The sequence below is a fragment of the Molothrus aeneus genome, chromosome 10, assembly GCF_037042795.1.
Source record: "Molothrus aeneus isolate 106 chromosome 10, BPBGC_Maene_1.0, whole genome shotgun sequence".
NCBI lineage: Eukaryota > Metazoa > Chordata > Aves > Passeriformes > Icteridae > Molothrus > Molothrus aeneus.
Window position 1 is genome coordinate 20857871 of NC_089655.1, and position 71786 is coordinate 20929656.

The 71786-nt window shown below is 41.7% G+C and overlaps 2 protein-coding genes across 2 annotated transcripts; one reads left to right on the top strand and one right to left on the bottom strand.

The window, feature by feature from the left end:
* Positions 1-6055: 6055 nt before the first annotated feature.
* Positions 6056-32788, bottom strand: ECT2 (epithelial cell transforming 2). Its single transcript, XM_066556486.1, has 25 exons — positions 32759-32788; positions 30221-30378; positions 29151-29230; positions 28957-29049; positions 27877-28059; positions 27229-27318; positions 26196-26303; positions 25036-25109; positions 24778-24908; positions 24529-24644; positions 24290-24352; positions 23670-23892; positions 22045-22181; positions 21254-21373; positions 20147-20215; positions 19115-19225; positions 18076-18172; positions 17294-17375; positions 16294-16372; positions 15988-16107; positions 14580-14718; positions 13536-13690; positions 11554-11661; positions 10832-10975; positions 6056-7617 (listed from the first exon to the last, which is right to left on the bottom strand). Exons 2-25 carry the CDS (start codon positions 30348-30350, stop codon positions 7528-7530), a joined length of 2742 nt encoding a protein of 913 aa, XP_066412583.1. The 5' UTR covers positions 30351-30378; positions 32759-32788; the 3' UTR covers positions 6056-7527.
* A 4482-nt stretch (positions 32789-37270) lies between these two features.
* Positions 37271-56279, top strand: NCEH1 (neutral cholesterol ester hydrolase 1). Its single transcript, XM_066556399.1, has 5 exons — positions 37271-37440; positions 45945-46173; positions 48038-48107; positions 50045-50216; positions 51584-56279. Exons 1-5 carry the CDS (start codon positions 37303-37305, stop codon positions 52199-52201), a joined length of 1227 nt encoding a protein of 408 aa, XP_066412496.1. The 5' UTR covers positions 37271-37302; the 3' UTR covers positions 52202-56279.
* The last annotated feature ends 15507 nt before the right edge of the window (positions 56280-71786 follow it).

Genomic DNA, 71786 nt, shown 5'->3' on the forward strand with positions numbered 1-71786 from the left:
ACATTGGGCCATTTCTTGTTCTCCTTGTAATTCATCATGAGAAGACGTGAGATCTGAGATACCTCAGCAAGGCATAGTCCATGAATAATACAGCACATGGCTTTGACCTTTTCAGTTTGCTTTGTGGTGTGATTGGCCAACTGTTCCTGTCCTCCCCTGTTAACCACCCCATTAACCTGGGACGAAAAGGTGCAGCGGACAGACAATTAGCCAGCAGAATGCTAAAAAGGTTAATGCAGGAGCTCACAGCCTTGGCTCTCTTGAGCTTCAATGGGTATTAGGATTCTGCAATCTCTTTCCTCTTTCAAAGTCTGCAGGGAAGAAACAAGAATTCGCACAAGATGGACTTTGTTCTCGTTTCCGATCATAATCATGTAGCTCCTCTCAGATGTCGCACTCGGATGATTCCAGCATATGGGTGAATAAACCCAGAAGAATGTTTATTTTTACTCCTCTCAATATGGAGAATATTCAATTAAAGTAGTGAACCTTTTCTCTGAAGCTGGCCATTCTTGAGTAAAGGAAAACTGGGGAGAGTAGTGGCAGAGTAGCTCCATATGACAGCCTTCTTCCAAAGGTCACTCTTGCTACGCTAACTACTCAAGCTGAGTCATTCCAGTGATTTCCCACTCAAAGAGAGCAAATGCTGGAATTTTTACATCCTGTGGGCTGTCAGCTGCAGAAAACTTCATCTCAATACTCACCAAGACTACGAGGACAGGCAGAGCTCACATGTTCAGGCACATGGAGAACGTGAGGCACAGTAGGTCTCAGTGAAAATGCCTGTTGAAAGCAACTGCCCCATCTCTCTGGATAGCTACACATTTTAAAATCTCCCACTCTCTTCTTTTTTTTTTTTTAAGATAAAACCATTATGAACAACACAGAGTTACAGGTAAGTATCAGAAACTGTTTTCTGAAGCCTTGTAGTCAAAAGTCCTAATTTCACAATTTCACATGGGCTTCTCTTGCTCATAAAGATTTTCTAACCATCACTCCAGTGGTTTGTTTATGATGACCTGGGATAGTTTGTTTTTTCAGACACTGCCATATTCTTGTCTTCGTAGAAATGTGTTGCTCTGAGTTACAATTGCTAGCAATGCTAAGAAATACTTTAGATGGAAACAAAGAGAAAAGGACCTTTTTGACACCCTTTGGAACACCAAATTTTACATTTATTACGGGTAGTGACCGCAATAACACTGAGTCCTTTTTATTACCTTCCACTAATAATATATTCTCTATTTTGCTTAAGGTGAACAATGATATTCAGACAGGAAGAATTACTAACAAGGAAAAGATAAAGCTTTAAATTATAAAAATGACTTGATAGTTTCTCTCTGTAATACATTTTAAGTCCAGAAGGGACCATTAAGATCACCTATATGCCAAGGATTCTTACACTGTGCTTTTTGATATATGGGATCTCAAGTATCATACCATTTCTTTTGACCCTTGCTCTTGAGCACTATCTCTGATGGATTTTTATAAACTGCATATTGAAATATTCACATGCTTAGGGGCCTGCTCACAAACTGAAAGATATTAGAGAAGCATAATTTCTTTTCAGAAGAACAGTCTTTTTTTTTTTTTTTTAGGATAAAAGTTTCGCTGTGTTTCTGTAAAAAGTGAAACCAGCATAAAGAAAAGTTTATCAGGCTGCCATGTCTTTGATTTGAAAAGATTGGTGGCAATTTTGAAAAGACTGGTGGCAATTTTAACAAGGTCTAATTCTCTGCCTGGGATAAAACTGAATATTTCTGCAAGTTCAATATTCTCTGCATTCAGCAAGGGTTATAGCAGTTATGCCATTCACAGGCTCTCCATTACTCTACCCACTGCCATTCAGCAGCAGGCAGACACCATCATGAGAAGAACTGCCAGCCTCAACAGCTGATCTCTACAGATCACTATCACAAATTAAAACATATCACAAATTAGGAGAGTACTGATCTTGTCAGGAATCAGATTAAATTCTGGGTCTGTTGAATAGAAAAGGCAAATAAAGAGAAAGGAAGTCAATCCATTTGTTCAACTGTCTGGGTGACCTGGGGAGTCCCTGTGGCAAGGAATGAATTATCCCCTCCTATAGCTAAAGGATTAAAACTCTGTTCTGTGGGCTCATTTAAGGAGGGCTGAGGTGATCCATAAGGGATGGGAGTGGCAGGAACCACAGAGTCCTGGTGCTGCTGTCATGGTTGAACTCAGCCCCATCAGCCGCTCACTCTACCAGGTGGGAGGGAGAGCAAATCAGAAAAGAAAAAGTGAGAAAACTTGTGGGCTGAGATGAAGACACTTTAATAAGGGAAGGAAAAGCCATGCACACAAGCAAAGCCAGACAAGGAATTCAATCCCCACTTCCCATGGGTGGGCAGGTGTTCAGCCATCCCTGGGAAAGCCGTAACAGTGACTTCCCATCACACACAGCAGTGACTTGGGAAGGCAAAAGCCATTGCTCTGAACATTCCCACTCCTTCTTCTTCCCCAGTTTTATGCTGAGCACAGCATCACACAGTCTGAAATATCCCTTGGGTCATTGAGGTCAGCTAGCCTGGCTCTGTCTCCTCCCAAATCCTTGTGCATCCCCCTGGCTGGTGGGGTTGAGGCCAGGAGCAGAAAAGGCCTCAGCTCTGTGGGCTCTGCGTAAGCCCTGCTCAGCCATAACCAAAACATCCCTGAGTTATCCACAGTGCTCCCAGCACAAATCCAAAGCACAGCCACACATCAGCCATTGTGAAAAGAATTAACCCCGCCCCAGCCAAAAACAGCACAGCTGCCTTGAACACTTTCCCCCCAAAGCCTCATTTATAGCAGCATAGCAGCAACTTTACTTTTGAAACGTATTTATCAACTGCTATTGTTAAATGTGCCCAAAGAACTTTTCTTTTCCAAAGGGACAATAGCATCAGCTTTTACACATCAACAAACAAGCAGAGAAAAAGCTTTTTTGTTAAGATGGGGAATGTCACTTTTTGTGGGCGTAATAGCTGGAAGTGCATAAAACCAAATTCTGCCATTTAATTAGTAATCAGCAGTGATCTGTTAGTCAGAGTTACTGTAATTCATGAACTGTTAAGTCAAAGCAAAAATGGCAAGTAATTAGACTGTATCCATTAGAGCTTCCCTAGCACACACTCATACAGCCAGGGTTTCAATTGGAGGCAGAAGTGGAAGTGTGCAACTCCTTTAATATATTCCACTTTTTAATTAGCAATCAGTGCTGATTTGTCGGCCATACCAACTCTTATGCATGAGCCATTGAAACACAGAAAAAAGGCACACTTTCAAAACCATTTATGCTTATATTTACATTCCCTCCAGGCTGAAACACTGGAGAAACCACTGAAAAGTGTGTGGGAGTTCACAATCCAACACAACCACTGCACCAGTGATGGTTTGGGTGAAGACACAAGTTCCATATTGACAAGAGGCAGTTGGCATATCCAGACACTGACAAATAAACATTAACAAGCATTAACTTTGGTAACTGTGCACAACTCAAAATCTCCAAGAGCTCAAGCAGTACTTTCTATATTCCACTCAACTCCATTTTAAAGAATCCATTAAAAATTTGATAGTGTACTTACCAGGTTGTTGCATTTTGGATGGAGAAGGAGGTGAGAGAAGTGTAAAAATCCTCTTTTAACTGATCTTCACAGTGCCAGAGAAACCTGAGTGGGAGCAGCAGAACACAACCTGCTCCTGGGCTTTGGTCGGTGCAAGATTTTACTTCCCCCAAGCCAGGATGGGCTCTACAGCACTCCTGAGACTGAGCAGCAAAACTGAGCACTCCAGCATTAGGCCAAGAGCCTTTTTTTCTTCAGCCCTTAAAGAAATTGAGGAGCTGGGGGAAGAGGAGGAATGAGGTATAGAGCTTCTCCTCTTTTTACCCATGTTAGTATAAATATCAGAACATTAATTCCTTAATTTCACTCATATAAAGTACATGCTTTAGGCCTCCCTACAGGGGGTAAAAATAAAAGGTTGCTTCATATATCTTTGTAGGAATCTTTTGTTCATCTAAATACACAAACATATATATATATATATATATATTTATATTTATATATATTTCTTTATATATATTTATATGTAATAACTTACTAAACAGAGGATAGCTCCCACAATAGTCAGGCTCTGTTCTTGAAGTCACTGTCAGTGTATGGATCAGCTGATAAAGGCATCAACACAGCTTAAACTAATTACAGTTTGCAGGTAGGGTGGTAATTACACTTCTAACTGCCTAAATTAAGTAGACAAAGGCCTGGTTGCACTTCTATAGAGGCTGACAGGATACTCTGTGCCAGCTGAAAATTCTGCCCTCAGTAGTGGTAATGTTCTTAACAAAACATTGCCGTTGTTTGCCTAACATCTGACAGAGTGACATCTATTTCGCTACATGTTTAATTAGTTTGTTTTCATGGTGTTCCCGTTTCCATTTCAGCTCTCCTCACTGCTGGGAGCGGGCGGGTTTCTGCCTCTGTGCTTAAAACCGGTCCCAAGGCAAAGAACGTGGCACCAGTTTGCCTTCACCCCAGCCAGCATTTTCAGCTTTCAAAAGCTTTTGTGTTTTAAAGTACATTCTAGCTGCCCCTCTTTGTCTCTGAGGGCTGGCTTTCAGAGCTGTAAACATCCATCTCGCAGAGGAGTTTGCAGCTCTGCGTTTGAAACAGCAACTACTTCTCTGCAAAGCACAGGTCAAGCTGTCCTGTTGAATCTACAACAAATTTGCAAACAGATGCTCTCGAGCTGCTGTGAGATCTCCACCTTTTCCCTTTGAACAAGAACCTATAAAAGGATTAACCATTAATGCTTTAATAGTTTGTGAGTGTACATTTATGAATTCTAGGCTCCAGACTTCCTCCAGTCTCTTCTTGGGGCTCCTCTAATTTTTTTAAGCAAGCAAACAAGCTCTTGCTTCCTTTAACATCATGCCACCAAACACCCACCCAAAAGATGACCTTTTCCTTTGGCAGCTGTCCTTCAATTACCAATTTAGAGCAATGGTTAAGAGGATTCTTGTAGCATTGAGAGCAGCTCATTAAACTGTTTTTGTACAGCCCACAAAAAAGGTTGTGTTTTGAACAAAAGCCGTCTTTTGACCTTCTCTTCAGAATTCCAGTTTTTCTGAATGACAAAATTCTTTATGTTGAACATCTGTTGGCTGATGCTGTAGCACAGAGATGTTAGAAAGAAATGTCCTTTTTATCCCAGTTTATTTTCCTTAAAAGAGTTGCAGAACAGATCTTATAGTCTTACAATTCAGAAATCTCAACAAAAGGACTTAGGAAATTGTACTGAATTCTACTAAGTGTCCAAATTTGAAGTTTAAAAAATTATTCAGATGTGAATTGTCTGTATCATGACTGAAGCTAGGTGTTTTAAAAGACCAGATGCTTACTGCTACCCAATAAGTCACATCCCATGGGGTGAGATGGTCAAAGTAATATTGTTTAAAATTCTGGTTTGGGGAAGCACTCTCACTTCAGATTTCAAAGACCAGCCAAAATACCCTCCAAAATTATGTACTCATTCCAATGCTATAAGTACATGTAACATTGGAAATGGAAAAGGTGGGGCAAACTTCTCATTTGTAAAAATTCCATATTTTGGCTTGTTTCTGTTACTCTGGCTCACCTTTTTAACTCTGCAAGTTCATTTCCACCTCCCAGCCTGTTCTGTCCTCTTACTCAAGATTTTGCTGCTATTTGAGCTGCAAAACACTCTCCCGTCAAGAGAAAAACTGAGCAGACCCCAACATTTGTTAACAGTACACTTATTTTTTCATAAAAGTAGAAGCAGCTCTTGCTGAAACGTGACATAAGAGGTTAAGATAATGCATCCAGAATGTAGGAGTGGATAAAGTCACAGCCAAAGCTCCAGGAGTTAGCAGGTCTGGGCAGAACTGGTCCCTCCATTACAACCTGCAACGACTGAAGAGCAGGACTGAACACTGTAAGTGACAGGCTGACAGTGCTCTAAGTTTGTACAGAAGTTAGCAGGCTGAAGATGCCCTTCCAAAAATAACAAAAGAAACAGAAACCAAGAACTGCTGTTGGATTTTTGGCATAGTATTTATTGAATAGTGTATTTTCTAGAGCCACTTTATGATAGAATTGTCTGTGCACATTCAGCTCAGATGGTTATTCTGAATGGACAAGGACCAAAAAACAAAAAAGAAAAAAAACCCAAACCATGGACTGAATACATAGATCCAGGGGAGATTCATGAATATATTAAGATGAAACAAAAAAAGATTCAGGCCTATCAAGTTATATACTTTATTAGGAATAACTACATGGATAATCAGAGTACAGTTGTAGGCTGGAGCCCAAAAATGCCCTTTTTTCCCACATAAAAAAGTAAACTTTCATAAAAGCTTGTTTAGCAAAGCCAGAAGCAGTGTTATTTTAAACAGTTTATTTACATTGCTCAGATTGACACAAAGAGATATAAAAAACAGTGCAGTCTGACACATTCAAAAGCATCACTAGTTACATATAGATACAAGACAAAGCACAGGTGGTTAAAAAGAAACCAGAAGTTGTGAACTCCTGCTAATACCAACAGTTGAACTGTAAATGAAATGCAGAAATTTACATATTCAGATAGTTTGTGAGAGTGCATTGCAGGGTACAAACTGTTCAGAGATGACAGAAGTGAACATAGTTTTAAAGGAAGACATAAATACATGAGAAAGCCTAAAAGCCTTAGGAATTGTACACCAAAATCTGACATGCCAAAATTGGACCCTGAAGTTCCAATGTCACACCAATAATCCTATGCATTAAATAATGATTTGTTAACCAAGTATGGGGAACGTGTGGGGGTTTGGTTTTTTTAACAACCCTGCTAAAGAGGAGTGTAATTCTTTTCCTCAGACTTCCACTTCAAAGCAAGACAAAGAATTCAATTGATCATTTTTGGTGGTCAAAGCTCCTCATACCACTGTGTTTACAGTGAGGCTGCAGGAGATCATAATCACAAAACTCAATTCTATTTAATTATAAACAACTACATTTATAAAATATCAGGAGTAAGCAGCTGTACAACAGGTTAACTGTCATACTTGATGGGTCAGGTACTTCATAATGTATCTCCATTTAAGAAATCCACAATTCAAACATCAGAATGCTCTGCCAGTAGATGAAGTTAGGCAAGCATAAGAGTCATCCAAACTAGCAGTAAATTATGTCATCATCATCTTCATTTCAAGATCTGACAAACCAGTTTATTGCCTGGAGGGGACAATTTCCATAGAAGAAAATGTTTTAGTTATGCTGGTAAGGAAATAAATCTGTACAAGGGAATGCTGTGTTTAAATGAAGGCCAAGTTACTTATTCCACTGATTGGCTGGTCTACTTCAACACAACTAAAACCCCCTTGTGATTAACTTAGTGTCATCTAACATTTTGCTAATCATGGCTAAGTGCTAATGACTAAGGTACCATAAATGTCAGTCACAGTCACTGCCCAGCCTCCTGCCTGTCAGTCACTGCCACAGAGCAGAGTCTGCCCCACCTGCCTCACACCAAGTGGGTTGTGGATCGGCTTAATGTGTGACTCCTCTTTTCAAAGATCGAGGGAAGGCTGACCAAGGAAGGAGAAGGAACACCCTGTTGGACAAAAAAAAACGTTATTGATCATATATGAGCCAATCTCAATAGTTCAGCAGACATTTCTCAACCTTCACATATCATACAAGGAATGCGTGAGTGCAGATCTCAAAGATTGGCAGCTTTTGAAATTAATGATTCAGCATTTCTAGAGTTTGAACTTAACACATTTTAAAAACTACAGAAGATAGATTTTTTTTTTCCTTGTTACCAGCCTTGAGAGATTTGGAATGCAAGAACATGTTTTTAAAGAGTGGCTGTTAACAAGTATTAGTATACATCCTGCATCACTTTTTGCAGTAATCTCCCTCCAAAATGAAGGCAAGATACACTACAATAATCTCTTAGAGAAACAGAGCTCCCCCTCCAATCCTGCAACTTTCTGTATAATCATCAGCTCTGAGCCCCAAATGAGATGCTGAACACATGTCTCCTTGGCTGCAGGAGGCAACAGACATCCCAATGATTTGTCAGAGCTTGCTTTAGCTGTGCCTGGATGGGCACACACTAGGCAAGAAGCTGACTTTTCTGATGCTTGGAGAATAAGCTGCTTCTGAGACTTAATTACTGTGAAACCAACACATCAATATGTAGCACTAAAAGTAAACCTCTTTGGATTAGCTGAGATTTTATATTCTTTTCACATTAGACCTCAAGATACTTGCACAAGCAATCCTCTGTTGCTCTTAAACAGCCAGCCAAGCTTCTCAGCACATCAACAGGTCATGGTAGTTGGGCAGCTGGTGCACCTGCATGCTTCAAGAATCTTTTAAATAGCGATATTTTGGGCAAGTAAGGGAATACACACTTCACTATGAACAAGCCCTATGCCTGTTTATGGCATGTCCTCTATTTGCAGTCATTGGCAATATCTGAAAATTTAATCCTAAACTCCTCTTTATAGAGCAGCTTTTATTAGGCTTCAGTATTTTACACCAGATTTTTTTTTTTATTTACAGATAGAGAATAAAAAACTAAAACCACAGGTAAAATGAGCTGCTCAAGACTTTCTTGCAACCAAGTTATTAAAGTTCTCAGAACTCTGGCCAGTGAGCTACATGGCCATTTGGACAACTGAACTGAAACAGGAATTCAACTGTATATCAACAAAAAAAAAAACCCCACCACATTTAAAAGCTTGTGAAAAAAAGAGTTTGCACCCAGAACCAGAACCACATGTGAGTGCTGTGCATTACAGGATGTTAAAAAACAACCCTGTGCATTAGAGGATGTTAAGAAGAGCCCAACACCACTTGAAGCCCTTTGTGCATTAGAGCTGTACCATGCTCTCTTAGCTTACAGCACTCAGGATTTCTTGCTCACTTCAGTCAGGATCTGATGCACAGAATTTCCCAGCACCACCCTGGTTATCAGCTCCAGCATCAGCACAAGTGGCAGTAACAACAGGGAAAGCACATGGTCTGTCCAAGGCATGACCATTTAAGCTTTCCAAGTTGGAAGAGGCTTTTGCTTCTAGAGCATTTGGAAGATGAGTATTTGGAGAGCCAGGACACAGCACAGGTCGAGGCTTGGAGCTTTGAGAGCTCCAATCAACAGAACTGGAGTGATGGACATTAACAGCACATTTGGCAGATCTACTTAGGCTGCACATAGAAGAAGAACGAGCAATCTACAATTAGGAGGGATTTAAGAGTTAGTTCAAACAAGGAAAAAACCCTCAAGTATCCAAGCTTTATTGATATTTTTGCTCTATGGTTTTTTTCTGCACCAGAAATTCCTACATAAGTGTAGGCCAAGATTTAATTTAACCAAAACAATAACAGCTTTGACTCTTAATGGACTCAGACAGGTTTCCTGCAGTTTTAGTTTCCTATCAACAACTGCACTGGTATTCCAACTTGAGGGGCTGGAATCCAAACCTCTTTTCCCCTCAACCTTACAATTGAACCAAAAAAGTTTTATGCAAGTTCAGTGGTGTGTGGCATTGGTTAAAAAATCACAACACATCATCTGCTGCCAAGCTGCAGCTTATTACCACAGGTGCAAGAGGTCTGGGAAGAATCTGAAACAGGAACACGGTTTTGCAAGTTTCTAAGATTTTGTGGAAAACGTGTATTTTTGTCTGGGGTAGATATGCACAAAATGAAAAGTACGTAACTTGCAAGTTCATGAGAAATGAGATACTGTGCTGAATCAAAATGAAGACAAATTAGAATGCAAAAACAATTGTTGCCATAATCATAAGAGAAGGAAGAAAGTCCCTCTGCAGGAAATTAGGCTATAGCCCCATTGGTAGATTTTTTTTTTATTTCCTCTAAAGCAAGGGAGTCTGCTGTGATACTGCCTCCCTTACTGCTTCATATTTTCTCATGTGGGAGAGCAGAGCTATATCTTTATGTTGTACAATTTAATGGCCACTCAAACATAGTGAATTACCTCAATATTGAAGTACTGACACATCAGTCAGTAAGAGAAAGATGAAAAGGATTCCCTTTTCTTGGCCTTCTGTCCCACATACTACAGACTAGACAGTAAGTGTTCACTCAACAAATTTACTCAAACACTATAATAAAAAGCAAAGATGATAAAAAGATTCCTCCAAATCTAGTCTGCTTTACTAGACTGTATTAGGAAATTGAGTTTGACCTAATGTAGCAGGAGAAAGCTGTAACAGGCAGCCAAGGCATTGCAGAAGAGTTGCAATATGTAGAACAATATTTTATTTTACCAAGTTTTCTTAAACATTTACGAGGAGATAATTCCCTTGTTGTTTACAAACTTGCAGGCTGCAGCATCTATGTTTCTCTACCCTTCCTTCCCAGTTTGTTTCACAGGATGTCTGTCTCTCACTACTTTGACTGAAACATTCACCACACTATTCAGGGTTGTACACCACATTTCTACTTAGTGTTCAAAATCAAAAGCATGAACCAATATAAGACTTGTGTTGAAACTTTCTCACTCTCTCAGAAGAGGAAACATTCCATCCTGAGCAAAAAAGATTGGTGAGATTTTTCAACTTAAATGTGTAAGTCAACCCCCAGTTTCTAGTGCATCAAGATTTTTATGCATTTTTAAGAAGCAAGGCTTCTCATTAAACAGCTCTTGAAAATAATATCTCTATGAAAGTAGTTAAAAACATTTTTCCCCACTGTGGATGTTGGAATTGCTAAAGTGAGAGCAGCAGCAGCAGCAGCCACCAAAGGAGGGCGATGCTGAGAAGGTGCCTGCCCTGGGGGCACGGCTCACTCACCGCCAGGGAGGAGGTGCTGGTCAGGCGGCTGCCGAGGTAACTCTCGCTGGAGCTGGGGCTCCGCCCTTCCGTGGCGCTGTGAGACATCAGAGCCCTGCGCAGAGCTCGCTTGGGTGTTTTGGAGAAAGAAAAGGCTCTTGTGACCTGAGGAGGTTGACAAGTGGTTAAACACTGACTAAAACCAGGCTGTAATAGCTGCTATTATACAGGCTACCATTCTGAAAATCTCTGGGATGTGTATCAAGTGTTGGTGGTTGGATCACAACCAGCCAAACACCCACACCTAAAGTGATCTGACTTTTAAAGGCTTCCCATCATCCTTGCTCTTCTCATTCTGTCCAAATATGAGGACAACATAGGAAGGAGAGAGGAGGGCACAGATTCAGGGAGAATCTCCCCACATCCCTCAGTCCTGCAGAGTCAGGCCTCCCCTCCTTTCTTAAGTTGCTTCTCAATTTTGCTTTATATTTAAAAGACTCAAGGTATTAAACAGCCTAAGTTCCATAACAGACTGAAAATAACTACATAATACTTATGACTGTAATACTGAAGACTATATATACAGATATTCCCAAACCTTAAACACCCCTCACCTTCTTTCTTTAAGGAGATTATATTTAAGAGTTTTAGTTCAGATTAAGTTTCTCCTGTCACTACTGTAAATACTACAAACCAAAAGAGGAATCCCAGCACAATTCTCTGGATAAAAAGCACTATCTTACCTTTTTTGATGTTTTCTTTATTGCCCTGGATGCTCTGCTTAAAGTACTGTCCATATCTTTAGTGTTCACTTCAACTGAATCAGGATCAGCAACATAAATGAGATTTTCCTGCAGACAAAAATAGTCTTAATAACGGTCAAATATCAGCACTTGCCAAAATATAGTTTTCTAGTGCATTAGGTCAGATTTAGAGGGTTTAATAGCCATATTCCATGTTTATTCTTTACACATTCCAGCAGCTATTTGTTTTCAAGCCATTCTGTTAGATCAACAGCTGGTGCAATCAGTTTGTGAAACCACTTCATCAGTAGTTTCACATTCAGTTTGTCTGATTCAGTTTCAAGTCCAGGGCTGACCAAATTAAAGGCAGTAGGTTCTGAGGCATCCCCAGAGAGTTTCCAAGATAAACATTGCTTTATTCTACTGACACATCTAGCACATTTCTGAAGTGAAATCTTGAGAGCTCCAGCTGTCAAACATTAAGACTAAAGCCTTTCAGCTTAAGTGCAATACATGTTGCAGAATAGCCAGGAGTTTTTGGGTTTTTTCATGCCTCATTCTTTAACTCCAGCATTGCAAAGCAATCTCTGGCTACCTACTTACAAAACGTGGGGGATAGAGGGGGCACACATGGGAAGTTGCTGGGATGATTCTTGCTGTTTGTTGTCTGCATTTTGAGAAAACACATTTTACACTTAAAAAAAAATAGAAGGACCCCAGTCAGCAGCTTTATTGCCATTCCTAGGGCCTAAGGAAGAGTAGCCAAAGCCTTTGCTGCCACCAGGTGGCAAAGTCAATGTTATCTCCCTTCACATGATGCTCTAGAAGTATAAAACCAGGCAAAAGTGCTTAAATTGAAGCTCAATTTGACATTTAAATAAGCAAGAAAGAAGTATTATATAGTTCATACAGAAATTATAACTAATGGGATTCAGCAAAGTAGGTTACAATTTGTCAGTATATGATTGTCTGGGGACAAGAGGGAACTATACATTTATTACACAAAGGTTTAATTTCTATTAAAAATCCAAGTTATATGTCACACAAAATACTGAAGATAGGCAACTCAGAGTAAAGAAAATTAACACTTCCACATCAACACTTTTCATATACGGTACCTAGAAGGGAAGGGAAACCACAAAGCACAATATTCCTAAGTCCCTAGACCACAAGACACAAAATAAAACTAAGATGCTGTTTTCATTATTTAATTACTTCTTCTGTAACAAGCATGCCTTTAAAAATCACAACCAAATATTGCACTGCAGAACATAAAGCATTTCCAGTTTACACCAAGTAGCTTCAGCTGTATGTATTGCACGTATTTTCAGCAAATTGAGATGACTGATATGCATAGACTTTTACATAATTAAAACATCAGCTGAAAGCCTCTTGCTGTAATTGGAGAGGATCTACTCCTCAGATTAGTGGTTTTCTGCCTATAGAAAGCCCACACGCTGAATTTCTAGAAATGTGACAAGGCCAGTGCCTCCTTTATTTCACTGTTTTTTTAATTTCCTTGTTTTAAGGTTGTAGATTTCTGTCTCTGTGAGGAAGATGCTTCACGTCTCTTGCATTATAGTGGAGGTAAGGTGTGGAGCAAAGAACTCAAACTAACAGAGTAAATCCAACACAAATGATCAACAACACTGGGATTGTAAATTCAAAGATAGCTGTGAAAGAAGCAAGCTAAATACAATTCTTCTTGGAACTACAGTGCAGAGTTGAATCATACCCTTTTACCATCACAAATTAATTATAAATAATTTTTGATTTTTAAGCACTACTTAGCTTCTGCACAAACTAACTTCCAGCCTGTTTCCTTTTCTACCTTTTAACACTCACTTGCAGGCATGCTAGCACAAATGTTTTCTGCTCTACTTTACCTCAGGCATGTCCACTATTAACTTCTTTTACTTCAGGTGCTTAAAGCCAAAAAGAGGGAGAAGTCTCAATCAGCAGCATGGTTCCAGAGTACTTACTGCATCTGCTTTACAAATAGTGTTGGCCACGTGCCGACACAGCATCTTCAGCCAGTCCTCCTTGCAAGGGTCTTCAGTTGTCATCTGGAAACTGAGCAGCTTGTTGTTGAGTTCTGTAGGTGGCCTCACAACTAAGGCAAAAGCTTTCTGGCAATCTACATTTTGTTAAAAAAAAAAAAAGCAAGGAGTTAATAAAAAGAATAATATTTTTTCATATAATTCAGAGGGAACTAGAGACAACATGATTTGGTGTGATGATTTTGTCTTTATTTACACACTAGCTCTTGTATCACTTGCAAGAGCAGAGTTCTGTCCACAGCCATCATCAAGAGGCTGCAATCATCTATTCAGGCAATAGCTCAACAACCAAATAATCTGCAGAGCAGTCAGCCTCACCTACCCTCTTTGCCATTTCTCTTCTTAATTGGGTTTCTGTGTTCAGGTTCTTCAGAGTACATAAAGCAGAACACATGATGTGCATATCATCACTTACATTGAAACACCAAATCTTGCCAGGATAGGAAACTGGTGTGACTAGATTCTTTATAAGTCACTATCAATGCTGGAGCAGTATGGCAAAGCAGACAGAAATTAAGTCATCTTTTAGGATGCCAAGCACAGCTTCTCCTGAGCATTATCACCATCACCAGTTAGAAGAAAATTTGGTTTCACACCAACAGCACTTTTCTCTGGCCAGTCTAATGCTCTGGGCTGAAGTTTGAGGTTTGGTTTTATTTTGTAAATCCAGAGCTGTCAAGTGTTTAACTCTGTTTATTTCACACTGCCAATTGGTTGGCTTATGCTAATGCCATCAGTTCTGCCAAATTCAGCATCCTGCAGCAATTCTCAAAAAGCCAAAAGGGCATCAGTACAAGGAATTCTCAAGCTCATACAGAGATTCAAACAGAAGCTTTTACTAAAATCACTTACCTAACATACCATACAATAAATACACCTTAGCATTCCATCCCACAACAGCAGAGCTTCCTCCTTCACACCCTGAAACAGTTTAATTAGCTACCACAGCATTCAAAACACACAGACCTTCTGTCTCCCTGATGTCCAAGACTTTCTTGATCTGGGAGAGAGGCATGAGAACAACATGCTTGAGAGATGCAGGAGGCCTTGTGTGGCCATGGGGACTCTTGAAAGCTCCAATAACTTTATGCCGTTTTCTTGCAATCTGTGGTTAAATAGAATAGAATAGAAAGGGTCAGTTGGAAGAGCTCTTGACATTATTTCCTTTCCTTTCTATATTTTTTACCTTTTTTGCCTGTTACACCAGACACAGAAAATGTTGCTACTCTACCACATAAATCTTAAAGGAGTTCACTTATTTCACTCTTCACTGCCTAGAACCCAAGTGGCTCAACAATATTTGTTACTTGGCATCAAAACACTCAGCTGAAAAATACAATAAATTTTTAAAAAATACCTAGAGAGGAAGTAATTTTGCATTACAGACCTCAATTCTACCCTGCATAACAAACAAGGTTCCTTTGAAATCTACCACAAGGTAGCCTAGATTTAAACAGAAAAGACAACATCTATATGCATGATCCAACGTAAGGTGTGGTGTGTTATGTCCTAGAAATATCACTTGCTGTTGCTTATGCATGCAGCCACTGAGCAGGCTCTGCATAAAAACATGTAAGGCACTTGTGTGCTAAAGTAATGCATCTTGTTGTTTGTCTCTTGTCCAAGAGACAAGCCAAAAAGCTTTAATTAAAGTGATTTTATTTTCCTTTCCTTCCTTTATGAGAAGTGATGAAACTGAGTCAACTCAACAGGGAGAGTTCATCACTAGTCACAAGAACAGGATTTTGTCTCTAAGTGCTGCTTAGGACAGCACTAATTTTGAATTACTTTAGAGTTGGTCTTCTATGAAGACAGTGTTCTTCACTGCTGCAGACAGCAACAAGTACTTTATGAAAGTGTCCTTTATAAATTCAGTTCTTCCACATTAGTCTCCAAAACTCAGATTATTCTTCCCCTCTAGTTCTTCCTAACATATTCTTGGTTTAAGGCATATATTACAACTTTGGTTTTTTGGTAGCCTAAGAACAGACAGGTCTACCAAGGCCATTCACTCCCATTATATACAACTAAACTTTAAAAGGAAAAACAACCTGATGAGCCAAAGACTCCAGCACTTTTTCATCCATTGGTGCTACTCAAAGTGCTATTCAGATAAACATGTTTTAACATATTAAGCTGCTTTTATGTTTTTACTCTGGCTGCAAGGCATAAAAGGCTACATTAACACCTCTCAGCCATGAGAGGCTTCTACAGTAGTTAATGGAAAAGAAATATCAGCATGTGTTGACCTATCAGCAATCTGTGACTTAGAATTCTGCCTCAAAAGGTCTTAAATAACACTTATTTATATTCATGTGTAGTGTCAAGCTTTTTACAATTCAGTTCATGAGATGTGCTGGTATAGTCACCTTACCTCTAGGCAATCATTGAACAGAAAGAGTGTGACCTGCTCTCCCCTGTCACAGAGGTCATCCCCAAGTGCCACAGTTTCCAGACGCTGCACCAAGCTGCGGTGGGAGGACAGGAGATTGGCCTAAATGACAAAAGCAAAAAGCTCATTAAGCATTTAGTTCAAGGGCTGGATTACTGCTTGCTTACAGCTTAACACTGGCAATCTGTTTAAACCAGCACCATTGCATTGTAGCCTCACACATTTTTGCAAAGGGAACAAAGTACTGCAGGCATTTAAGAGATCTGCAGCTTTGGAGAAATCACTTACTGGACATCCATCCACTTCATAGACGACATCAAAGAACTGCCTTTGTGCCTCTGTTTTTCTTTTGTCCTCATTAATGTGTCTAAGGAGAGCAAAGCATATAATATTAATCTTCAATAGCAAGCAACAGTAAATGGAGGCACTGCATTTAAAACATACAAAAATAATAAAGCTAAACATTCAGGGATAGGATTTACACAGCACCACTTGCCACATTTGCCTGAAGAAATAACCAAACACCACATGAAATCACATCAGAAGCTCCAGCTCTAGAACACTATTCTTGTCACGTTACCAGCACTTGACACACCCATCAGTTAAAACATGATTCCCCTCCCCTGCCCTGCAACATTTAGAACCAGAGACAACTCAGTTCTTTACAGCCTGCATTTTGTCTCCTCCAAATCAGGACTGCAGCTCACCAAGGAGCAGATCCAAGAATAATTACAATTTAAAAGTTGTTGTTAAAACTGGACAAACATTTACCCAATTAATGCAGGAATTCTTGTTGCTGGAGACATACGCTACACTTCAAAAGAGGTGAGACTTCCAATCTAAACAACTTCAGCTTTCAGCTAATTAACTCATGGAACAGTGCCAAGAAGAGCTAATACAGGACCAGAAGAAAAACTAGTCTCCCACCAAATGTCTGTCCTTTCAGTAGATACAATGCATAGAAGTAAGATTTAAAGACAAAAATCCATCTCTTCCATTCCAGAGGGAAAAGATAGAAATAAGAGTTGGAACAGAAAAGAGGACTGGGGACAGCCCCTGCTGAGGCAGGGGGTCAGCAGAGGTTCAGGTACAAGTGCTGGGGAATGTCACAGACTCCTTCAGAGTGACACCCAAGTGACAACAGCAGCCAAAAAGAGGCTGAAGAACACCTACAGTTATGTTTACTTACTGTTCCTTGTGGCAACATAAAACTGATAATTTAGGAGGAACAGAGGGATGTAACTGCAGTATGTTTAACAGTATGTTCCATAGAATCAACATGACTTACGTCATCACCTCCTTTAATGATTCAATAGCTCTCTCTAGAGTTATTTTATCTGGGTTCTCTTCTGCTGTATGCTTCTTAATATCTACAATTAAAAAATATAAAGAAATAAAAACTCCATACATATTACAAGTGCCTGAAAAGAAACGTGAAAAGCTCAAACTTAAACTGAGTTAAGATAAGCTGACTGAAAACATCAAATCTACCCTGGAGTCCAAGTAGCACTGATTGAGTGGGGAACAGAAGCTGTCCAGACAGCTCATTAAGAAATAAAAACCACATACAATACAGAAACCAAACCCTTAAACTATTAAAAAAAATTAAATTGAGGTGCAGAGACAAGCGCAGAAGTCTTTTTCCACCTGAAGCAAAGGGTGATGTGGATTTTTTATTATCTTTATTAACAAAAGCATTATTACAGCAAGTGGTTGATACCAGGTGGAACACATGAAACTGTGAGCCTTGTCAATATGAATTGCTCTCTAGTTTATGTTAGTTTCATTTGAATCTCAATTATATTCTTGTTTGAAGAGACAGAATTGTCAGTGCAAACTGTTCCTCTATCTGTATCCTGCATACAAATGTATGAACAAGTGGAATTTAGACAGAATTTATGCTTTCTTATGTAGTGGGTCTCACTGACTGCCAGGAGTCATGGTTAACTCACATAATCAGGCTTGTTTTAGATGAGAAAAGCTGTTTCTAATGATGACAAAAGGTAGATATCATCTTGTGGTTTTAATACTTTCACAGACAAACTAATAAAAATTACATCTCTAGGTTACCATTTAGTAGTAGGGCAACACTGGGCAGCCTTTGAACAGGACGGATAAGGAGCTCGGCGAGGCTTTGGCGGCCACATTCAGGTTTAGCTTGATTTATCTGGGGAAAAAGGAAATAATGTTTACTTTTTCTTTTTTACACACATACACAAGAGAAGCACAAGATCAGAGAAAAATTCCCTTCCTTGAAATTAGCATTGCTATACAAGTGTGAGAATTGTTTACCCCAGTCATTAACAGAGCATGTTAAAAACCACATTCTATTCAAAAGAACACAGTGATTTATATTCTCAGAATGTCTAGTTCAAAGGGTCCATATCAATCATTCAGCTCTTGTTCCAGCTGCTAATGTGGAGTGAGACTGAGGATGACCTCAGTCTCTTATTTGTTCCCCATCTTTTAGATATCAATACTTGGATGTAATTCCTAGTTCCTAGAAAACACAAGCTGAAACTGTCAGTGTTTGACACTTGACTATTTTGATATAGGAGTTAAAGCTACATTGCACTATTAACAGTACACACATATCTGAAGAGATCAAGAGTCTTAAGGCTCATCTTCAGAAAACTTTCTTTGAAGATCTCCTTCCTGTTAGATCTCCACTGTTAGGCTCCTATTCATTAGACACAAGAATGCTGAGAAATCATACCTCCCTGGAGCTTCACAGCTGCCCAAGGAAAGTTAAAAGCTGTTTCAGAAATACAAGTCTCACAGGGAAGGGACCAGCCAAAGCAGCAGCTCCAGTTATCTTTACAGAAAGAGAAGAGATGTATTTGGGAGGAACTTTTTTCCAGCAACAAATGCATATAATCAAACCACCTTGAAAGCTGTTTAATAGAGAAGGAACTCAGACTTTTTCTGAAAGGGTCTTATGAGGAGCTTGAGGGATTGAAGTTCAAATCCTTCCTATTTCTGTCTCACCAAGAGGTGTTTGCATTTCTTCAAGCTTTCAAAATTTAATATTCTTCCATCTACTGCAGTCAGTAGAACATGGTAACAGCCTCCATGTTCTACTCACAGAGTTAGTTCTGCAGACACTCACCTTTAGGAAGGCATGAAACCTTGGTTTCTGCTTTTCACATCTTGTAATCATCTCCTTGCTCATTTCAAAGAAATTCACAAATGGAGGGTATGTTTTCAACAAGTCTTTTGACTGAAAGAAACAACTGTTAGGGCTCTGCTTTACATATTATGTATCCTTGTACATATGTTCATATGCCCTGAGCCATACAAAGCTGCTCAAAGGCACATTGCAATAAAGAATAATAAAAAATGTGTTGTAAACCCATACGTGTTCTCAGAACAAGACATTTTTGCATGCCAGATGCCCCAGATTGATGCTGCTGATTAAACGCAGGCTGCTCCCACCAGCATCAAGCAAACATGGCAATCTTAAAAGCTGCTGAGCAGCTCAAGTGGGAGGCAGGTTGTCACCTAGCAAGAGGCTTTTGGTGAGAATTTTGGAAATTTCAGACAGGTACTTTCACCAGTTACTGCAGTCACCTTTTAAACCACCAGAAGCAATACCTTAGACTGAAAACTTTTGAATGACAAGCACTATTTGTCTCAAAATCATCAGATCAGCAAAATAATCACAAGATAACTAGCAACCTGTTTATGTTAGGATTCTTTGCAGTCCCAAACTTAGCCTTCCTGCTCTACACAGGATTCCTTATTCATTTATATGTTTCAAGTCTTGAAGAAAGAACAGAAGTTTGTGAAAAGTTATTTTCTTAGTTCTTTACTATTGATCAGAGGCAGCAGATGGCTAAGGGGCTGGGAAGTGGCTTTTAATGTCTGAGTAAAAAGCATGTCTGTAGCATTGCAAATTACAGTTCTCAAACTGTAGCTATTTGTAATTATAATCCTTCATACCTGTGAACAGACAGACACACTAAAACTTGACATGGATTGTATGACCTAACTCGACTGAAAAGTCTAAATAAAAAAGACAATGATACAAGTTGAAGCTCTTTCTCAGCAGTGCTTGGCTTGTGTTTGCTAGATCTTAGAAGTGGATTGTTCATAAGGCAAGATAATAGTTGTAAGCATAAAGAAAGAAACAGGAACTTACATATTTGAGAATGATGTCACCAATACTTTTGCTTTCAGTCCAGTTTACCATAAGATCTTCCAGGTCTTCCTAGAATACATGCAGGGATGGGGGGAGAAAACAAGCTTTTGAGCATAAAGTGCATAACGCCATTAAATGGGATCACTATTTTGCCAAACACACATCATTAGGTGTGTTTTTGTGCTGACAAAACAGGCAATCCTAAAAGCTGTACAATTTCACATTCAGCCCCTCCAGCCTACTGAGGGCTGAAAACAAGAGACGTCTGGCTTACTGAATATGAATATATAGCTGTAAATCAGTGCAAGTACAGCTTGGCAGCATGTCAGGACTAGCCAACTCTGCAGCAAGATGACACTGCTGCATCCAGCACAATACACAACACATCCCAAAGGAATAATGAGAAAGGATACACAGAAGACAGTGGAACCAATTCTAATTAAGACTGGACAACTTATCTAGGACTTAAGTCTATAAGACAGGATTGAAATAGAACTAGGATAGATTCCACTTACTTGCTACACCAGGGTGTCAAGGAAAGTGAGACCAAGCCTGTTAAGCCTATATGAGCTTGATAAGGATCAAGCTCAATCACCATCAGATAATAAGAGGGACAGGAGGGCACAGCTGAAGGTTCAGGATTCACCTTCAGTGAAAAGGATTTATCACTAATATTGGTTTGTTGCTGCCACTGCTCATATCTTTGTAACACCAAAGATGAAGGAAAACACAACAACTACATCAAAGCAACTCTCTGCTGCAAGTGACTTCAATTTGCCACACGGACACACAGCTCTACTTTCATCTCTGTCTCAGTGGGCACACATCAATAGCTGGTGTGATTAACCAGACTGGACCCCACTGGTTGGAAAAAAAAAACAACAAAACCTGTACAAACAAATCACCAAGCTGCAGGTAGCCTGCAAGTCTCTCTACTTTAAAAGCCTACAGAGAAATTCTGCAGGAATAGGCAGATGCCACTATTTGAAAGAGTGTATCAGCACCAGGAAGAGTTTATACCTATCCAGCAGGCACAACTGAAAACATGCAGAAAAGATTCAAAGCCTCTACAAAAGCTTCCCCTGCAGGGGAGAAGGTGCAGCTTGCCTTGATCTTAGTGTGCACATCAAGAATATCTGGAATGCTGCCAAATATGGTCTTGATCTCTTCCTGTGCAAGGATTGGTCCCCCAAGTTGTCCTTCCTTCTCCAAAGGAACTTGAAACAACTGATGAATTAAGAAAAAAAAGTTAATGCCCTCCCAACTGCCAACATTGTGTTGGAAATAGCTACGAAAGCAAGTGTTTTCCTTCTGAATCATAATTTCCTGCAGTCACAGTCTTGAGATGTCTCCATTCAGCAAGAGTGGGTTTTGGAGAGTGGTTTGAAGATACAAACACTTTGTTTGATACATCTCTACAGCATAACCTCCTCTCATCTCTTTCTACTCACACACATCTTGGCTCATTCTTTAAGTAGATAATCAGCTGCAATAGAAATAAACTTTCAAGAAATTAAGCTCTTCCTGAAGTCGTTTGCTGTTCTGCTCTTCTTGGGATAACAAAAAAAAAAAGATTTTTCCCCTCTGCCATCTCTCTTTATTCACTAATATCTAAAATATTACTCAAGAAGATCTTATTTTCCTGACACTTCCAATTTCCATATATATTGCAATACCACTGCAGATCCCAGATTAGAAATTGTATTTTCCAGCCTGAACCTGAGTATTTCTATATGTCAGTAAAATTACATGAGACTGTTTATATTGTCATTTTCCTGTGAAGCTCTGATGCACCCAAGCCCTCAAAAGCCTGGAGATCACAGATGGAAAATATTAATTGATATAAACATTGGCTATCTTATTACATTTGACCTAGACTGGCTTTAAAGCCATCTTACCTGAATAATTGTTGTCAGAATATCAACATAGTTACTTTCTGTCTGATACAATTCTTTTGCAACCTGCCATCTTGCAGACTGCTTGAGAGGAAGAGGAGTGGAGTTTTTGGAAGGTCTTGCACAGGATTTTGGTGTTTCTGATGAAGAGATATTCCCAAAAGGAAACAGAACTTTATTACAATAGAGTCCCTAAAAAAAGCTCATCCTCAAAGACAAAAGAAAAAACTGCAGAATTTTTAAGTGAAGACAAGTTTGGGGTTTTTTTAAAAGGCTATATTCTAGAGTTATCAGGGCTTTTCCAAGAAAATGGCTCTCTTTATTACAGCCTACTTATGGAACAACAGTAACACATTATTCCTCAAAATTAGACTGAAACTAATAAGCCATTCATGGGCAGGTCAATGACTTGACCCTATTATTAGTTCCTTTTTTAGCAGGAAGCAAGGATCAGGTGCTGAACATTACTTATTTGTACACTAGTACAAAAGTGCTTTTCTACTTCCTGCCATCCTTGCATTAAGTGTATAGCTCAAAACCATTTACTAAAATCAGCCCTTCCACATGCCACTTACATTTCATCCTATAGAGGGAAGGAGAAAGGCTCAAGAAAGTCATTTCTCTTAAAGCTAAAGCCAAGGTGGACTGGAACAGTTCATGAGTTTTAAATATTTGCTCATGTATTGGATCTCAGAGACCTATGTCTTTTTTTTTACATCAAAGCTCACTAATACCATAGTTAACAATGAAATAAGTACCTTACCTGTTGTTTCCAAAACAGCAAGTTTTGAGACTAACTGCTGCTGTTGGATTAGAAAAAAATTCCCTACCAGGGGTAACAAGAGCACTAGCATTACCTAAGAAGGCTGATCTTCCCTGAATTCCTTCTGAATTATCACTTAGAGGTTGTGCCTCTTTGGGAGCCCTTATGTGATTTGAGTTTGCCTTTTTGAAGCAGTAGCAGCTCCAGATACCTCCTCTGTATGATGGAACCAGACCTTTTAAAAAACACTTGGGGTATCAGCTTTTAACTAACCTAAAATTTTGCAGTTCTTCTCTTCACAAGAGCCATGTGCAGAGATATTTAAAACTCTGTCCATTGACTCAAAACCAATTGATGATTTATATTCTTGTGAAGTTTTAGACATGACAGTTTGCTGGCACAAAGAGTGTTGCCTCAACAGAACGTTTCAAAGACCTAGGAGTGGGCCCTGCAGGAATTTTCCCTTTTAACTGCTCTAGAAAAGAATCTTCGTCCTCTTTCTCCCAAGTATCCTATGGAGAGTATTTTAGATGATTTACTGTTGACTATGCTGCTAATTTGCTACAGACTTCCAGCAGAGTATTTCAAGCATTGTGGATTAACACTCAACTGTACTCCCTATTTATCACCTCCACATCTATTCCTTCAGATATTAACATGCTTACTGTGATGACAAGAGGCAGCTTGGCCTGTGTCTCAACTCTTCACTCCAACTTTTTCCTCCACACTTTGAAAAGGGAAAAGCCTGGAATTACACTACAAATCTGTAGCAGAACCTGTAAGATTTCTCTACCACCACCATTTCCACTTGCATGCAAGAGCTGCTAACCACTAAGTGTGGCTGAATGGAAGGTTTTAGCTCTACCTCCATTGGCAGTGCTTGACTCTGGAGTGTTGGAAATATCCAGCAAGGAGCCAATGGAGAGGGAATGCTCAGCTGAGGGGCGTTTCCGAGGAGGGAAGGGGGACATGTCTGTTTCCCTGGTCAGCTGGGCCAGAGTCTCTTTCAAGCGGCGCCGTTTGCGGTTGCTGTTGGGCGTGCTCAGGGAAAGCAGCGACACTGACTTCTTGAAATCAGGGCTCTCCGACTGCAGGCAAAGAAAACTTCATTCAGGGCTTTAACATCTGTGTCCAGTGCAACTCAGTGCAGAGATTCACAGAGATCCACACACAACACAGAAGGAAACTTCTTAGGGAAGCCAAGGGAAAATGGGTGAAGCTTTTTGTTTCCCTTTCTGAAATAAAAGCCACAGTGGTGTTTTGTCTGACTAAAAGTAAAATCTTTGGAAAGCAGAAAGAAATTTCTATTCCAAATTAGTACCCTATGTATATTCCAAAATTAGTACTCTATGTGTAAAATTTATAATGGATTACCTAGAACTAAATGCTGCTTTAAAACATCTGATCTCTGGCCCCATGCACACTATGTTGCATGCTGATTTTACCACCAAAAGATGCTGGGCATTGTGTGAGTGTTCAACATACCTTCTCAAATAAATACATGGACTCTCCAGCTCTGGCATCCATTTGAATGCTTCCCCAAAACCACTAGGAAAAGGAAAAAAGAAAACACACATTATAAACACATTACAGAGATTCACCCAAAGTTAAAAATGTTCAAAATAACCTATAATAGTTAAACAGTTGGCATGGAAGATATTTTTTTCAGAATAAGAACACACAGTTCTACATAGCACAGTCTCTAAAGACTTTTCAGCACTAACCTCTTGCTTTACAACATAAAGTTTTTTTAAAGGTTCAAATGGAAGATCTTTTACTGTACTTTCTTCAACCACCAAGTGCGTACACCTTTCATCACCAACTGGTAAATAATGTCCTCCTAGATAAAAAAAAAAGGCAAATAATCAGGAAGAATATTCTTGTTAGAAATTAGTATATCACTTAACAGTTCTGTGGCCCCTATCATTATAAACTCCATCCCATTCTTCCCAGAGGTTTTCATAAACAATCACCTTGCATTTCTGTCATTTCTTCCATGTTAGCTTTCTCATCATCAGAGAATCCCAGGAAGCTTAACATGCAATCCTGAAAGGGAGGAACCTTGAACTGGTTTCTAAAATCATCATCAGCTGCACAGAAATCACTGAAAGAAAGAAGATGTACAAAAAAGTCACTTAAGTGACTTATGTCAATATTTAAGCAGAAGCTCACAACATTTCAGGTGAACGAACAGGATGCAAAGTGAAGGCTGAAGGAAAATAAACACCTACATTTCATTCCTTTTCTCCCATGCCTTATAAATCCACTCAGCTTTCACAATAGGAATACCAAGACTTACAGCAATCTACAAAACAGGAAAAGCATAAGTTATACCAAATAGTTCCATTTAAATCATTCCCACATCAAGAAAAATTTGTAACCTTCCTTTTACATTTCAAGACAGATACTGCAAAAAGTGCATATATTCATTCAAAAGTCATATCCAACTGCAGCTCCCCAGAGTTAGAATGTACGAATTCAGTGACTAGGAAATCAGATCAATAGCTATTTTGACATTTCCTCAAAAGGGCACCATTTTGTTAGTCTGATATCCTTCATCACTCACAAAAACACAAAATCAAATCTCTGTTCCAGTGGAATATGAGATCTTTTTTCTGCTTTTGATACTTTGTATGAAGAAAAATACCCCATCCTGCTTTTATCAAAGAAAAAGTGACTATTTGAAAGGTAACTGCCATGACTGTTTGAGAGATTGTACAGTTTTCCTACATTTTCTCCTTTGATTTGGCATAAAGGAGTGTTTGAACAGAAAGTAGGACTTCTCTTCCAACTGCAAGATTGTAAAGACAAACAAGGAAAGAAAAAAGCAACATCCTACCAACAAGTCAAATCAAGGAGAGTCAAGGGCCATAGACATTGCTACATCATATTAAGTAGTACAAAAATCTATAATCTGTTATTTACTTCTAGAATGAAGATAAGTGTCCCAAGTGATTCCCTTTTAGAATCAGAAAAGAAAAAGCACACTCATGTCTATTTATGCATAAAGGTATATTTGAATCCTCACCCATAACAAGTTTAAAATAATTTTTAGAAGACATGCACCAATTAAGGAATGAAGTTTTTTACTAGTTACCTCAAAGTTTATTGTTTGGCCAGACAGAAGCAGGCATTTGTTCATCACTGTCTTTACTACTGGTAGCGAATCTTGTTATTTACTATACTTGTCTGTTTCAAATTTATGTTATTTAGATCTCCCACAGGACAAAATCATGCCAAAGCTAAACACCAGACTGAGATGAATTCACCATCACAAGTTATTGCTGTTAGTAAAGGAAAAAACAGCAGCTTCTGAGCTGAAGTATAAAGAACAGTCTACAAAAGCCAGATTCCAAAGGTTTCTATGAAACACCAACTCAAGCTTACATACTCTGAATTTGTCTCCATGTGTTGAGTTTGCCACCAGATGAGTAACTTTTGAGCTGAAGTCCCTTCTAATAATTCCACCCATGTGATGAACCAAGGTCACAAGTTTAACCTGAAAAATGAAGATGAAAAGTTTTCAGTATCTTTTGAAGAGCAAGTTCAGTACAAAAGTGGTTTACAAAGCAAGTTACAGAAGGTTACATTAAATGCCTAGAAATAGAAATACTCTGATCTGTTCTTAAAACAACTTGTTCACATTGACAGAAGCTACAGCTAATACATCAAAAGAGCTGTTAAGATTTATTTTTATTTCAACATTTAATACAGCCTTGCTGTGTAGCCTGAAGACTATCCAAGCTACCAGTACTCTCATGATCATCATACATAATGCCTTCACCTTTTCCCACGTGTTAGATTTGACATTTTCCTTGCTGATTTAGTCAATTGTAGATCAAACCTAACTAACCCCAACACCAAGCAAAGGCTTTTGGTTTGGGTTTGTTTTTTTCCAGATGAAGATGTGGAGCCATATTGTTGATTCCCAGGTGTCCAGTAGGGAAATTAGATGGCAACTGCCTGCTGAAATGGAAAAGCCATGTGCTAGAGTATCAAACAAAGGGTAAAGTCCTGATAGCACAATATGACAAGGTAACATGCCTGCAAATGCTCTGAACGGAGCTACAAAGATTTACTTGCTTATTCTACTACCTGTACAAAAAAAGAGGACACTACTGGGTAAACATCTTATCTGAAGCCTCAACCTACAACCCCTTAAGCCTTATTGAATTAGAGCAGCTTAATGTCACTCAAAATAAAAGTGACCAAAAACGACACAGACAAAATGACTTGAACAAAATTTTGTTCCCATCCTCAAATATCACTGCCTCTGGACTTGCAAAAAACCAAAAGAACAAACAATTCATTCTTCCCATACAAGCCTGAGTCATGGTTAAACCCTATAGGTGATGGAACAGAAGAGTATCTTGAAAATATACTTAACATGCTTTTACCACTCCAAAGAAGAATAAATTACTTACTAATTCATCTTTCTTTCTGAATCCTGTAAAGCACAGTACCAAGTTCAACATACTCGTACAGTACAGTGGACGGCAGGAGAAAGGTAAAGGCTGAAAATAAGAGGAAAGCTCATGAGTCAACAGCATGCTGCACCCATTAAAGTTTTCACATTACCTTTAATAACATTACTGGTATGTAATAACAATAGTAGTTATTTCTAGTATTAAAAATGCATCAGACACTAGTCCAGGTCTGTGTATTCAGTTATACCTTAGCTCCAGGCCTGCTGATAAAGTAACTAGAGCATCCCCAAGTTCTACAGGTAGCACTCCATCCTGTTTATTTCCTCCCCAGTCCATCTGCTCTACATTTCAACTTTGGAAATATAAAGTGATTACTGGAGAATCATTTGTATGCTGCCTTTCCCAATGGCACAATCCCAGCTGGAGATCAACAGCTCCCACAACTACAGCAGCAGTTGTAGCCTTACCCCGTCTGCCTGCACTCTCTCACTACGTGCAATATTCTAACACAGCATCAGAAACTTGCTTTTCTTAAAATTCTCTAGGAACATTTATAACTGGAAGAGCAAGAGGGATTTTACTGTGAACTCTTAGAACTCAGTGCAGTGTGCAGCTACTGATCTGATTTCAGCAGGAAGCACCCACCTCTCCTTTCTGTGCACAGTGCAGCACGACCGGCGGCCCGATGACTCTGCAGTCTGCCTTGCAGAGGTTGCTAAAGATGGGAGCTTGGAAGTCTGACACAACGAAGATCGTCTCAAACTCTGGGCAATCAGCATCTCCCAGCTCTTCCATCGTGTCTGTCTTTATGTAGGGCATTTTAATTTCCTTGATGCACAGGGGTCAAAGGAAAGCATTACTCAGGTAACATACTTGCACAAGTGTAAAATTCAACTGATATTTATTTTGGACCATTAGAAAAATGTGTGATTCATATTTCAGAGACAGAGTTAGGGTTTGTGAAAGCTGAATGCAATGCACTGTTCTCTAGCATAAGAATAGCTATGAACTGCTGCATGCTTTAAGACTGAATGTCAAAGTAATTCCTGCTTTTGAGGAATCAGAATTCTGGTTGCTTAAGCAGTTTATGTATCAGTTCACAATGATAATGTAGCACTGGAAGGAGCTAGATAGAAAAAATACCCTAAGCTCAAAAGATAAATGAAATTTCAGGCTGTCAGAACAGCTTAGGGTACTGTGGGATGCTGCTTTTTAGTAGCAAGCTCCACACTGCAAAACACCCACAGAACAGCAATAGGTTTTGTTCATTGCTTGATATTTTTAAGTGGTTAAAAAAATTTGTCCATTCCATTTTCAAACACTAGTTCCAAACTTTATCTCTTATGCCTTTCACATCAAGAAATGGAAAGGCATTTCTTGCACTTCAGTTTGAATGCAGCTTTCAATTGAAAGAGAAGTCCATTGACAATTACAAAGCCAGTTCATAGCACAAACTTATGTGTGACTGAACACAAGCATGCAGTTGGATTATCCCCATGGATATTCTGATGCCCCTGTTAGAAAACACCACTAGAAAAGAGCTACAAGTATTACTCCATATTTTAAAAAAAGTGCTAATTTGATGAGCTGTGACACCATCAGAACCATTAGCATATATTATGACCATTATGCCCAATTAATCCAAATTAAAGCATGTGCACATTTCAGTCCCAGTGAAGTGTAACATGCTGCATGCAATTACATGTGCTGAATTGCATGACATACCATATGAATAATACTTTTTATTAGTTTTTCTTCTGATTTATCAGGGCTACTTTCCTTTATCTTTATTACAGGTACTTCCATTATCTTAATGGTCTGTGGAAGAGGAGAATTTTAGTACAGAAGCAAATTGGTTACTACAAGTCTGAAGGCATAACATGTCCTTCCAGTGACTGTTTTATCTCAGGCCCACATACCTCCAAGGCTTTCAGAAGCTCCTCACGTTTCCCTGCTTCCTGAACCAAAACCACTCTTGTTTCTATTTGAGGCATTTCTTCTGCTCAGAGAGAAGCAAGGATAATATTTGTATTTTAGCAGAAAAATCTCTGTTATGTCTAAATCAAGCAATGATGTATAGAAGAACACAGGCAGACAGCAGCCTTTCAAGATTCCTTATCAGGAGCAATGCTGAAAATTAATGTTACTTTAAGAAGAGTGTCCTTTAATTAAGGCATACCAAATGACTTAGGGCCCAAACTTTCAAGTATGAGGTGAAACAAGAATCTACAATTCATGACCAGTCAAAACAAAAACGTAAATCAAGGGGTAAGGAGGAGGAAAGACAACAAGCAAATGAAAACCCCAAAAAATTACAGGCTTAATGCTTCTAGCAGAACTAGATACCAAGATCTGCTAGAAAATAGACAGCTGGTATCTTTTCTAGTTTCTGTGTTCCTGGTGACAAGTTCATTACTTTCTTGGTGACTGAGCAGTTACCAGGAATATCAGAACTGAAACTGATACTTTCAAACATTAATAAGCCTTCAAAATATTAGGAGGAAGAACAAGTGTTGCCTCCACGTCATTTACATCAACAGACCACCAGCACATTTTGGCTACTACCTTGGAGGAAAACACTGGTGGTTGTTTTTTAATTTCAAGATTTCTTCTTGAATTAATTTTGGGCTTAAGACTATTAATCTTTTCATCTCTCTACCTTATAGCTATTAATCTGTCCACCTGTACATAACAGAGCAGCTGCAGTTTCCAAACACTGGTGTCAAAATGTCACCTGGAGCGATTTACTCCACAGAAGAGACATCAAATGGAACTGACAGCTTTCTGTACAACAGCCACAAAATTCATTCAATTTGGGCTGTAACTCCAAATGTTCTTAATGAAAGGATTCCAGATCAACACCCTTTTCCCTCCTCTATGTACATTCTGGAGTCCAAAGTACTTTTGGTTTTTCAAAACTACTAAATACCAACAAAGTAATCAGTCATTGCAAAAACCAAGCAGTCTTAAAATAAACTTCCCCCATTACCTTCAACATCCAGAACAGTTGCATGGAATACATTCTCTTTGGAGGTTTCTATAATTTTTGAATCAAGAACAGAAGAATCAGCCAAGAGGCTCCTCCCAGTTTCAGACACCAGAGTGCTGCTGTCAGCCATGATTATGCTTTGTTTCTTTCTTCAACAGCTGCAAGGTGGAGGGGCCAAGCTCAGTTACACGTGCCAAAAGCTCATTCATAAGAGGCCTGTGACCAAGGCTGTCAGAAGTGACTTCAGAAAACAAAACATTTAGGCTGTTACTGAACTCCCACTCACACTGATAGAGCATCAAGAGAAACACAACTGATAGAAAAGACTGACAACAAAGCTGTTACAGAAATGGTTCTGTAATTCATTTGCACAGAGGAAACTTCAGCTCTGAGCACAGGCAAGCACAAACTCAAGTGCTTATTTAAAAAACCTTAACCACAAAGCACCCAACTAAAAGCACTTGTTTCTTTCAGTGACAAACTATTTATAAGCTACAGCTGAGACTAAAATTAGCATTGTTGATTTGAAACATTAGCAGAAGAATTAGGGTAAGCATAACTAATCTTGCTAAAATCTGACTTTTCAGGTGAACTGCCTAGAGGTACTGTGGTTAGAAATGAGCACCCAGAGAGTAGAGCCAGGACTATTTACTCTTAGAAAAATTAAAAAAGCTTGAGAGCCTCTGCAAAGCTGATATGCAAATATATGTCTAGCTGTATGGTCTGGTCTGCTGTCCTGCATTAACTATGACACAGTAGAAGTAGCCTTTCATCCTCAGATAAAGAGGCCTTCTCTCCTCTCAAACACCATGGATCTGTGCTCTCCCTGCCCATCAGCCTCGTCACCTACAGGAAAGGCAGAACCCTCAACCCTCTCCTTTTCTGGGAGCTACCTACCCAAATCCTGCAGCACAAAGATTGTTCTCAGACACGTGCCCAACACACAGCCCATTCTCTGTCACACATGAGGCAGGCAGGGCGAGTTCCTGTGACTCATCACACACCCAGGTTTCAATGTTTGCACAGTGAGATCAGGAGTTGCCCAGAGCAGCAACTACAGCTGAACTGCTGTTGGATAATAATGCTTTGTAGCACTTGAACTGAAATTGTTCTTGTGGCTGCATGTGCCCTTTGAAAACAGCAGCTGCTCAAATAATGCACTAGAGCACAGTCTGAAAGAGGGCTCTTGAGGCAGTAAAACCCCTAGAGAACAGCACATACTATTTTTCAAATTGGGTAATGACCATCCCATTACAGCAAAGCAAGTCAGAAGACAAAAAGCAATGGGCACTTTGGCATACCAGGAATACAGAAAAGACTGGGACTCATGGAAGGGGTTCAAATCTTCATAATACACAAATTCTTAATGCAGTGATGAGCAGTAATCAACACCACAAATCTATCATTATTCTAGACATATTCAGCTCCCAGACTTGCCACCTTAGTTTCAATTTCCAGATCACACACAGCTGTGCAGGTCCATGGAGCTGAGTTTCCTAGACCTATGTCCTAGTCACCCACCTCATTTTTCTCCAAGCAAGAGGAGAGAGTGACCTCAATCAGGAAGAGTCTTTGGGGAATCCCCTGACCAGAAAGTTACAATGTCACCACCAGGAGCTGTAATACAGTTACCAATTCCTTTGGCAGCGGTGGAGGGAAGTATAATCTTGGCAGATTCAAACCATATTGTTAATAATGATTACCACAAGGACAATTACAATGTAAATACAGAGGAAAACAAGCCCTCCAGTTAGAGGCACAACTAAACTTAAATCCTAGAGATTATTTCCTAGAAGTCTGAGACATCAGTACAGTTATTATTATACCAAGTAAAACGTACATGAACTCACTAAGAACTTCATTCTGAAGAAGCCCAGACTTTGGTCTGGGCATTGATTTTCTTTACGGATTTTTATAATTTGTTTATTTCTGAGGTTCCATCCTGGGTGTGTTTAAAAATATTCCTTGTTTTAATAACCATATAATAACAACAATATTTGTCACTAAACTTATGGATTGAAAGTGCCAAGATACAGAGGAGAACAAACTGCACACACAGACACGAACACAACAGTTTTCCCTCACATAAAGAGCAAAAGTCAGAAGACCATCACTACAGGCTTCAGGCAGAGCCAATGCCCCCATAGCATCACTCAGAAATTACCTCCCAATAATTTGTGGGAAGCCTGAAGGACACAAACTACCCACAAACCAAAATAGGTTTGGTAAAGCAAGGAAAGGACAGTAAACACCTCCCACGCTTCCATGTCCCTCCCGAGGAACCACCCAGGAAGGCTCCCGATCGCTCTGCAGGGAGGTGGCGCAGGACAGGACAGGACAGGACAGGACAAGGGGCCGCCGCCGCCTCACGAGCCAGCAGGTGCCGCCGGGCCCGGGGCTCCGCCCTGCCCAAGGAGCGCGGTCGGCGGCCTGAGGAGCCCCGGGACAGCGCCAGGGCCCGGAGCCCCCACAGGAGCCCGACACACCGGCTCCGCACCGGGCGAGCCGCCCGCACCCCCAGCCCCGGTGCCCCCTCACCGCCGGTGCCGCCCGCCGCCATCCGCCATCAGCGGCCGCCGCCAATTCAAAAAGCGAGCCGCCGCACCCACACCGCCGCCCATTGGCTGCCGACCCCACCGCCCCGCTGTAAGTCGCCCCCTCATTCGCCACGGCCGCGAGATGCCCCGCCCACTTGCCCTTCCTTTTCGGCCGCACTGCGCCCTTCTCCCTTCCGGATTGGTCGGTGCACCTGCCACTCAGACGGAGAGCGCTCCCATTGGGTGTGAGATGTTTCCTGGGCAGACGCACAGCGCTTGTTGCGGTACCGAGCGCAGGTCGCTGAGTGGGCGGGGGGGACGAACTCTGCGCTGATTGGCTCCCAGGAGGGGCATGCTCTGCGCTAATTGGCTGCCGCGGGGTTTGAACGCTCGCAACGGCCGCGCCCAGGGACCCGGATGGAGCGGGCGGGGCGCTACCCTCACGACCCCCTCACGACCCCGGGTCCAGCCGCCCTCCATAGCAACCCAGGGGACCTGCAGAAAACTGCTGTGGTTACCGCAAAAACATTAATGCTGCTAATAAGTAAAAAAAGAATATCGGTGTGCGTCTCTTGTAGTGAGTTTCAGAATAATCAATTCGTCAGAAACAGGAGCTGCCGGGAAAATACGACTGGTCAAGGTGAAAATCAAGTAGCTGACTCCACGGCAGCAGCCCCGAAATAAATTATGCCAAATGTTTAAATTGTCCTTTTATTTTTAATTTTCCCTGATATTAAAGCTTACTGGTACGGAAAGGAAATCTGTCTTAGGGGCTCAGCATCCTGGAACCTGATTTAGCACAATGTTTCACTGCAGATGTAAACTCCCAATGTAAAAACAGAGATATATTTTCTATTTCTAGAATGTTCTGATATCTGCCAAATTGAGTTCTTAGATTGTCCGAATTTTTTTTATGCAACAATTTTTTTCCAGTTTAGGCTTTTTCAAGACTGATCCAGCAGCTGTAAAAGCCCATTGACGTTTTATGGTTTGAAAGAAAAACGAAATAGGAAAAGCATAGGAAAATTATAATAGGTGTTGTTTATATGGATATAGATTTGCTGATGAGGTACACAGAAATTAGGACTATTTTCCTGAGGAAAAGATTTCAGAATAACAGCCTGGAAAACAAGGAGGTCACTTCAATGTTGACACTTGTGTCCAATTATTACACAATTACACAAGCCCTACAATTACTTTATTTCACATTGACTAATTTGAATGATAACTTACAGTCAAAATCCACCCTTACCTGAGGTCCTTTTGTCACCTTTGAGTACCCACCTGGGCCATCGTTTTGCAGTTCTAGGCCAGGCCAACTTTCATTGGATTTTCCACTGCACACTCTTAAATAAAAGTCCTTTTCAGCCAGGTTCCCCCACACCTGGAACCATGGGCCAGGTTTCTCCTAGCTTTGCAACAAGTTCTGCAGTAGAGGAGTCAATAGTACTTGTTTCTGGAAGAGATATTGGTGATTGCACATTAATTTTCACTTAACATCAAAATCTTAAAAAAAAAATAAAGTCTGTATAAAATGTTGTGCTTGCAAAGACAGGAGAACCATATTTATTTGGACAGGGGATTAAGAGGTAATAAGATGCATCACTTATCTGATAGAGGTTTTAAAAATATTATAATCAATACCCAAACATTCAGTACATAAATAGAGGGTCCCTGTGCATTTGGGAGTGACTTGTATTAGCCATTTTTACAATATACTTGCAAATCCAGAATTACAAGCTGATAAAGCAGTTTGGTTATTCTGGTGAATCTGGAGTCCCAGGAACAGAATGTAGACAGATTTTAGGTATTAATGGTTAAATTGTGGGGGTTTTGGTAAAGAAGTGCACTTATCCTCTCTAAAGATTAATACAGGACTGATGACAAAATAATTAGTATTCTTCAGCTGTCTGACATTTAAACATCAAAGTGCTTTTCTTATAAAGGCCTCTGAAACAGAAACACCCACTATTTTGTGTTCTGTAAAATGTAACATGCAGCTGAAACCTGCCCTTCCTTCCAGTTAAGTAGGCATCAGTAACCCAGGAGCATAACATTTGTTTTATAGTTAAATACCTTCTTCAAGCAGTGACACCCACAGGGAGAGAGTTTCAGGAGATTAAATCATTAAATAAATCCTGACACGCTGCCTGGGTGAGAGCGGGGATCTCATACCGGTGGCAAAGGACAAGGAGGCCACACTGGAAAAGCTGATGGAACCCCAGGAGGCCCAAGGAGACCTTGGTGCCCCCTTGGTGCCCTGTTTTCCCAGGAATCTGGGGTCCAGCACCTCTTCCTTGGCATCAGGGTGTGAGTTTACAGAGGTAAATTGCTGACCCTGAGATGTCTTGCAAGCATCCTGGGTTTCATTTATCTCTTTTACATTTTTTTAAACAAATCTGTCTCAAACCACAGTGGTTTGTTGTTGGTTTGGTTTGGTTTTTTTTTTTTCAATCAACTGAAAATCAACTGAATTTTTTTTCAATCAACTGAGCCATTGATTCAGTTTAGCCAGAGCAGCAGTTTTGAAAACATGAGGAAGGGGAGAGATCAAGCACCAGATGTATGTGAGGGGTCAGTGGAAGCATGAGAAACCTCAGAAAAATCCCATCCAACCTTTTTTATCCCTACTTTGTGGAGATAAGTAGCTGAGAGAGGAGTGGGGCTCAGTTTTGCTGGAGGTTTGGGAACAGTGAGTTTTGTTGAAGAGATGAAGAGATAGGTACCAATTATTACAATCAGGATGCTGGGTGTGGGATTTAGGGGCAGGGGCAGGGAAAGCAAAGGAACAGGGTATGCAGAGCAAGGGAGGCAGGGGAGCAGGGCACAAGGTGAAGGAGAAGGTGTGAGCACAAAATAATACAGAAAGGCACAACTTTGTATAAAAATCTGGAAACCTTGGGGACTTACCCTGTGCTGCTTTCTTGGCAAAGCTTGTTTCTTCCCTTCTGTAGTCTACCCAAATGGACTGTGAAAACCACAGAAAATCCATCTGCTGTTGTTATTAGAAAAGGTTAAAGATGCTTGAGGGGCTGACTTTCTTGCTTATTCCAGAAACATTCTTCTGCAACCTTTAGAATCAGCAAGGTGGTACTTCAGTTCCAGGAAAGCTTGACTAAAAACTGACCTTTTCATTTGTAGAAACATATTTTTTTATATTACGTTTTCATGTCAACTTTTAAAGGAAATTTGTGCTTTCCAGGACTCTATTTATATTTCCATGTGACTTTTTAGTATTATGAATTCATTTTTAATTATAGTCAGTGTTAAGTTTGGTGCTCATTCTTTTTTTTTCTGCATTGGATTCATCATGTACGCAAATCTGGCTATTTAAATAAATATTTTAATTTGCTGACGATAGGACTGTGACTAAGTAATGACTTGTGTAAAGGCTGAACTCTTTAGAGTCTGATTTAAAAAATCTATTTAAATTCTTTTCCTGTCTTAGGCACAAGAAATATTTCTGTGTTAAACCAAAATTTGTTACTGACCCATGGTAAAAAAATGAAAACCCCAACAAACTCCCAGTCAAAACAAAATTACAAAATAAACGTACCTTAAACAAATAATATCTCTGGAATCATTTTGTGATGTGCTAAATGGGAAGCAGTATCGTTTCTTCAGATAAAATAAGGGTGTCCCTGAGTTTCTGGAAACACCTTGAATCTGAGATCCTCTCTAACTGACTTGAATTGATCCAACCTTCATTGTTGCAACCTTCATCTCACCTCCTCAGCCTCTGGGCTCGTTGGAGAAGGGCCAACCCCACCTGAACATTGATATTCCTGTTCTCTGCTGGCAAAGAGCTGCCACCGCATGCACCTGCTGCTGCTGCAACCCTAAATGTGAAAATCAAGGCCAGCTCTGACAGGCCTTGGAGCACCTTGGTCTAGTGGAAGGTGTCCCTGTCCATGGCAGGGAGTTTGGAATGAGATGGTCTTTAAGGTCCTTGCAACCCAAACCATTCGGCGATTCCGTGAAACTGGTGGGGTTCGGTTGTGGGTCGGGCTGGCTGCTGCCAGGTTAGCCCCACAGAACCACTCAGCCTGAGGTGGGCAAAACGTTTGGGTGTGGGTACAGGGGTCAGGTGTAGGCACGGGGTGCCAGCAGTGGGTATGAGGTGCCAGCAGTGGGTACGGGGTGCCAGGAGGCAGCACGGCAGATGTGGATGCCTTTGTTGGCCGAGAGCGCGATGGAGGAGCTCCGTCATCCCGCGCCTCGTGTGTCCGCACAGCCCCTTCCCCCGCGGCCCCGCGCCCGGCCCGGGCAGCCCCGGGCGGGTGCGACGCTCCGGGGCGGCGGTCCCCGAGCACGCCCGGCCGCGGGGCGCGGCGGCTTCGCGGGGCGGGCGCGGCGGTTCCACGGGGCGGGCGCGGCGGCTCCGCGGGGCGGCGCCGGGCGGGCTCTGGGCTCGGCTCGGGCCGGGCACACGGCCGGCGGCCCGGGAGGAAGCGCCGGGACTTCCTCCGGGGGAGGCCGGCCCGGGGGCGGTGCGCGCCCCGCGGGGAGCGCGGCGAGGCGGCCGCACACGGCGCGGAGGAGGCGATGCGGGCCGCCTGGCTGCTGCTGCCGGCGCTGGCCGCCCTGTCCGCCTACTATGTGTACCTGCCGCTGCCCGGCGCCGTGTCCGACCCCTGGAAGCTGATGCTGCTGGATGCCACCTTCCGGGCGGTGCAGCAGACGGTAAGGCGGCCCCGGCACCCCGGCGCTGGGGAGGCTGGCGGACAGCCCCCGCACCGGCACCGGAGGCGGTCGGGAGCGCGGTAACGGTGCCGGCCCGGGGCATCCGCGCAGCGGGAGCGGCCCCCGCACAGCCCTCCCGGCCCGGCCCCCCGGGCTGCCTTGTGGCTGGGGAGCGCCCGAGTCGGTGACATCGCGTGTGCGGCGGGCCGGAGCTGGGCCGGTCCCGCAGCACCGGGTGATCCCGCATGCAGGAGGGGAAGGGGGCTCATGTCCCTCTGTGACTGCGACAGCGGCAGCGCCGCGCAGGACAGCCCCGGGTGTCGCCTCTGTCCGTCCGTCCGTCCGTCCGTCCGTCCGTCCGGCGAGCGCCGCTCGGAGCCGCCGGCTGCCAGCGCTGCCCGGGGCTCCTGGCACAGCCTCACTGATGTGCGAATTGCCGGCTCTTGGTCAGGAAAAAAGAATTAGTGTGTTTAATCTGATCCCTGTGCCTTAGGGAAAGAGGACATTGGAAGCTCTTTCAAATGTTAAACTGTCTTGATTTGGAGTCTTGTTACTAAAGAAAACTCTCTGGATGCTTGCTTTTTGTCACAGAGCAGTTGTCACTTAATGATTTCTCCCTTATTTTCTGCCAGCGTTTTTATGCTGACATGAAACAGAAAAGAGATGGCAAATTTTCTGATAATGACTTCATCTCTGAAGTTTGTTTTCTTCTAATATTATCCAGTCTTTCACAAGGACTGATCAGTTATAGACAGGACTGATGTAAGGCAGAGTGTATGTGAAAATTGAAAGTTGTTTTGATTTAAATTTCAGTTTACTGGATTGTTTTGAAATGTGCAAAAGCTTGTATTTTGAGCAGATGACGATCCCTTCAAAAAAGGATTTAATGAGTTAGTGGACAGAGGGCTCATAAATGGACTAGGTGGGAACGTACCTGCTACATTCTTAATGCAGTAATGGTGAGTAGTGGGAAGCATGAGGACAATGAACCCCATACAGTGTCCAAACTTGTATATTCTGTCTGAATAGCTTCTCTGGTTGTCACCTTTGGAGACAGAGGCTGGGACTAAATGGATCGCTCATCTGATTCCCTGGGACATCTTATGGTCCAATTGTATAGCTGAATCAAGGCATGCCTCTAGGTTGAAATGATAAAACCTGTTTGCTGTACAGATAAAACCTGGTCACTTGTATGTCCTCCTGTATGAGAGGAAAATTATGCAATAGTTTAAATTCTGCAGGAAAATCTATGGCTTGACATTCACTTGCTCCATGTTTTAACTCAAATGACTGAACTGCAGGTGCTCAGCTCGCCCAAATTCATTGGTAGGTAGGGACAGAAGGGCCATGGTGCCTGCAAAACACAGTGTCATGGTTTGTCCAGGATCACCTGAATCAAGGCCAGAACTGCTGGCTCAAGGAGACCTAACTTTAGAAAATGGTATGACTGTGGCTATGTATATGTATATTGCTGCTGCCTCAGCTAAACATTCAGTTTGTTTATGTGGTATGTTGGGTTGTAGATGTATTCTGGTGCCTCTAGCTTGGAGGCTGAGGAGTATGTCTTTTTGAGATATTCTAGAGGTCATAATCCCAGGAGGAGCTGTCAGGACCAAGCCTGGTGGGTGCCAGCTGGAGCAGGCTAGTGGCAGGACTGAGGTGCCCACATCTGCCCCACTCTCTGAGGCAGGGAAGACTTTGTTAGGGGAAAGTGGGCATTTCTTAGTTGTATACATCTCTGGCCTTAGAAATAAAAACTTCAGTAGTGAGAAAAACCACTAAGCAAGTAACAGTCCCTGTAACATCACTTGCAAAAAGCAAAGGGACAAGTGAGTTTTACCCAGAAGCATGAAGGAGGTGAGTTGTTAGAGGTGCCCCAGCCATACAATGGTGAGCCTTGGGGCTCTGGTTGCTGGAGAGAAAGAGAAGGTGCTTTCCAAGGGTTCAGAAGTCTTTCTAACACTGAGGCAGCACAGTTGGGAATAAAGGACTGTCATCAGGAAGGAACTCTTGTGAACCAAAGGTAGAATTGTAAAAGTTAAGCTTGTGTATTTACTTTGTTAGGCAGCTTTTGTGTGTATATATATATATATATATAATAAAGTGTATGTCCTTTTCCAGAGGTCAGCTTCCTCTTTCTTTCTCTATCAGCTATTTCAAGGCCAAATGGTTTAACATTTCTCTCGGTGGGACTGCTGAACTTTCACCCACTTCTGAATGTATTTCAGCTTGCTGTTTATTACTTTGCTTTATAGGTCTGATAGCTGACAGAAATACCTTTCTAATTTTAAAATCTCTGAAATGTATTTTTTTCCTCACAAACTTAATGTGCTTCAAATAAATTAATTGTCTTTTGCTTATTTTGGATGGAAATGGATTTGTTAAGATTCTGATGATTAAGTGTGACCATTTCTTATTAGGGATAATGTGTTTATTTGCTCAGTGCATTAATAATCACTGTGAATAAAACACAATAGGGCTGTCACTGGCTTCCAGTGTACTAATGATAAGGTTTTTACATTTGCATGTAGAGTTTTGTCCCATGCAGCTATAAATTTCTTTACAAGCTTGGGACTGAGTCAGTCCCTGGCTCAGTGTGAGAATCCAACACTCACATATAATCAGGTGGTTTAAAACGTGTGTAGCGTTTATAGGGCAGTTTCTTTAAGCAGGTTTCAAAACATACTACAGAAGGGAACTGATACTACTAAAGTATCAGTTTAAGTCTTAAACTGGGAGGAACAGAGGTAGGGAGAGCTGGAGTGCTTATCTGAGGTCACAAAAATTCCAGTGAAGGAGCTGAAAACTGAGATGACTTTCCAGAGCCTTGTTCCTGTGCCCTCTCTAATGCCCTGTGCTGCTCTGGAAAGAAAACAGAGAAACTGAGACTTGATTGATATTAATGAATTGATGTGAAAATGCTTACCTAAGAAAGGGTAATTTGCCCATCACCTGTCTCAAAATGGAGCATGGTAACATTTTTACACGAAACTGATATAACACAATTTGAGATTAGAAATTAAAAACTTGTATACATACATATATATATACAGGTACATCAGAACTCAGCTTCACTGAAATTTGGGAAGCCACAGAAAGTTAATTACAGGATTGAGCCATAGATTTAACATCATTTTTTCAGTGGGTGTCTATTTACAAGTGTCTAGAGCAACAATTCATAATTCTGCTGTAACAGCAGTATTGATAACAGGCATTTTGACTTCTTCCTCTAACCACTCTCCCTCAGAAGAGGAAAGAGAGCAGCACATGTTTATTCAAGTCCTTTGAAATAAGTTATTTCTGAACACCACTATCAAGAAACTTGCTATTCTGGTGCATGGCAAGGAAAGAGGAATTTTTTTGGAATTCGGACAGCTGTTAGCAAAGGTTTGGAAGGAAAAATAGGTTGGCATAGGGGCCATCAGATAGATGTATATGGAAGAAGGCAGGCAGCTGTACAGGGCAGAAAACTTCTCATCAGCCAAGTGTTTCCTTTGTGCTTCTTCTCCACTCACTTTTGGAATAAAATGGGACCATAACCATGGGATATCAACATTCAGGAGTAAAGAAAACAGTTGATATTCTTTCTAACATTTTAATTTCTCTCTACCCACATATTTCAGAGTGTGTAACTTCTGGACAGATGTAAGTCATAGTTGTAGGCAGTGCAGTAGGTTGTTGATGGTTCTGGATGCAAGAACAGTCTTAGAATTGATTTACAGTAAAACAGGTTTTTAGTTATGGAAGGTAGGTCTCACAGCACTGGCACCTGAGCAGAAACTGAACCACACTGTAAGTCCTGCTTGCAGGAACAGGTAACTTATGTTGCTATAAAAGCAGATCATCATGATTGAATAGGTACATGAGCAAAATCTTACATCAAAACATAATTAGATTTTGTTTCTAATTAATAAACTGAAAAAGCAGTCTTCCTGGTTTCTTTTTATTTCTAAAGGAAATTCATAAAACTAAGAGCACTTGTCTTTGAAAATTGTCTTATCTAATAGTATTAAAAAGACATGTTCTTTACTGGGCAACAAGACACTTGCATTGAGAAATCTTTTTGTAAAATCACCCTTAAACAGAGTAAATTGCTCAAGATGCACCCAAAACAATCTGTTCCACACACAGCTAAATGTGAAAATGATCATGTTTATTTTTCACTAATTTGTTACAGACTACAGACATTGTCGTTGGCATTTTGGCCTGTAATGTTTATAGAAAGTGTCCTTTTCAAAGCAATGCCAGAACTGACTATAGTGTCTGTGTCTTTTAAGGTAGGAAGTTGAGTTTTAGACAGTTCAGCCTGGCAGTTCCAGCATCATTACTCAGTTGAGTCATGAGTGAGATTTGGCTGGCTCCCAAGTAGTTCTGGATGTGAAAAGAGCCTTAGCTGTTTGCCCAGTTCCTGGTGCCCCCAGAGTCTGAAAGGTCGGTGCAGGACCTTGGTTCTGCCCTCTGGGAGGGCACTGGAGGCAGCAGCTGATGCCTCTGGAGGGTGGTGCCTTTGTGCCTTTCTGCCTCCTGACCTGTCGCAATCATTCCGTGCTAAAGGGCAGAGCCAGGCTTAGCCCAGGAAGTCATCTGAGGACAGAGAGTCCCAGTGTGCTGAGTGCAGTTAGAGGTTACTGGACATTTGCAACAAGAACTTTTGGGTTACTTTTTTGCAATAGAGAACAGATGATGAGAATGGAATTCAAGTCCTTGAGGGATGTGAGTTTCTTCATTACATTATCAGCTGAGGAGCCGGTAGAAGAATCCGTGTAATTCAGGGACAGATATTGGTGGTTAAAGGTGAAGTAATGGTGCCTCACTGATGCAGTACTTTGTTCATTCTGCCCTGACTCCTGTCTTGATTTACTGAAAAATTTCTCCTACATCAATTAAATCTTTCAGTACCTGGTACCCCACATCAAAGAGTTTACCAGAAGGAAACTGCCAGTCTTGAACAGTTCAGTCCCTTGGGAGTGCCTTCATGGTCCTTACCTTAAAATCTCAGTCATGGGAATGTCCTGGCAAAATAAAAGGAGATTTTGCTGCAGTGGAAAAACTTGCAGCTGTGACCCAGAGCGAGCAATGTGCTTATGCCTGTAGCTAGCATGGCAGTTCTGGGCCAGTTGCCCACAGGCTTTTTATTTTTATACTATCTCCTCTTTCTTTCCTGTAGTCTCTTTACTCTTCCCCCTTTTCCTTATGCTTTCTCTTCCTTCCCGCTAGCTTTTAGTATTGCAGCACTGTCTGCTCTCCCTTTTAAGCAGAGAACATTCTCTTCTCTTCTCTTCTCTTCTCTTCTCTTCTCTTCTCTTCTCTTCTCTTCTCTTCTCTTCTCTTCTCTTCTCTTCTCTTCTCTTCTCTTCTCTTCTCCTCTCTTCTCGTCTTCTCATCCACACATACACATAATCCCCAAATATTTTGAAGTGTTACATTTTATAACCTGCAGCAGCCCTGCAGGTTGTAACTGGGAGGGTGGTAAAAATACAGCTACCAGCAAAGATCAAACCCAGTATTGCTCACATAAGACAAGCTGTTCCAGGTTTATCCCAGATTCAGGGGGATCCAGCTGCTGCCAAAAGAGCTGGCATCCTTTCTCCTGCTCCTCCTTCCTGCCTTGGGCTATCAGGAAGGTGACATGACTGAAGTTTGGTGTTCCTCTGGCTCTGCTGCGTTTGTATTTAACTGGTGCAGCAAGATCATGCTCCGAGGCTTCCGGGGGCACCACAAGAAAGGTGCCAGGGAAGAACGGGCATCAGGATGGGCAGGGCTGTCCTTTGAGTGGCAAGGTACTCCTAGAGGAGAGTTGGCCAACCACATCTTCTGCCAGGAGTATTAGTACAAATTGCTAAGATATGATAGGTATTTTTTTAATATTTAGAGAGAAGATGGGAAGAAATTTATTTGTGAGAACTTTGGACAAGACTGGCTCTTTGCCAGCAAAAAGTGCAATCCTGATGCCTTGTAAATAACCAGCCAATAGGCTGATTAGGCAGATTGACTAACAAAGAATCTATCTGATAAATGCTTGGCAGAAAAACTACCTATGCCTGATAAATAATTAGGACTGTTGCCTCTGTGTGCTGATGTGGAAAGCATCTCTTCCAGGTTTCTGGATTCTTGGAAAGCGTGGTCTATTCTAGGAGCAATAGGTATGAAAAAAGGGCATGGTAGGCTGCAGATGGGCAGGGTTCTTTGTGGTTTGAAGAACAGGGCAAAACACTTCTTGGTAAATACCCCTAACTAGCCTTGAAAACAAAACATTCCTGACTGCAGGGAACATGTGGAAATCTTGTCTACAGAGAATGCAAACTAAAGTGGGAGAAAACAAAAACGAGATGTCTATTGCAGCGCAGCCAGGCTAAATAAAATCTACAAAAACATTCTTTTCTTGAGCAGTATTTTTAAGACTGCTCCGCAGTGGTTACCTCCCCTGGGAACTTCCACAGGGCACAGAGAGGATCAGACCTTCATGTGGTTACATCAGTGGCAGCCAAACAAGTTGTGTGCCAGATTATTAATAGATGTATTGCTCTTCAGATTTCAAACTAGTCCTGGGGTCTCCTGTGGGAATTTTAAGTAATGGTGGGAGAAAAACATGGGCTGAAACTCGGAGATGCAAATAGCCTTGAGAATTCAGCATTTCTTCCTGCCAGGTGGATATTTTGTGTTTCTTCTCCCAGAGAAAAGACTTGCAGTTTGAAGAAATTTGTCCCATCCAAAAACCAGCAAACAGTTTAAAATTTGGATTTCTACCAAACCATCTCAGCAGGGTGATGTTAGCACAGGTTAAAGCAAGAAAATAAAGTACTTTTTTAAATTCTTGTTTTGGAAATGGATTTCTCTCCCAGGTCACATAACAGCCCATTGTATTTGGTGTAAAGTTTGGAGGGGTTTATATATCAAATTTGTCTTTTTTTCTACAGCAGTCTGCAGTGAGAGCTGTGCAGGGCCTTTCCTGTACAGAACCTGGATGAAAGCAAATACTTCAATTTTTTTTTAACATTCAAACTAATTAGGACAGAGAAAAAAATTACATGTAAGAGATTGTGGCTGTAAGATCTTCTTTGGAAGAGAGAATGCTGAGTGCTTCAAAGCTTGCTTTTATTCTGGAGAGGGGTGTGTGTGCAGATTTTGTTCAGATTAAACTGGCAACTATCTGTTCTTCAGCAGGTGAACGTGGTTCAACCAGTACCTGGGTGACCCTGCTCACTCTGTGTCAGCATCTTGAATTCTTTGTAGCAGATTACACTGCACTAGTGGGACTGGCAGAATTCACACTGCAAAGTGGGCATGTGTAGAAAAGCCCTGTACAACAGGACACCTCTTCTTGTTCCAAGTATTTGGTACCTGGACGTAAAATAAAAGGTCCCAGCTGACAGTTTTCCTGGTGGCAGTGTTCCTACAGATATATGTTAAATATATGTGTTAATTTTAACTCCATTGCCTTGCCTGAGAAACTTGTACAAAAGGCCTCACTGGTTATCCAGTTTCTGAGCTCAAAGGGGAAAGACCTCCACTACTTTTCCCTTTGAAATGGTCACTCTGGGCACTGTAGTCCCTGTGGTCCTTTGGCTGCCCTTTTGCCACCCCTGTGCACCATCCAGGGCATGGGAACAGGTATGCACTACACATAGTGAGCAGGTCATGTGTGGGGAGCAGGTCGTGACCATTTCAAAGTGGAGGAGTGCCTTGAATCCCAGTAGTGTTTGCTGAGAGAAACAAGTTTCTAATTGAGTCAGGGCAAAATCTTTTAAATAAACTGAAATAAAAGTCCTGGATAACTGAAGGGGATAAAATCTGTCTACTTTTACCATAAGGAGACAGAAAGATCAGATCATTCTTCAATTTCATAGTGTTTTAGTCACGTAAAAAAGTAACACACTTGAGTCTCTGGGGTTGGAAAAAGGTGTCATTAACCTACTGTTGTTCTTGACTGGTGTTTCAGATCCTTCCCAGTTCTGCAGGTAAACACAGCACAAGCCAAAAAACACCATTATATTCCTTTAAGACGTTTCCCGTTTCCAAATTTCTTTGCAGCCCTTGGGAACTTTTCTTAATTTGGAAGTAGAAAGACTTATGCTTTGCAGTGGAACAAGAGAAATAATCTGCATTTTTGATACTTTTCCACCAAAAAACATTGCCTGTGTAGTATTGCCCTCTGGTGGTACCAGTCTGAGGAGCTTCATAGGTCCCCCCTAGTGGAACATGAGGGTTGTTCCCTTCCAAGGTGTCTTTCAGAGGATCCGAGTGTTTGTTCATGGCTGTGATCCACGAAGTGCTTATAGTTTAATTTTATTTTTCCACAGAAAATCTTCTATGGGCAGCTTTTTGTTTTAATACAGCTTTAAAAACATTAGAGGTTCTTGATAAAATTTCATTTTCCAGTGAATATTGTAAAAGAATCATGTAGGACCTGCCCTTTGAATGCGGTTGTATTACACATCAATGTGGGTAGAGTATGATATGCTCTGAAGTAACAGAAATTTCCTTTCTTCTTTTCCCCCTACTAGTGTCACCTGATTCACTATCTGAGACTCAGCCATCACCTGATAGTTCTGAATTATTTGATTTGCACCTTTGACAAGCTGAAGTCTGTCTCCTCTGAAGACATTAAAATCACGGATGCAGTTTTTGATGGCGTGGAAGTGAGAGTGTTTGAACCTCCTGCCAAGGGAGATGAAAGCCTCAAGCGCAGCGTTGTTTACATCCACGGAGGGGGCTGGGCCTTGGCAAGTGCAAGTAGGTGTCTGACAGTAATTAAATAGCATTTCAGTCTGCTTTTCTCCTAGCAGGAAAAGCCACAAGCTCGTTTTCCTGCCAGGAATGGCAGTTTTGCTAAGATGTACCTGAATTCAGTAGTGACTGTCTCCACTCTCGTGGATCAAGTCTAAGGAGAGAGACAGAAAAATATCATGAACACACAGCAGAAGTGCATCTCTTATCTGCATGTGAGCTGTAAAAAGACTAAAAGGTTAATTTTTTTACATCCTAAGAGGGAAAAATAGCTTATTGATTAAATTTCTGTGATGCCTGGGTGGGCTGCTTAGGCCAGTCCCTCACTTTCTGAGGTAATATGCAAAAACCAGTTCTTGGTGATCAGGTTCCAGTGGCTACATAGAAGGAAATTAACGTGGGTTTGCCCCATTTTCAGAGAATAATTAGCAGAAGACGGAGCTGATCTACACTGCATGCAACAGCCTTGCTAATGTTTGGTTCTTAAATAACACCTACCTGGGAATACACACTGCTGAGCACAGACAGGAGGAGTGTGAGGGAAACAGGTAGAGGTTTGTTCCTCTTTAGGTTCTTCCATAGGGACTACAACCACCACTAGCATAATTACCTTGAAATGTACAATGCTGTTTACTCCATTAACCTGGAAACCACAAACATGATGGGGAAGTGAGGTACAGCTATAGGCACTGATAAGGTAACCACTGATTGCTTCTACAGGAGGAAAACAGCCTTGGGACACAAAGGGTTTGTGGCTCCTGTGGCTGCTCTGAGATCCAGATCTCCCTTTTCCTTCCCCATTGTTCCCATGACATCCTGTAGTCCATAAAGCCCTGATTCTGCAGCTTCCTCTACAGACAAAGAACATCAGTGGATTTTTACCAAATGATACAAAACACAGACTGTACTGATTGCATTTGGACTCTGGATGTACAAGTCATTTAGACCATGATTTAGGTTCCTAAATAACTTTAAAATGTGGCCTTCACATGCCTTTGGAAATTCCAGTCTCTTTGTCCTGTAGCAGTTAAACATTTTACTCCTCTTCCTACAGAGGAATTCTGCTTTGAGATGGATTTTCTTAGACCTGCCTAAATATATTTGTTAACCTCCTGCCTGCATCATTTATTCTGTAATAGTTTGCATATGACTCTTGTGGTGCAAAAGTTTATATTAAATTGCTGCACTTTGTCAGGATGATTATAGCTGGCTTTGTCAGATGTATGCCTGAGTCCAAGGTGCAGAAGTTAATGACACAATTGCTACACCTAAATGTTAATTTCTAAGATTGGATACTTTAGAAAACGTTTCATGTCCTAGTATATTTTATAGTACTGGGAACCAACAATTAAGTAACCAGAAAGGAACAAAATTAAAGATAATCAGTCCTCTCATAAATAGGATAGCTGTGATTAATCCTCCCTTAAATGAGTAGCTCAGCTGACATTAATAGGGCAACTCATTTGAATTAAAGCAATGCATGCTATAATAAAATGAACCAGAGAGTGACTCACAGCAGTAACCCTCTCTGGATGTAAATGCCCCCAGACCACTATGTGCCTTAGATTTTGGCCAACTGAGAAAATTGTGATAGGTGGGTGAAATGACGTGTCTGAAGTCACCAACAAATAGATGAGGAAAGGCATTAGACTGCAGGATTCTGAAATTGTGATGAATTACCTTCCTTCTGCTGGAAGGAGTATGGATTTGGTACTTGAGCAGTTGTGGGCTGATCTCATTTATCATTTAATTTGGTAGTAAAATCTGATGGATTCTATGTGTGTGATAGCTGTTTGTTTTCTGAGAAAGCTTAATGACAGCTTTGTGACTATTGACTCACTGTCCCCAACACCATGTCCTTCTCTTCCAGGAACAAGCCTTTACAACAATCTCTGCAGAATCATGGCTGAATCTCTGAACGCTGTTGTTGTCTCTGTTGAGTGAGTAATCTAAAACTGATCAAGTGGTTTTAAGGTATTAGAAATCTGTAACACAGTTCTTTAGCTTCTCCTTCCATAGTGGCTTCTCTATAAGGCTGTAACTTGGACAGTAATTTTCTGTACTAGCCTGATACCTTTATTCTTTTAAAATTAAAACAAATTGGAGTAGTATCAGAAATTCATTTGTTTTCTAATTATTTTAGAATACACTCTGAGGTCTGGCAGTTTCCTGCTGCTCTTGCAATCTCCCACTGTTCCAGTCCTCTCTTTTAAGCCTTGTGCTTCCTTCAAGAGCAGAAGACTGCCAGACAATAGAGAAGCAGGGCTGCTTTTTTAACATGTTGAACAATTCCAAGGCAAACAAACCTCTTGATTAGCTAAATACATTACCTTGACGACTCCAGCTTGATTGGTACTGTTCCCATCTTTATTGTCAACTTCAATATTTTCTTTTTTAAACCCAAACACTTGATAAAATTACTCAAGTTTCCCACCTGCAGTTCATTACATACCAAGCTTTGGGATCTAATTGCAACTTAATTATATGGAGTTGATGTTACTCATTTAATGCTTATTATAGTGTACTTTAAAGGATTGGGGGGGTGGGTTTATTTTTTCTTACTGTTTTGTTTTTTTATTATTAGAAACAAGGAAAACTACAAAAGCAGCTGTTGGTTATTCCAGACAAGCAGCAATCACAATATTGAAAAGTTTCTTATTATTCCTTTTCTGATTTATGCTGGTGTCATTCTGTCTATTGCTCTGAGTCACTATTACCTCTTTTCCTTAATCATTGCATCCTTCAATCAAGGGGTGTGTATTCAATTAGCCAAGTCTAATTGGATGCCTTGTTGGTCTGATTGCACATCTCACTTTCACAATCTATTTTACTGTTAATCTAGTTTACTGTTTTGCAAGGAGCTCCCAAAGGACACCCTCAGATTCCTGTATATACAAGATACAGATTGCTTTCTGACATCAGGTCAAAATTGGAGTTTGAAAGTTGGAATTCTAAGTTTAAAATTTATTCTGCATATGAAACTTCTTTAGCTTACAATCTAAAGATGTTTTGAGTCAGAGACTGAATTTTGGTTGGCTAGGCTCTGCTGAGAAAGTGTAAAATCTGTAGTTTGAAAAGCTGAAAACTTCGCTTTGTACCATAAGGCCCAGTAACAACTCTTGGATATCAGATTATTCAGTAAATACAAACAGATTTCTCCTGTTATTTAGAAGCTGAGGAAGCATCATGTGTGGGGTTCAGCTGCTGCATCTTCCTGGCAGCTGTTTGCTTTCTGTACCTCCATCTCCCACCTGCCCAATGAGTGTATTTCTGTTCCTCTCCTTGATACAGGAAAGGAATTATGGCATCTGTTGCACTGGAGAAAATTGGCATTGCTTAATTTCTTGGCTATTGTTCATTTCATGGCACAGAGGGATAGCAAGGTTTATTCTCTCCTGACATCAGTAAAAATTTGGGAAGCAGAAGTGCTTAGGCATTTGGCTCAGCCAAACAGGAATGTGTTGGGTATGTATGATTTACTCACCCTCATCCTTGTTAAGGTGGGAATTTGGATCAAAACCAGGCAGGGTGGAATGACTCTCTTGCCAAGGGTGTCTTAACTATTGATTTTTACAATGCATGATGAAATCCTCCATTGTAAATTCTAGGAAAGTGCTGCACAATTTTATACTATCTTGGTATTATTCACGTTTAGTAGGTTCATTTTCATTTTTCCAAATTAGAACATTAATTATAAGATTAGGTCTTACATATGTATTACACACCTCCTACTTCTTCTGTACTATTTGTCCTAATGAAATACTTATTTCCAGTAAGGGTTATCTGCTATCACCTGTAAATCCTAAAGGAGAGGTACAATAACACCAGTACAATAAGGCAGAGGTAAGAATTGGTTCTCATCCCTTTCCTTGTGCAGATACAGGCTGGTGCCCGAGGTGTGCTTCCCCGAGCAGTACCACGATGCTCTTCGTGCAACAAAGCATTTCCTGCAGCCTGATGTCTTGGCTGAGTATTCAGTGGACCCCAGTCGAATTGCAATCTCTGGGGACAGTGCAGGAGGGAATTTGGCAGCTGCTGTGTGCCAGCAGGTAACATCCACTGAGTGTTGTGTGTTGCACTCCAGCCCAGAGAGGCTGTTGGTGCTTGTGGTGCACCATCACAAGGTGATGTGCCACGCCTGAAAACAGAATGGTAGAAAGCCAGCATCTGTTAATTTTCCTTCTGTAAAGTGACTCAGTCACTATATGAATCACATAGGTTGTGATGTGTTGTTACAGTCACAAGTTGTTATGGACCAGAGTTTAAGAGCAAGTAGATAAATTACTTTTTTTAACCTATTTTGCTGGTGAACTCCTTGTTTTTCCAAGTAGTCATAATTTCTTAATACAGTTACCTATTTTTAGATAATTGTCTCTGGGAATATGCTTTTATTTCTTTCAAATACAAATGAAGGACAAAATATACAGTAAATGGAGCTTAATTCTTCTGTTAAATTGTTTTCCTGTAGCATTTTGCACTTTTAAGGAAATTTCTTATGTGTATCTGCAGTTTAAATGTAATCTGAACTTGATCTAGTAAAGAGTTTAAAGGAGACCTGAGGCAAGTAATATTTTTCACGGTTGAATGAAATATTATTATTACTAACATATTTCTATAACCATTAGTGATAAGAAAGCAGATACCATGTCCAGACAACTAATTATCATGACAACCTTGCAATATTGAATTAGGGTGGAAAAATTAATAAGAGACAATTACAATAAAAACTTCAATATTGAGGACTGATAAACATGATAGCACCACGTTTTGGAAAGAGCATTCCTAATTCGATTTCCTGATGCATAATTCTTTTTAAACCAGATGAGACACGATGGGGCACTGGCTATCTTGTGTAGGAGATGAAACAAAGAGTTTGCTGACTATTCCAGTAAGGCAATCAGGAGGCACTAAATTTGTAATTGGTAGACTTAAATCAAATGCAGGTGAAGTCAGACTCAGGGAGGTGCTTCTGCACCAGGTGAGTCTTTGCTAGAAGAAATTGTGGATGCCAGCAATCTGCATTGGCTAAAAAAACACAATTAGATCAATTCATGGAAGAAAAATCCATTAAAAGCTCTTAAAAGCAAGAGTAGCTCCTTTGATTCAGGAAATCCTGCTGTTCAGCTGGGCATTGTGTTAGAGAAATGCCACTTTACACATTTTTTTCTTCTTACTCCTTCAATAAACTCGTGTCACTGGTTTCTGGTGGGAACAGGATGCTGGATCTGCCTGAATGGCCACCTTACGAGAGGAGAAAAAGATCAGGAATATACTTCAGGCAAAACAACCACATTACCTATATAAGAGCAGAATTCATTCTAAAACTGTCAAATGAATGTTTGCTCTCCTAAAGTTCGACATTGATACATGTTTACCTTCTTCATAACCTTAATTCCATCCTGTGTTTTTCGCACAGCTTAGCAAAGATGAGGATTTGCCTGTCAGACCGAAACTGCAGGCCTTGATTTACCCAGTCCTCCAGGCCTTTGACTTCAACACACCCTCCTACCAGCAGAACATGAACATGCCCGTGCTCCCTCGCTACGTCATGATCAACTACTGGATCGATTACATCAACGGCAACTACGACCTGGCTCACGAGCTGCTCATCAACAACCACACCGCGCTCAACGTGGGCCGGGCCCTGTCCTTCCGCGCGCGCCTCAACTGGACCTCCCTGCTGCCTCCCTCCTTCAAGAAGAACTACAAGCCCGTGGTGCAGAGCATGGGCACGGCGGCCATCGTGGAGCGGCTGCCGGCGCTGCTGGACGTGCGGGCGGTGCCACTGCTGGCGGACGACGCCACGCTGGCGCGGCAGCCGCGCACCTACATGCTGACCTGCGAGAACGACGTGCTGCGCGACGACGGCGCCATGTACGCCGCGCGCCTGGAGCGCGCCGGCGTGCCCGTCACCCTCGACCACTTCCACGACTGCTTCCACGGCTGCATGATCTTCACCGTGTGGCCCACGGATTTCTCGGCCGGCGTGCAGACCAGGAACAGCTACATCAAGTGGCTGGATGAGAACCTGTGAAGGGTGGGCGCGTGGCTGCGGTGGCTGTTCTGGTGGAAGAGTAAACAATCAAAAAGTGCACTTTTCTGAATTCTGACTTCACTCTTCAGCTGCAGACCACCAACTGCAGCATTTTCTAGCTCCATTGGCCTTGCCCAGTAAAGAATTTCGAGCAGTATTTTTTTTCCAAACCACTCTTTTTTCCACTTTGTCCCAGATGACTACTGCCAAACATGAACACGTGTTGAGAAGGGAGATCAGGATTCCTGCAAGATTTTTCCCTGGCTGCAACTTTCAAGCTTTGACTCTAAATTAGGTACAAAGGCCCTGGCTTTGAAGTGATGTGAGATAAATCCTAAGATCTACATCTACTTCTGAATATGTAAAAATGTGAGCTAGTTTACAGCAGTGTTAAGCTTCTGATGTCACAGTGATAGCCTTGGGCAGCAGGGCCATGAATTTGAATGACAAGCATGGATTTAGGTGTTGGCTTTTTGCCATAGACAAACAGCTCATTTAAATTTTTAAAAATATTTTTTGAAAAAGCTCTTCTAGGCAGTTAAAATTATGCTAGATGAGTCTTAGCTAAACATGTAATTCAGCTTTGGAATTTGGTATTTACTACCTTTCAATAAATATATTTTTAAAAGGTACAGGACTAAAGATATTTTCAATATAAAGTATGATAGCATACACACAAATAGATAAAATATTAGGTGTAGCAGCAGAATCCCAGTTTCCTGTGTGAGTGACCTTCAAAGCTGACTACTTATTTGGCTAAAGAATGTGACTTTACCTGTGTTTAAAGCCTCAGTTGTATGATCTACTTACAGAAAATACTGACCTAACTACAAATAGTCTGCTGTGTGGTTTGCACTAATGTTTGTAATTAATAGTAGAAGTTTTTGTTCATTGACTTTTCTTTTGTGTTTATAGTTTTTATTGTATTTCCTGCTTCGTGAAAGGAGGAAGGCAAGCAAATACAAGTGGGCTCCAGTCTATACAGAAGATTTAATTCTGAGCTTTGCAGCTGAGCTTTGTCTGTCTTGTAGACTGCTCTAGGTAAGATGATCTCACTACTGGGCAGCAAGTCTGTGCAGTTTGAGCCAGTCTGTAAAGTTCAGACAGGCAGGACAGGGGAGAGAAACTACTTTGTGACTGTCTGTTGTCCAGGCTGCTCACAGCTTGCCAAAATGAAGGTGGTGTCAAAAGCCCATAGGAACAGAGGAGAGAGTGGGAGATTAAATTCATCCTCAGCCTTACCACAGACTTCCTGTGGATCCCCAGGAGAACAAGGTCATCTCCTTACACCCCACTTCTGCAAGGGAGGCAGTAATTTCCTACCTCACAATGGAGCTGTGAAGCTGAATTCTCAGGCGTAGGTGTAGCACACGATGGGAATGTGACTGCAGGCACTCAGCAGCTCCCGTGGCTTTTGACTTTCCATCCTTCTCCAAGAGCTGGCTCAGAGCAGCCTGTCCCACATCAGGGATGCTGCTGGGCTTGGGTCCTGCTGAGCAGTTTGCTCCCCTCTGTCCTGGTTCAGGAACCCTAAGGTGAGGCTTCTTAGCCCTTGGAGATCATGACAAAGGCTATTTCATTAAAGCATTCCTTACAGCAGGATTCTGAAAAGTTCTTCAAAAAACCCCATCAGGTTCTGATAGATCAAACTGCCTTCTGACATTTAAAACATATACAGAGCAGTCCCCTTTCACTGGGATTTAAATTAAATAGGAGAATGGCTTTGCTGAATCACTGCTTCCTGGAAACACCAGGTTTTAACGTGGTTGTGTGTATTAAGAAAAACCATTAACGAGACAAGGCCTGGATGTCAGCTCAGTCATGCAGGCCAAAACTCATTCCCAGCATAGTTCACACGGAGATCACAAGGCAAAGCTTTTTCAGCAGTGGCCCAGATTCTTCTTCCATTTAGCATTTACAAAGACTTGGTGGAATTAGAGCAACCAAATGACAATCTGAATCAGAATAGATTTTGATCAAGAAACCCAATTAACACTGCAGAGGAATTAAAACTTTTTATCTGGATTTAAACCCTTTCCCCCTTTTCCCCATAAATACAACTTCATAGATTGTGTGCTTTGAAGAGACAGCAACCAAAGTTATATCCATTCAAAAGACAAGTTACTACTCTGCCCCAGAGTCCTTTCCCTTTATATGGAGACAACTACATTTACCTGACTTTAAAGTAAAAAAGGGAAAAAAAAATCACTGTACTGAGTTATAACAGGCTTCTTCCTGAATTTCCTGCTTAAAGAGTAAACCCATGTCAGAAAAGATAAAATTTATATCTGCTCACTGTCATGAGTATAATATGTAGATATACTATGATTATATATCATAGTATAACTGTGGTACTGGAATAAAATGGCTAATATTCCTAAAAATCTTCTAATATTTAGTTTTCCTGAGAGTTTTCTGCAAAGCTTTAGCTCAATGTTTGTTTATACCTAAGTTATACATATCTGTTACGAATCTAAAATATAATTGCTGCTGTTTTTTTTTTTAACTAAATTGAAAGGGAGAGCTGGAATATATATATATATATATTCCTGGAGTGGGTTGTAAATTTCCTTCATGCACTGATGCACACTGAAGTCTTGGCACAAGAAATAAGTAAGTTTATAACTGGAGTGAACGTGTTTACGAAGCCGTCAGCAGCCTGGTGCGATGGCCGGGATCTCAGCACCACGTGGATGTGATGCACACTGTTAACTACTTCTGTCAAAGCATCTGGACTACTTTGATCTTGCAGCCATGTGGTTTAATACCTGAGAGCTGCAGAGATACCTGAGGGATCCTACAACATGCAAAAAAAGAGGTCTGAGTTCCAGCTCTAGAAAGCCAGAGAGCTGTCTTTTTAAATTCAGTGTAACCCTTGAACTGAGTTAGTCCCAGCCCAGCTTTCCTCCTCCTGTGCTTTGGTCTCCTTTGCACGCAGTCCCCAAGTCCCACATTGAAAGTTTAGGGTTGTTTCCAGCTGTGTTGCTACAAACTCCTAGGAGCTGACTCAGGGTTACAGAAAGCAGATCCCTGGTAGCAAGGGATTAAGATTAATCCGTATTACAACACCTGGATTTGTTCCTGGGTTTTCGCACATCCCCAGGTGTTTCCTTGTGTTCATCTTGCACCTTCATCCCTTGGTTATTTCACAAAGCAGTTTAGGACATGATGTAGGATCAGAGCAAGTGTTTGTAGCAATATTTCACCTGTGCATGGTAGAGTCTTTTCAGAGAAGATGTTCAATATATTTGTTTTCTTATCATGATCTTGGCTTTTGTAGGTAGCTTTTCTTCCCCTTCTACGATTAAACCCTATCCCTCTATTGCAAAAACATCTTGTTCCTGATGGCTATCAAAGCATTCAGAAGACAGCTTTAAAAAAAAAAAGCAAAATCAACTTGCATAACAGAATCTATACTCATTCTTATCCTGCTTTCATAGACTTGAGAACTATATTAGTGAGTCCCCCATATTTTGGCTAATATTTGCAGGAATAGATGGAGATTCTGTCTCCTTGGCTGAGGACCTCTTAAAGGATGGGTGTTCAACATTTCTGGAAGCCCTGGCCTCTTTCAAGAGGTTTCATGATGCATAAAAATCACAAATAAGAATTTCATAACCTTCATCTAAGTAATTTCAGAACTGCATTCCCAGTCAAAGCAGAAAGGCCCTTGTGAGTTTTAACACTTACAAACTAAATAGAAATATTTCCTCTTTAAAACATTATTTTGTAATATTTGGGCCTCTATATTTTTTAATCTCTTACCAAACTGTAGTAGAAACTTTTAAAATAAAAATACTGGAAGCAGGTAAACTTGAGTTAAACCTTTTAAGCTGCTATGATCTGTAACAATGATATTGTTAAAAAATTCCAATACCAGTTGGTTTAATGTTCTCATATTTATGATGTTCAAAAGCCCAACATACAACATACTTGATGTGAATGCATTCAATACCTTATGCATGAGTGGTTTTTGCTTTTTGTCCCAGAGCAGGGGAAAGATTTGTAAGATCTCATTACCAAGTGTAATTTGAGATGTGCTATCAAAATGAAGAACAAATAAATAAAGTGAAATATACTGTGATTTACTTTATTTTTCCCAGGACCACTGGTTTTGTATTTCTGAGCATTTCCAGTCTGATTTTTGATTGTTTTTAAGGCAGGAGACTTCTGTGTGTCTGTGGGCTGTGAGGGTCACCTCCTTGTACTTCATTTCTGCCAGATGATTAATGGTGACCACATCTGCTGGTGCTGAAGAGTGGACAAACCTGCACTGCTGCTGCTGTTCTTCTTCAAGATAAACAGCAGAAGTCACATTCTCCATTCTGATGTACAAACACATTTTTTTGTGTTTATAGGTTATGTGTATGTTTGAAATTTGGTTTAACCAGCAAAAGTCCAGGTTCCTTTTTTATTCCTGTTTGCCTTCCTTTCACATTCTTTTTTTTCTGACCTGCAATCCATTTTCTGCCCCAGTTCTCTCATTTATTGATCATTGCAGCATTGCTTTTGAAATATCCTAATGTGGGGAGTTTTCCATTTTGTCCAGCAGGCTCCTGTGCCTTTCACAGAATACAAAGCCTTTCTTCTGATGAAAAAAAAAAAAAAAGTGGTGGGGAAAAAATGCTTCAAAGGGCTTGCAACCCTATTTTTTAAGCTAGCAAGAGTCATACTCCTCCTTGCATGAAATTGAATGCATTAAAACCAGTCTGGGCCACATAAAACATTTTTTTTCCCAGCGATGTTTTCTCAGATGTCATAAAACATCTGTGCAGGGCTTGGCAAGGCAAGGCAGTGCCTCTCTCAGCTGAGTGAGGCTGTGACCACATCCCCTGCTTGTCCCTGTGCCCTATTTCCCACCTCCCACCCTCAGCTGGAGCAGCAGTGAGTGCCCCATGGGGCTGTGCCTGATCCAGGTGTGCCTGACACAGCTGGATCCCAAAATCCTTCTCCTGCATCCCCCCTGCCTGGGTTCTGCTCCTTGCCTCACACTTAGAAACCTCTTTGGAGCTGAGCCATGTTTTATTTTGTTACTCCTCAGGGGAGACACACATTTTCTCCTCGCTCTTACTTCCAGTTTTTCCGGCACTAAGCCAATGGCATTTACTTCTTTTATAAATGTCATCTGAATAGCTGGCAGCACATCATTAATATGAGACTAAATTCATGCTGAATGTAAATCTAATACTTTTTCCAAATTATTTTCTACAGAATTTTAAAGTGTTTATCACCTATTCAGCAGGAACACAGGCAATATAAAACCAAGGAAAGGAACACTGCAATGGCTACTTTGAAGCTGCTTTTACAGAAACAATATTTTAAATAACTTTTTCTGATTTTATAAAATGTAGAGAACACTAAATGCTTCCATTAAAACAGCTATTCATTTCTGAAGCAGAATCTCAAACCCCAACACTTCCATCATAAGACAGTCTTGGGGTATAGGAGAGGCAAAATTTGTTAAAGGAGAGGATAAATTTTATATTAAGAGACCTAAATCAGCAACAATATTCAGTGTTATAGAAAAATCCCTCTCCCACAAATGCTGGGCCAGTGTCAGGACAGGTACAGTACATTCAGTGCCATTGAGAGCTGGGATTTGGGGTGTGGTGAAGGAATAAAGGGAATTCTTCCTCTTAATCTAGTAATTTCACCACAATGTAATTCCACTCTGAGGTTTTTAGTTCAAAGACAATCATTTGCAGTACAGCCAGCAGAGGGAGCGTTTAAAGCAAAGTCTGGTGCAGAAATTTCTAAAACCACACTGACAAAGGGGAAGTGTTATTGTGGGAACTGCACCAGAACGTTTGGGGTAGCCCAGCCGTGACTTGTGAATTCATGCAGGGACAAGGCAGGAGAGTCATGCCAAGGGGGAATTACTGAGAGTTCTTGCAAAAAAAAAAAAAAAAAAAAAAGAAAAAAAAAACCAAACCAAAAAAAAAAAACCAAAAAACCAAACAAACCAAACAAAACACAAAATAAAAACAAACCAAAAACAACCCCCCAAAAAAACCTAAACCCCAAACAAACAAGCACCTCATAACCATTCCATCCCAGGGACACCCCATCCCTGGAAGTGTTCCAGGCCAGGCTGGACATGTCTTTGAGAAACCTGATCCAGTGGAGGGTGGGAATGGCAGGGGGTGGAAGGAGATGAGCTTTAACCCAAACATTCTGCGGTTCCTCAGCATGATTCACTGAGCCCTTGGCAGGCTCTGAGGGTGTTTTTCAGGTGACCTGGCCGTTATTTCAGACCCTGGCACCCGCTGGGCTGTGTGCAGTGGCCCGGGTTGGCTGCAGCTGCCCGAGCATGTCTGCAGGGCCACTGGGTGAGGGAGAGCACCCAGGAGAAATCTCTGCTCTGTGCCCAGGGCCATGCCCATGGAGAGCTGGATTTTCAGGGCTGTCTCCATTGCCTGCTCAGCCATCTGTCTGTGCTACTGAGAGCTGCATGGAGGCATAAGCAGCATCTCCAAAACTCTACAGAGAGTTGTGAGTCCTCCTGAAAATAGTGCAGGGTAATACCTGAAGAAGTAGGGCTATTTCTGCCCTTGTGCTATGGCATCTCTGCTCTTTTAACGGTGCAAAAGGCAACTCATTGAAAGAAAAAAGACAATTTATACAGCCCTGCTCCTGATGCTGGGAGGAGATGACCTTTCCAAGAGCCCCACTGGCAGCGCTCTGCTCTGGGGCCTGTGGGAGCCGGGGTTCCATGGCACAGGCAGCAGCTGGGTGTGGGTTATTGGAGTTATTTGGGATTATTGGGCTATCAGGTGAGTTACATTTGGTGTTCCTCACACCCAGCCCATGCACGTGCTCCACACTGCCTCAGCAGCCATGGCAGCTGTGCCACAAATGCGCTGTGGGTGAGGGAGCACTGCCCGGCCAGAACAGCTCAGCAAAGCAGCTGTGCACACTTAGTAAGGCTCTAGCCATTTGTAAGGAGTTTTTTCGTCCCCAAAAAACCCTATTCTGAGGAGCATGCAAAGGCAGGAGTCAGACATGCCTCCTCATGTCCCTATGCAGCTGGAGAGGCTCAGCCTGAGGGGTCAGGGCCTGCACCCGGCACTGGGGCTCTAAAAACACCTGGAAAAAAAAAACTGCAAAAAAACCCCTCCAAAACTCCCAATTTCCTTTTGCATTCCTATTTTTCATCACCAGTTCCCCTGCACAAGTGCAACAGAACTTCCCAGCCTTTCTAAATACCATACCACTGCAAATCCTGGTTCTGGTGGTCTGTGTGGACAGACAAGGGAGGGAAGATGCCCCTTGTTATTTCACAGTCACAGCCTGGATTTGAGCACAAAGAACCAACTTAGTTTTAGTCGTTTAGTTCAGGACCTGTATGATCTGCTGAAATACCAGGTGGTTAAATCAGAGATCAGATATTGTACATTTGTATTTCATGTTCAACCCCAGAGTGGTGGCCTACAGACAGGACATCTGGAATGCAGGGAGCCTCTTTGGACACATACACAGATTTAACTGGGTGTTGGCCAACTCCACAGTAGAATTATGAAAAATCAAAGAGAGGGGTACCAATGTGAGAAAGGCCTGTGGAATTACATGTCTCACCATGAGTTAAGCTGGTGAAACAGAGCTTTCAGCCTGAGCCAAGGTATATTTTTCAGCACACTCTCTGAAACTACTTGCTATAAATTATACTTGTGCATATATACACACACACATACACACATATATGTTTAAATTGCCATAGTACAAACCTAGAACCACTTTATTAAGGATTATAGGCTGGCTCTAGATTTACAGTGGTCATTTTAGTCAGGCTAAAATGATGATATTGGCATGAATTTGGGCTCAGGCCTTTTATTTTTTTAAGTGTCATCATCTTGGCCTCTTGGGCTGGTGATTTTCTCACTTGAGTTTCCAAGGGAGTATCCAAGTTTAAGCAAGATCTAAACAAGTCTGCTGAGCTGTGACCTTCAGATTCAAACATTTACTTCATCAGCCACTCATGCAATCTCTTTGGACCTTCATTCCAAAATGCAAATCCCAATTCCAACTTACTCTTTAGTGTTGCTTTGAAATGCACCTTCAGCTTGAATAGCCTATCACGTCACCTCTCCTGCTCACACCATTATCTCCTGAGCCAAGAGCCGTTTGCTGTTTGCATGTTAATGCAGGAGAGCCAACCCAGCTGGGTGCTCTTCCCCCTAAAACTTCCTCAACAGGCTGGTTTGCTAAGCTGCAGCTGCAGTGGGTTAAGGGCAGCAGGGTTAACTCAGCACCTCTTTGTCCCAGCTGAGAGCAGTCACCACACTGCTCTTGTAAACATCCAACAACTCCCCTTGACCCAGACTCAGTTCCCAGAGCTGGAGCTGGGAGCAAAACCAAGTATCTTTCCCCTTCCAAATCAATCAGGGCATAGGAATCGTTAAAAGCTAATCTGTGCCAGGACCCATAATGAAATGCTGAAGTCATTTATTTTCCAGATGAATAACAAGTTAAAGCAGAAGGTGAATTTCCTGTTAATACTTCATCCTTGCCCAAAGGGCTGTCTCAAGAACCAGGGGATCTTTACTGGGTGGGAAGGAGGGCATCAAGCTTGGGGAGAGGAGAGTTTAAAAAGCAACCAAGCCAGCAAGGGCTGAAGATCAGCTGGGTTAAACTTTTGTGCCCCACCAGGCCTGGGAGCAGGAAATCTCCCATGGGTAGGGGTGGCTGTTGGGTGCAGGTGGGGCAGGGAAATTCCACCCCTTGTGTCGCTGTCACTTCCGCAATGCCTGGACATGGGCCAGCTCTTCAGAAACCATCCAGGCCAAACAATGGAGGCGTTTCCTAGTTGAGGCTTGCAGGAAGAGAATGTGAGTTTGGCCAGAAATGGACTGGCAGCCTGGGGAGCCCCTGTGGTGCTGGATTCACTAGCCCAGCACTCAACCACAGGGGCTGCACACAATCCATAGGATCTCTATCTCCTGTGCAAGGCATTGCAGAGTGCAGCAGTTCACCACAGTGTCAGCAGTGTTTATTCAGGCAAGGATTTTAGAACACAAACACAGCAGCAGCCACTGGGCTGGCACCAGGGCTGGCACCTGCTCTAACTAAGCAGGTTTGGACAAGGCTCCTACAGCACCAAGCTGCTGCAGGCTTGGGAGCATGGAGAGTCCTCTGAAAATATTACATTTCTCACAGCTGAGGAGACTTAGCTATTCATTAAGGAAGAAATGAGATGACTGACATATTGTCATTTTAGGACCTTAACAATAGTCTGCTGAATCCAACAGAGAGACTGACACTGTCCTGAGGAGCTCTGGGACCACAGCTGGCAGAGAGGGAACCCCAAGAGCCCAACAGCAGGAGCTGCTGTCCCAGCCAGAGGCGTCTGTGAGCATCTCTCAAGCTATGTCAGTGAGGTTTGAATAGGGATACACCTAACTCAGATTAGAAAGCTTTTGCCCACTTTATTTGCAGCTGCTTCATCTAATGTCCTGGTGAAGAACCCCCTGACACCAGAACAAGGACAGAGTGACTGGCACAAACAAATGGGGTATAAGTGGGAATTTGCCTTGCTTTTCTGAACAGGCAAACCGCAACACACAAGGCAAGGTCAAAACTTTTAGAGCCGGTGCTTTCCACATTATCAGGAAAATACTTAGCCAAGGAGGGAAAAACACTGCTGCTTATCTACTCCACCCCTCCACTCAGCTTGTTTCCCTTTCCCTTAAATGTTTGAAAATAAATGAGCCAGTGTGGTTTCAGTAGAGTGCTTCAGATATTAAACAATCTGCTGCTCACAGCTAATAAGGAAGAAGCCTGGCCAAAAACCCCTGTTTACTGACTGAGCCCTGCCCTCCTGGAGTCAGGAGGGAGCAGCACTGAACAGAAATCTTGGGAAATGTTGGGAAATCTTGGGAATCGTGCAAATCAGGACAGTTCTGCCCTTTAGCAAAACCTTGTTGCCCTTACAATTGAGGAAAAGACTACTTTAACGTGCTTTGAAGTATCCCATGAATCTGAAGTTTTGTTTGCCCTGGGTGTAGAGAGTTTCAGTTCTGTTTTCTCTCTGGTCTACCTTGAGCAGTAATCATTAAATGAAACTAGTCTAGCTGGGCAAGGTTGCCTGGTTTATACACTCTTTTACAGCCTTTATCAGAACTAACAAGAAATGATAAAACCTTGCAAACAGCACACAGTCAGAGGTATCTTGCTCCTGGCAACTACCATTAAAAAAAAAAATCCTGTTCTTCCACTAAATGCCTGTAATCTCAGCTTTGTTTTGTAGCTGGGACTTAATGTCTCAGGTATTTAGCATGCTTGCATGCAGCACAGGATCCAGGGCTGGAAATGCAGGCCCTGGGTGAAAGAAAATGTCTTTTCTCCAGCCTGGTCTGTTTTAACTCTGCAGAGATGCCAGCCTGTCTGTGTTCCATCACCTCACTGGAGAGATGTCATGCAGACATGTCACCACTCAGTTGGACTTGTCCAGATTTGTCTTTCTTTCTTTCTTTCTTTCTTTCTTTCTCACCCTGTTATTTCTCCTGCCCTTGTTTCCTTAGACGTCTGTTTTCTTTGGAAATACCTTTGTCGTGGCAGCCACAGGTAGGGAGGAGGTTCAAACTGAGGGTGACAGGGATTTCTGTGAGGTTTTTGCAATAAAGTCTTGCAATGGTGTGTTTCTCCTAGAGGTTAAAGAGGTATGTATCTAAAGTGTTTTGTGAACTATTCATATGACTAATAATATATTCTCACTATAAGTGAATTGAGAGGCACAAGTATTAGGCATTTGTGGATTCTCAGTTTCACTGATAAAACAAATAGCCTAGGTTTGCACTGTTAATACCATTTTGGGTTTTCTTATCTTATCAGAAACTTTTTTCCCCCAAAATATTTTCACAGGCACAGAATTACAGAAATTTCAGTGCTGTGCTCAGCAGAAGTGCTTTCCAACTTGCTGTAGCTACTTTCTGTGAAAGAATTTTGCTTTCCTTTGGTCATGTATTTTAATTTGGGAATGAAGAGTGAGGGACATTGATGCTCTCAGTACTTAGGTTTGGTCCTTCAAGATATCACCAGTGTGGCTCTCAAGCCCATGCTCCGTGCTAAGGTGTGTAGGGAGGAAAGATCCAGATCCCATCTGAGCTCCCTCTCTGCTTTTCACCACAGACCAACTTTGTTTATGTGAAAGTTTGTGTTTACATAACAATTTGTGTTTAAACACAAATATTTTCCATGGTGCAGCAAGCCAAATACATTACCTAACAATATTGTACAGCTATCTGCAAACATTTTGAAGCCTGAATAATATTTGCTGAGTTCAAGTTTAGACCATACTCACCAAGAAAAGTCAGGTGAGGCTTTCCAGCATGGTGACATCGTCCTTTTCTTCCCTTATACAAACAGGAATGCTCATTCCAATTAATGTAGTCTTCAGAGAAAAATAAAACCTGTATGTGAAATCTAATAGCACAGGTAGATCTGCAGGGATTAACAATATGAAGGAGAACATTGTCAAGCATGTAATGATATTTTTTTGTAGGTCTGCTACAGCTAATGCTTTTAATTGCATTTTCCAGTTTAATTCTAGTAGCCAAAGGCACGACGCACAAGGCAAATAAATGACAGGATCATTGGCATGTCCAAGTGCTTCTTCTCCACATAAATAAGGCAGACAGCAAATATGAGTTGAGAAAGGAGATCGCTGTGTTGCAGTTTAATTCACTCAAGATTTCATCAAAATTAAATTTACACTGCAGGATGGAAAAACAGGCCTGGGAAACACATTGAAAATGTCAGGAGGGACAGGAAACCAGGGAATCCCCCTCCCACATCACCATTTCACACAAGTGTGGGAAGGCTTTGTCAGCAGAGGGATTATGGAGAAATAGGGTCAGACAGAGCATCCTGCTGCGTGCAGGTCTCCATTCCCTTCGTGCCTGAGGTGCTTTACTGAGAGATTCTTTTGTGATTACAGGTGCAATTGGTGAAAGGCTTTTGAAACAGAAAGGCATTCCTACCAACCTGACAGCAGCAACAGATTTAATCATCCATGCCCAGCTGGGTTTTTTTAAGACATCAGCCCTGCAAATACAGTGGAGGTGAACTATCTCAGCACTTCCATCGGTGCTGCTCAGCTTGTTCTAATGTACCCAAGGAGCTGCAAAGAAATTATTTTGACTGTAAGCCCTTGAGGGCTAAGATTATCTTTATGGGCTTAGACAAATACACAAACACATTACCAGAGCTTTGTTTTTAAGTCCATCAGAGCTGAAAGGTGAAATATGTCAAAAGACAAGTACTTTTCCTTGACTTTTAAGTCAAGGAAGGTTTTCTCCTGATTCATCTACAAATCCAGCCAGAGTAAATAACTTCTAAACTGCAAATAGTCATTAAACTTAAAACTCAAGGAACCCTTGGCAACTCTTCACCTGTTTTTTTTAAAGCATTTTTTTACTTACTATAAAGGAAAGCATGTCTGTATTTGGCTTCTTCAGAGATTATTTGGCCATCTAACCTACCAAAACCCTGCAGTGATACTGTTGATCACATCCAGTTTTGGAAGGCCATGCTGTGCTGAGAAGAGTATTTCCAGGCTGTGAGCCATCAAGTGAGCCTGTTCCTGCTGCAGTTCATGAGGCTTTTGCTGTGAATTGGAACCAGGGCAGGCCCACATCCAATGCACGGTCCCAAAGACACTCAGCCGCATTTCAAACCAAAAACCATCAGCTGTGAAAACAAAACATTTGGGGGAACTCCAGTCAGGGAGCAAGCTGCCAAAAGAAATGATTCTCTGTTTACGTGGAGCTGTTTGCATTTCTTGTTTTCCTCTGTGGCTGGTCAGGGCAGGACAGGTGAATGCAGCTTCCTGGGAGGCAGTGGCAGCAAGCAGTGAGTGACAGAGTGACAGAGTGACCGAGCAGACCCCTGGCAGCATCCACGAGCCACCTCCTGGGCTTTGCTGCAGGGTAAGGCTGCACCCTAACATTGCAGAGCTTGTTCCTATTGACCCCTCTCTGTATTCCTGAAGGGCACTTTTTCCCCAGTAATCCCATCAACTGGGTGAGTCCCCAGAACAATTTGTGCCTCCGGGATTCCTGCAGGGATCACTCCTCTCCCTGATGTCTCAGTGCAGACCTCTGTGTGTGTCTCTGTCTGTCTTCATCACCTGCACACTTACAATTTTCAGTTCAGGTCAGTGCCACACCAAGCCCTTATTTACAGTCAAAAAGGAGGTGTTAGAAGGGAGGGAAGGCATATGTGTTTATCCAGTACCAGTAATTTCAAAACAAGAAGTCATAGCAAGTCATGACTGGATTATCTCAGCTGCCAGCAGCACAGCCCAAGCTCAGTTTCCTCCACTCAGCACACTCACAGCACTGAAGTGAGCCACAGCAGGGTTAAACTGCCATGACTAGGAATAAATGCTTCAGAAACACACACACACACACACACACACATATATATGTGTGTGTGTGTGTGTGTGTGGTGTTTATATATGTTGGGGGGGTTTGCCTTTTGAAAACTGGATTTCAAAAGTAGATATCACATACTTTAAAAACCTTTGTGCTCCTTGGAGCACAAAGTTTCAGTCTGTGGAAGCATTCGTCTCCATGATATGACCACTGGCTGACCTTTTTGCTGGTGCTGCCTGTGTCAGGATAAAGCACAAATCCTTCTGTTGCTACACAGCTCTGTCAGCATTGATACTGCTGGGTGAAGAAATAGTGTCTTAATTTGAACACAGCCTAAAGCCTTTCTATTTACTTCAGCTAAAGCTTCCTGCACATGAACATTTCTGCTCAAAAGATGAATATCTTGTTAGATAAATATCTAGGATTCCTCAACTCTTACACACTGCTCACTTTCTCTTACCCTTACAAGTCTTTTGCACTCAGCTGTAACAGCTGAGACTCCACCCAAATGCAGAAACATTTAGGTGAGAAACTTTGGAAGCCAGGTTGGATATTACACCTTCTACTGACATAAAGCTGAGAAAAAGACAGAGGTAAATACAAGATGTTTTACAAGAACTGCAAATTCTCCAGGTCAGTGTAAATACACATTAAACACATACCACACCTCTGCTCCAGGCTGTCAGAAACAGGAAAGTAACCTGACAAGAATTTTGGAGAGCTACATGCTTACCAAACAGTGAACAGTATTTGCCTCAAAATTGAACATTCTCCACATTAAGAAAATGTAATAGCAGGTGTCCTACAGGCAAAACACATATTTGTCTCAACTATAGCAGAACTCCATCTGGGGATGAATGTCATCCAGAGTATTCAAAGCACAGGAAATCAAAGTTTTGCTAAGTGCACCAAACCAGGATTACTATACACTGGGAGGAATTAGATCTGTAATATACACATACATTTAAATGTCTGTGTGCAGGTTTAGGTAGGAGTGTGCATTCATTCATGGAATAGAATGGACCTCTACATCCATAGAGACAGGGAGACTGCAGGTCTGGAGCAGCATCATGTTCAAGGATTATCTAATTAGTAGTGTTTTTAAGCAGTCTGCTTCTCTTTACATTCCTTCCCTGTGAAAAGAAAGGAGAGGTTTGTCAATGCCTCAATAATTCAGTCTTAAAAGACAATTCCAACAAAATGCTCTTCAGGCATGAAATCTTCACAATCCTTCTGTGGGGGACTGGGTTCTGAGATTTCTTCCACCTGATGGTCGCCTTGAAGAGAGGGACACAGCATGGAAGAAAAGCTGAATAATGTGGCTAAAGTCAGAGAAGAAACCTGGCAAAGAGCCCAGCCTAGCTCCCAGGAGCTCTGAGCTGGCAGATCTCCCCTTGGCTCACATCTCCACCTGTTTGATGCAGTCTACAGAAACACCTCCTCAGAAACAGGTGAATAATCAAGCACAGATTCACAAATGTTTGCTTCTTAAACAAAACAAAGGGAAGTTTCCAACCCTAAGAACTCCAGTAAGAAGTTCAGAGCTCAGAAAAACCCAAAATCAAGGGTAAGGAACACAAGATGTTTTCTCTTCAGACCTGTGGGGACCTGTCAGCCTATCGCTCTGAGGAGGGTGCAGTCATCAGCCAGATTTACCAAGAAATCATGAGGTCAGAGGGAATTTTCTTCTCTTTCCACGCACTCCATCATGAGCAGTGACAAGAGAAGAGCTCTGGGCCCATGGAGGCTGTTACAGCAGGGCTGACTCTAAGGAGGGCCATGAGTAGTGCCAATAACTCACAAGTTTCCATCTGGTGGGGACACAGGAGAGCAGCAGCAGCTGCAGGGTCACATTGCAGACACATTCATTCCCCAGTTGTTGTGTGCTTGCAAATCATGCCTAAACATGGAGCATCACTGAACTGCTTTGTTCACATGAAAATCTGGAGTTAAAACTACTATGTGACCTCAAGGATCACACATAGGCTAAGTCAGACTCACAGCAAGTCAGGATTGCAAGCAAGGAATGCAGCCTACCCTTCAGGCCCTTCCTTTGGTTTGCAAAGTGCAAATGAAGCAGAAGTTATTGGGTTTTTCCTACAAATCTTGCCTCTGGAACATTTTTTAAATTTGGGGAACTTCCTGTATTGCATTTTAAGAACCATACTCTGGCGGTCAGCTGGCTGGCAATTCTGCCTCTCTCTGATTGAAGGGGAGACTTCAAGAGGAGGAAAGAGGTTATTAAACCTATTTTGATGTGCAACAGCTTCTTTTCTGAGTAAGGCAATGATGGTTCTGTGAATCACTGTCTCTAACCTTCAAAAAGATGCAGTGCTGAAGAAACCTGACTCACTTTTAACACAAAGAAACTTAAAATCTAAAGCAACTTGCTGAGTGGTTGCACCCAGCTTCTCCCAGCTGTTTTTCCTTGTGGCAGACTCAGCATTAAAATTCCCAAAGGCAACAGAATCAACCTGATTCATGCAACTCCTGCTCTTGTTCTTCCTGCAATGTTTTTGATGCTGGGAGTCAGAGACCAGCCTCAGGCACATATGAGCATATCATATGTCATATCATGACATACGATATGCTCATGTCAGCCTCAGGGACATATGACATATCAGCAAGACTCAGAGATGGAGCATTGCTGATCCATACTCGGACTTGAATTTGGGTGGCACCAGCACTGGTCCTATTTGGGTAGAGCCTGTTCCTACACAGCACTCAGTGGGGCAGGAAAGCTGGCACTGGTTTGGGGAGAGAAGGGAATTCCTCTGTCAGCTTAGGCAGATGCAGCATCAAAACCCACCTCAGGAGCTTCAGCTCTGCAATACTGGGGCTTGGCTCAGCTCTTTCAAAACAAAAAAGTGCCTCCTCAGCAGGCTGGAAGTAGTGCTTGGAAAGGGAGTTTGGACAAACCCTGTGTTCACATATGCTTTTCTTTATGGACTATGAAAGATAGAAAAATAGAACTATGAAAGATACATTGCAGTAGGACCCACAAGAGGTAATTTTAGATGATGAGCTTTAAAGCATTTATAACATAGTGTAGCTAAAGCTGATAGATTAAGAAACACTTATAGTGCATTGTAATTAAGAAATAGCCTCTGATTGTGCTAGTGTGAATTATAACATCTGTATTGTCTCACCGTTCTCATAAGACTAAAAATAGAATAAAAGTTTTTTAAATGCCTCTCAATTACCCATCTCTAAGTCAAAACCAATATAATCCAACATTTCTGCATACCAAAAAAATCTCCTCTTGCCAGCTTCCATCTCCTGCTGCCACAGGATATGCCCCAGACCCCAGACATGGTTAACTCAGACATGCTGGATTCTTTGTGGGAATCTTCAAAGGGCTTTAGTGCTTTGTCCTGCTAATGATTTGCAATCGTATTATCACAGCAATCTCTGCTATCCCCATGCAGCTATTGTGCTCCCTGGAGAATAAATGCCTGTGTAGCCATGCAAGGCAAGCACAAGAAAACAAACAGATTACTACTATAAATATTCAGGACATATCTGATTTGCCGTACCTGCACACAACCGTTTTCAGGACTGTGTGTAATTATTTCTGAAAGAATTTGATTCACTCTCAATGTGGCCACAGGTGGCAAATCTGAGCCTGCAGGAGGCATGGCAGCCTGGGGAGAGCTGCTGTGCATCCCCAGTTGCAGCCTCAAGTGTCCCTGAGACAGTTTCTGAGCAAGGAAATAGGAAATTAACAAAATAAATATGCTATGTATAGGGTATTCTAAAAATATTTCTAACTTCCTCCCTGTTAATATCTTGCAAGAACACTTTTTCACAACCAGCTGCTAAAAAAGGGCTCTCTAAAGAAGCATCCCTTGTTTGTGGACACCTTAGAACTTTTAAGTGATAGAAACTAAACAGCACCTCTTCCATGTGAAAGAGGGGCAGTGGTGGTAAATGTTTCTTAAGAAGGCACATTGAAAAAAAGAAAATAAAGTTATGTACACAGCTGAGCACTCTTTGGGTATTCACTGCCAACAGCTCTTGGGCAATCCTATCAACCTTTCTGTCTGCATAGCACCTCACTGTCTTCCCTACCCTGAATTTAAATAAAATCTGCATATCTATCAGCAATCAGCAGAACAGAAGCACCGGCAAACACAGCAAACACGAGGAGCTCTACAGCAGCCTCACTGCCCAAATAAAGATGGCAATTTCACTCTCCATTCTCCTGTTTCAGCTGATGACAGTGAGTTCAAAGGTCTGATGTTAAAAATGCACATCTACCTCATGGCACTCACAGCCAAGCCAGAGGTGCTTCCCCAGGTCCCCTCTGAACCTCTGTGAAAGGTTTCACATGGGAGAAGGATCTGTGTTCCCTGCAGATGTCCTTTGCACAGCTGGCTGCTGGCAGGGATTACAGCAGCACATTTTTTGCACCTGGGTGGGAAGCTGAGGTGGAAAGAGGAATGTGGGGGCTGACCCATGTTCCCAGCCTGCTCACTAAAGGGCAGCTCAGGCCTCAGCTTTGGATGGGATTTCTCACCCTGCCCTGCACCTCCTCACCTCTGGAGGAGGTCAGCAAAACCCTCCATGTGACCACACTACAAACCTGTCTGGGGAACTGAATTTTTCTCTCAAACACAGTGAAAAGAAGTGGGAGCTGTAACTGGATATTGCCACCGGGATGGTCAAACCACCAGTTCAGGGAAGCTGCTGGTGATTTCTCTCCCTGGCCCCAGGGGAGACCTCCCAGGGGCACAGGCTCTCCTGGTGCTTGGAAAGCACTTCAAGGCGTAGCAGAAACTGAAAACAGGTTCAGCTGAGGTTCTGTGGGCAACTCCCTGCAGAGAACCTTGAATCTAAACATTAAGCTTCTAGTAACAAAGAAAACGAAAACAAAACCAGTAATAATCTCACTGGAGGAAATCAGCATTGTATTTCTCATAGAGAGTGTTTTCCCCCTCAAAATGAGTGTTACACAACAGGTAGGATTTTCACCACTAATCTCTTTGACAGGAAAGTTTCAGCAGCCTGAAAAACACTCATTAAAAATTTATGGCAGAGGTCATGAGAAAGCCATTCATCGACTCTTTCCCTTCAAACTATCAACTTAAAAGAAGCCAGTGCCTGAAGATGAGCCAGATCCAACCTCCGCACTGACAAAAACACTCTGGATGGGCAGCTGAGCCCTCCTCATGGCCAGGGAAGGGTCATCCTCACCCTGGCACTGGCTCCCACCCCTCCTTGCACTGCCCTGGGCTTGTGGGCTCTCCACTGAGCCAGTCCTTGCTGCCAGCCCACTGGAGAACTTTGTGGTGTTTTGTGGGAATAATGAGCTGTATGGTTTTGATGAGCACCAGAGCTGATCCAAGGTAAGCAGCAAGACCATGGAGTCAGGAACAAGATGGGAAGGAGGCAGAAGTGGAGCTTTTTTCCTTTGAGAAGGGGTGAGCACACCTAACACCTCACTGCACCTCCCAGTCATCTCTCCCCATTTGTGCTTTGCCTGGAGAGATGGGTATCAGATCCTACCCAATTATCCTGCTCCTGCCACTGACACCAACGACACCAACAGAGGGGGGAAAGTTATTTTTGTGAAGCCATATCATCATCTCCTGGTGTTCTCCTTTCACAAGACTGCATCTGCATCATTAAGGTCCATTTTTTCAAATGAAGTCCTTGAGTCACACACCAGAACAATCTCTGTGCTGGGAATGGCTCTCTGCTGCCAATGTGATAGTTCTTCTTTAGGTGATTAAGGACCTAATTGTCCCAAATATGTTACTGGACAGGAGCCTCAGAAAAGACAAGGAGATAAAGTTCACTTGCCTCCACAAGTCATAAAAAAGGGCATATTATTTTAAGCCAAGGCAAGTCCCTTGGTAATTATTTTAATTAAGTCAGTCATGGAGGTATTTTTACAATCTAACTGTGCTGAAGAACTATTTTAGTGGCTGATTGCAGTCATCAATTATTTTTCAAGTGCCCTTTGGTGGTAATTCTTCCTAGTTATACAGAAATTACTTTTGCATTTATTCTTTTAATGTAAACATTCTGTTGCAATAGTTCCAATTTTTTCTTATCCCAAACCCCACCAATCTTTTACCATCTTAACCAGTATATACCCAAATTCCAGATTTATCAAGAAGATTAAAGAAGTTCAAAATCTTACCCAGTCAGGTAATATTGGGATGAAACATAGACCACAAGCTGTACTCCTGCATATCTATTTATGTCCA

Bases quoted from the DNA above. Each gene is read 5' to 3' on its own strand.
- ECT2 (XM_066556486.1), bottom strand. From the start codon at position 30,350: ATGGCTGACAGCAGCACTCTGGTGTCTGAAACTGGGAGGAGCCTCTTG. The intron at 11,662-13,535 runs GTAAGTACTCTG...TTTTGTCTGCAG, and splicing joins CTATTTGTAAAGCAGATGCA to GAAAATCTCATTTATGTTGC. The intron at 10,976-11,553 runs GTAAGATAGTGC...CAACCTCCTCAG, and splicing joins TAAAGAAAACATCAAAAAAG to GTCACAAGAGCCTTTTCTTT.
- NCEH1 (XM_066556399.1), top strand. From the start codon at position 37,303: ATGCGGGCCGCCTGGCTGCTGCTGCCGGCGCTGGCCGCCCTGTCCGCC. The intron at 48,108-50,044 runs GTGAGTAATCTA...TTCCTTGTGCAG, and splicing joins GCTGTTGTTGTCTCTGTTGA to ATACAGGCTGGTGCCCGAGG. The intron at 50,217-51,583 runs GTAACATCCACT...TTTTTCGCACAG, and splicing joins CAGCTGCTGTGTGCCAGCAG to CTTAGCAAAGATGAGGATTT.